This window comes from Martes martes (genome assembly GCF_963455335.1).
Source record: "Martes martes genome assembly, chromosome: 10".
Lineage (NCBI taxonomy): Eukaryota > Metazoa > Chordata > Mammalia > Carnivora > Mustelidae > Martes > Martes martes.
The window spans coordinates 95,251,328-95,321,967 of record NC_137898.1 but is presented as its reverse complement, the minus strand read 5'-3'; the positions used below and the strand labels follow the sequence as shown (position 1 = coordinate 95,321,967).

At 42.0% G+C, this 70,640-nt stretch overlaps 4 protein-coding genes across 10 annotated transcripts; 2 read left to right on the top strand and 2 right to left on the bottom strand.

The window, feature by feature from the left end:
• Nucleotides 1-16,872: 16,872 nt before the first annotated feature.
• Nucleotides 16,873-36,601, bottom strand: LOC308351717 (prostate and testis expressed protein 13-like). 2 transcript variants are annotated; one of them, XM_080817611.1, is made up of 6 exons: nt 36,537-36,601; nt 21,258-21,349; nt 19,260-19,336; nt 19,106-19,129; nt 18,612-18,752; nt 16,873-18,053 (listed from the first exon to the last, which is right to left on the bottom strand). In XM_080817611.1, exons 3-6 carry the CDS (start codon nt 19,321-19,323, stop codon nt 17,851-17,853), a joined length of 432 nt encoding a protein of 143 aa, XP_080673737.1. In that variant the 5' UTR covers nt 19,324-19,336; nt 21,258-21,349; nt 36,537-36,601; the 3' UTR covers nt 16,873-17,850. The 2 variants fall into 2 exon arrangements, with proteins under 2 accessions (XP_080673737.1, XP_080673738.1); XM_080817612.1 differs by having other exon boundaries at nt 36,492-36,592.
• A 122-nt stretch (nt 36,602-36,723) lies between these two features.
• Nucleotides 36,724-45,838, top strand: HYLS1 (HYLS1 centriolar and ciliogenesis associated). Of its 2 annotated transcripts, XM_080815513.1 has the most exons (3): nt 36,779-36,861; nt 42,900-43,015; nt 44,560-45,838. In XM_080815513.1, the coding sequence occupies exons 2-3, from the start codon at nt 43,002-43,004 to the stop codon at nt 45,485-45,487; spliced, it is 942 nt and encodes a 313-aa protein (XP_080671639.1). In that variant the 5' UTR covers nt 36,779-36,861; nt 42,900-43,001; the 3' UTR covers nt 45,488-45,838. The 2 variants fall into 2 exon arrangements, with proteins under 2 accessions (XP_080671640.1, XP_080671639.1); XM_080815514.1 differs by lacking the exon at nt 42,900-43,015 and having other exon boundaries at nt 36,724-36,861.
• Nucleotides 39,199-47,691, bottom strand: PUS3 (pseudouridine synthase 3). 5 transcript variants are annotated; one of them, XM_080815510.1, is made up of 6 exons: nt 47,663-47,691; nt 46,332-46,404; nt 41,950-42,374; nt 41,271-41,836; nt 40,189-40,379; nt 39,199-40,047 (listed from the first exon to the last, which is right to left on the bottom strand). In XM_080815510.1, the coding sequence occupies exons 3-6, from the start codon at nt 42,322-42,324 to the stop codon at nt 39,737-39,739; spliced, it is 1,443 nt and encodes a 480-aa protein (XP_080671636.1). In that variant the 5' UTR covers nt 42,325-42,374; nt 46,332-46,404; nt 47,663-47,691; the 3' UTR covers nt 39,199-39,736. The 5 variants fall into 5 exon arrangements, with proteins under 5 accessions (XP_080671636.1, XP_080671635.1, XP_080671634.1 ...); XM_080815509.1 differs by having other exon boundaries at nt 39,296-40,047; nt 46,332-46,458; XM_080815508.1 differs by having other exon boundaries at nt 39,296-40,047; nt 46,332-46,552; nt 47,663-47,689.
• A 1,333-nt stretch (nt 47,692-49,024) lies between these two features.
• DDX25 (DEAD-box helicase 25) lies at nt 49,025-68,733 on the top strand. The gene is made up of 12 exons (XM_080816899.1): nt 49,025-49,106; nt 49,736-49,802; nt 50,049-50,090; nt 50,570-50,705; nt 52,243-52,335; nt 52,421-52,523; nt 54,180-54,294; nt 55,280-55,457; nt 63,455-63,692; nt 64,787-64,949; nt 66,979-67,167; nt 68,442-68,733. The coding sequence occupies exons 1-12, from the start codon at nt 49,044-49,046 to the stop codon at nt 68,501-68,503; spliced, it is 1,449 nt and encodes a 482-aa protein (XP_080673025.1). The 5' UTR covers nt 49,025-49,043; the 3' UTR covers nt 68,504-68,733.
• The last annotated feature ends 1,907 nt before the right edge of the window (nt 68,734-70,640 follow it).

Here is a 70,640-nt window from a genome sequence, read left to right as displayed (position 1 = left end):
TAACCCACTGAGCCACCCAGACGCCCCTAGACTCATTTCAGTTTTAAGGACACACATAGGTTCAAAGCAAAGGTATGGAAAAAGATATTCCATAGAAGTGGAAACCAAAGGAAAGCAGGGTAGCTATACATAGATTATACAAAACAGACTTTAAGCCAAAAACAGTAATAAAAGTCAAAGAAGGTCAATACATAATGATAAAGGAGTCAGTTCATCAAGAAGATATAATAATTGTAAATACATACAATCCTAACAGTGGAGCACCTAAATGTATTATACTAACAAAGGAGAAATAGTAGCATGGGACTTCAATACTCCATTTTCTGCATTGAATAGATCATCCAGACAGAAAATCAACAGGTAAACAATGGACTTAAACCATACATAGATGAAATCGACCTAATAGACATTTATAGAACATTCTATCCAACAGAAAGAGAATACACATTCTTCTCAAGTGCACATGTAACATTCCCCAGGATAGACCATATGACAGGACATAAAACAAGTCTTAGCAAATTTAAGGAGATTGAAATCATACTAAGTATGTTCTGACCACAATGGTATGAAACCAGAAATCAGTAACAAGATGAAATTGAAAAATCTACAAACATATGGAAATTAACACATTCCAGAATAACAAATGGCTCAAAGAAGAAATCAAAAGAAAAATTAATAAGCTGACAACCATCAGAAGCAAGGAAATAGCAAAGATCGGAATAGAAAGAAATGAAACAGACAAGAAAAACAATTTTAAACTCACAAGAACTAAGAGCTGGTTTTTCAAAAACATAAACCAATTGACAAACCATTAGTTGGACTAAAAAAAAGAGAGAGAAGATTCAAATAATAAAATCAGAAATGAAAGAGGAGACATTACACTGATAGCAGAAAAATAACAAGAATTATAAAAAAGACTACTAAGAACAATCGTATGTCAACTAATTGGTGAACCTAGGAGAAATGGATCGGTTTCTAGAAACGTACAACCTACCAAGTCTGAATCAGGAAGAAATAGAATATCTGAATAGATCAATAATGAGTAAATAATAATAAATAATGAGTCAGTAATCAAAATCCTTGAAACACAGAAACCCCAGGATCAGATGGCATCACCAGCAAATTCTATCAAACATTTTTTTAAAAGATTTTATTTATTTATTTGACAGAGATCACAAGTAGGCAGAGAGGCAGGCAGAGAGAGAGAGGGAAGCAGACCCCCAGCCGAGCAGAGATCCCAACACGAGGCTCGATCCCAAGACCCTGGGATCATGACCCAATCCCAAGGCAGAGGCTTTAACCCACTGAGCCACCCAGGCACCCCTCTATCAAACATTTAAAGAAGAATTAATGTCAATCCTCAAACTCTTTCAAAAAATTAAAAAGGAAGGGATATTTCCAAATTCATTTTACAAGGGCAACATTACCCTAATACTAAAACCAGATAAAAACACTAATAGAAAGGAAAACCAATATCCCTGGTGAATATAAAAATTCTCAACAGAATATTAGCAAACTAAATTCAACAGCACGTTGAAAGGACTAATCATAAAACCAAATGGAATTTATGTCTTAGATACAAGGATGGCTCAACACTTGCACATCAATAAATCTTATATACCACATTATTAAAATTAAAGATTAAAATCATATGATCATCACAATAGATATAGAAAAAGCATGTGACAACAGAATTTCATGAGAAAAATATCATCAACAAAGTGGTTAGAGAAGGAGCATACCTCAACATAATAAAAACCATATATGACAAGCCCCCAGCTAACATTATACATACAGTGAAAAATTAAAAGTTTTGTGCCCACTCTCCTCACTCTTACTCAAGATATACTGAAAGTCCTAATCAGAGAAATTAGGCAAAAAAAAGAAATTGCACTACTGGGTATTTACCCCAAAGATACAGCTGTAGTGAAAAGAAGGATGATCTGTACTCCAATGTTCATAGCAGCAATGGCCACAGTCGCCAAACTGTGGAAAGAACCAAGATGCCCTTTAATGGATGAATGGATAAGGAAGACGTGGTTTATATATACTATGGAATATTATGCCTCCATCAGAAAGGATGAATACCCAACTTTTGTATCAACATGGACAGGACTGGAAGAGATTATGCTGAGTGAAATAAGTCAAGCAGAGAGAGTCAATTATCACATGGTTTCACTTATTTGTGGAGCATAAGGAATAACATGGAGGACATTGGGAGATGGAGAGGAGAAGGGAGTTGCAGGAAATTGGAGGGGGAGATGAACCATGCGAGACTGCGGACTCTGAAAAACAATCTGAGGGTTTTGGAGGGGTGGGGGGTGGGAGGTTGGGTGAGCCTGGTGGTGGGCATTATGGAGGGCACGTATTGCATGGAGCACTGGGTGTGGTACATAAACAATGAATTCTGGAACACTGAAAAGAAAGACAGAGAGAGAGACAATGAAAGAGAGAGAGAATGAGAAGAGAGAGGTCATCGGGAGAAGCAGACTCCCCGCTGAGCAGGGAGCCCGATGTGGGACTCGATCCTGGGACTCCAGGATCACAACCTGAGCTGAAGACAGTCGCTTAACCAACTGAGCCAACCAGGCACCCTTAAAAGAAATTTAAAAAATAAATTAAAATTTAAAAAAAAGAAAAAGAAAAAGAAGTAAAACATCAGAAAGGAATAAGTAAAATTATCATTATTTGCAGATGATGTAAACATATATATAGAAAACTCTAAAGGCATAACCAAAAAGCTTTTGTGAGTAAGCAACAAATTCAGTAGAGTTGAGGATATAGAATCAACACACAAATATTAGTTGCACTACCACACTAACAATAAAACATTTAAAAGGAAATAAAGACAACTATTTCATTCATGATAGCATCAAAACAAAAAATACTTTGGGATAATTTAAGGAAGGAAGTGAAAAATCTGTACAACGAAAACTACAAGACATTGATGAAAGAAGTTGAAGACATAAACAAATGGAAATACATCCCATGTTCATGAATTATAATATTGTTAAAATGTCCATATATCCAGAGCCATCTATAGATTCAACACAATTCCTATCAAATGCCAATGGCATTTTTTTAAAGAAATAGAAAATCAATACTAAGATTTGTATGGAACCACAAAAGACCCTGAGCAGCCAAACCAATCATGAGAAAGAAGAACAAAGCTAAAGGCATCACAATTCTTGGTATCATATTATACCATAAAGCTAAAAAATAAGAACAGTATGCTACTGGCATAAAAACAGAAGAATAGACTAATAGAATAGACTAGAGAACCTAGAGCTTAACTCCTATGTTTATGGCTAATTGATATTTGACAAGGGAGTCAAGAACACTCAAAGGAAAAAGTGTAGTCTCTTCCACAAATGATGTTGGGAAAAGTAGATAACCACATGCAGAGAAATGAAACTGGACCCCTATCTAACACCATTCACAAAAATTAGTTTAACATGTATTAAAGACTTAAACATAAGACCCAATACTTCAGAATACCTGAAAGGTGCTCAGGTGGCAAAGTGAGATGGAATCCTAGGTGGGATAGTGTGGTCTCAGGATACTCAGGGCCACATGAAGACTAGGGGTGTCCGAGCTGGCAGAGTTCCCAGGCATTGGAGTGGGGAATCCGGCTGCAAACAGTGAGCCCAGGAGTGGGCCCTCACCTCAGATTTGCCATATACTATGAAGCAGGGCATGGTCGAGTGACTGCTCTCCAAGAAGGGGCCCGGGAAGTGGCAAAACCAGTGAGACCCCCATTCCTCCCCCAGGAGGAGCAGGGTAAGTATGCACTGCAAGAGTCTGCAGGCTTTGGAGACTTGAAATGGGGTCCCACATCTGAGATACAAATGCTCAGTCACAGGCTGGGTGAGCAACAGAGTGCAGATGGAGACCAGGGAGGCAGAAACTATCGCATTTCTCTGAATGCAGGCTGGGAAGTGGGGCCCCAAGTTCTTGGCTATGGGGCTGGAGATTGGGAAGTCACCATTTTCATTCTTATCCTCTAAAGCTGTGCAAAAAGCCTTCAGAGAACAAAAGCTACATAGAGCAATCCAGAGCAGATTAGTTGGCCTGGCCCTTGGCAAAAGCAGTGCAATTCCACTCGGGGTAAAGACACCTGAGTATCAAAGCAAAATGCCCGTCCTCCAGAAGATCAGCAAGAACATATGGCCAAGACCAAGTGTGCCACTCAATAAGAACATCAAAACTCCAGTGCTGGGGAATATAGCATATAGAATTCATGGTTTCCCCCCACAATTCTTTAGTCTTTCAATTTAATTTTTTTTCTCTTTCCTTTTCCAACCAATTTCTTATTTTATCAACTCTTTTTTAAACAAAAAATCTTTTTTAATTTTCATTTTTACAGTTACATTCTATCCTTTCATTGTATTTATTTTTGTATAGGTACAGGTTTTTCCTTCTTTACAATTTTGGGATGCAGTTTCTTCTAACAAACAGACAAATATACACCCAGAATTTAGAGTATAGCTCTGTTCTCTTCACCTGTACAATCACATTCTCTCTTTTCTTTTTTTGTTTTGTTTTGCTAAACTCTTTTTAATTTTCATCTTCACAGTTACATTCTATCCTTTCAATGTATTTAATTTTATTTCTGTATATATATGTTTTTCTTTCTTTACAATTTTGAGGTGTAGTGTCTTCTAACAAACCAACCAAAATACACAAAGGATATAGTGTATTGCTCTGTTCTATTCACCTGATTATAGTCTCTCTTTTAAAAATTTTTTTTTCTTTTTGTTTGTTTGTTTGTTTCAGGTCTCTTCTGCTTTGTTTCATGTATATGTCTCTGGGGTTGTTGGTGCCATTTTAGTATTTTGTTCTCTCGTTTATCTATTCTCTTCTGGACAAGATGGAAAAACTCACCTCAAAAAAGGGAACAAGAGGCAGTACTGACTGCCAGGGACCTAATCAGTATGGATATAAATAAGATGTTGGACTAGAGTTCAGAATAATGATTATAAAGATATTGGCTGGGCTTGAAAAAAGGATAAAAGACACTAAAGAATTCCTTTCTGGGGGGGCGCCTGGGTGGCTCAGTGGATTTAAGCCTCTGCCTTCTGCTCAGGTCATGATCTCAGAGTCCTGGGATCAAGCCCCACATCAGGCTCTCTGCTCAGCAGGAAGCCTGCTTCTCCCTCTCTCTCTCTGCCTGACTCTCTGCCTACTTGTGATCTTTCTCTCTGTCAAATAAATAAATAAAATCTTAAAAAAAAAAAGAATTCCTTTCTGGAGAAATAAAAGAACTAAAATCTAATCAAGCTAAAATTTAAAAAGCTATTAATGAGATGCAATAAAAAATGGAAGCTCTAGCCCATAGGATAAATAAGGCAGAAGAGAGAACTAGTGATATGGAAGACAAAATGATCGAGAATAAAGAAGCTGAGAAAAAGAGAGATAAACAAGTACTGGATCATAAGGGGAGAATTTGAGAGATAAGTGAAACCATAAAGTGAAAAAATATTAGAATAATTGGGATCCCAGAAGAAGAGAAAAGAGAGAAAGAGACAGAGGCAGAAGTGAGCAAATTATAGCAGAGAACTTCCCTAACCTGGGTACAAGTACAGGAGGCACAGAGAAACCGCCTCAAAATCAATAATAAGATAAATTTTAAAAAATAGGCCACTAATATATAGGTCAATACTTTTTTATTTTTATTTTTTTATTGTTTTGACATATAAAATAAAAATAGGTCAACACCCCAACATTTAATAGTGAAACTTGGCAAATCTCAGAGACAAAGAAAAATCCTGAAAGCAGCTCAGGACAAGAGGTCCATAACCTAAAGGAATAGAAACTTTAGACTTGCAGCACACCGATCCACAGATGCTTGGCAGGACAGAAAGGATTGGCATGATATATTCAGGGTGTTGACTGAGAAAAATATGCAGCCAAGAATACTTTATCCACCTAGGATATCATTCAAAATAGAAAGAGAGATAAAAATCTTTCACAACAAACAGAAACTAAAAGAATTTGTGACCACTGAATCAGCCCTACAAGAAATATTAAAAGGGGTCATTTAAGCAAAGAGAGAGCCCAAAAGTAACACAGACCAGAAAGGAACACAGACAACACAGAGAAATATTAACTTTACAGATAATACAAAGGCATTAAATTCACATCTTTCAATAGTTATTCTGAATTAAATGGATTAAATGCCCCAATCAAAAGACACAGGGTATCAGATGGATTTTTAAAAAAGCAGTACCCATCAATATGATGTCTGCAAGAGACTCATTTTAGACAAAAAGACACCTCCAGATTTAAAGTGAGGAGGTGGAAAACCGTTTATCATGCTAATGGACATTAAAAGAAAGCTGGGGTGTCAATCCTTATATCAGACAAATTAGATTTTAAACCAAAGACTGTAATAAGAGATGAGGAAGGACACTATATTATACTTAAAGGGTCTATCCAACAAGAAGATCTAAATATTGTAAATATTTATGCCTCTAACATGGGAGTAGGCAATTAACTAAGCCAATTAATAACAAAATTAAAGAAACACACCAATAATAATACAATAATAGCAGGGGACTTTAACACCCCACTCACTGCAATGGATAAATCATCTAAAAAGATCAACAAGGAAATAAAGGCTTAGAATGACACACTGGAACAGATGGACTTCACAGACATACTCAGAGCATTCCATTCTAAAGCAGCAGAATACACATTCTTCTTGACTGCACATGGGACATTTACCAGAATAGGTCACATCCTGGATCACAAATCAGGTCTCAACCAGTACCAAAAATTTGGGATCATTCCCTGCATATTTTCAGACCACAGTGCTTTGAAACTGGAACTCAATCACAAGAGGAAAGTTGGAAAGAACTCAAATACATGGAGGCTAAAGAATCCTACTAATTAATGAATGGGTCAACTAGGAAATTAAAGAAGAATTTTTAAAATTCATGGAAACAAATGAAAATGAAAATACAATACTTCATAACCTTTGAGATGCAGCAAAGGTGGTCCTTGTATTGCTATTGTATATAGCAATATAAGTATTGCTCTTGTATATAGCAATACAAGCCTTTCTCGAGAAGCAAGAAAGTTCTCAAATATAGAACCCAACCCTACACCTAAACAAGTTGAAGAAAGAACAGCAAAGAAAGCCTAAACCCAACAGGAGAAGAGAAATAGTAAAAATAGAGCAGAAATGAATGAAATAGAAACCAAAAGAACAGTAGAACAGATCAATGAAAGTAGGAGCTCGTTCTTTGAAAGAATTAGTAAGATTGATAAACCTCTGGCCAGACTTATCAAAAAGAAAAGAGAAAGGACCCAAATTAATAAAATCATGAATGAAAGGAGGAGACATCAAAAACATCACTGAAGAAATACAATTATAAGAACATATTATGAGCAACTATATGCCAACAAATCAGGCAGTCTGGAAGAAATGGATGCATTCCTAGAGACGCACGAACTACCAAAACTGAAACAGGAAGAAATAGGAAACCTGAACAATCCTATAACCAGTAAGAAAATTGAAGCAGTAATAAAAAATCTCCCAATAAACAAGAGTCCAGGGCCAGATGGCTTCCCAGGGGAATGCCACCAAACACTTAAAGAGTAATTAATCCCTATTCTTCTGAAGCTGTTTCAAAAAATAGGAATGGAAGGAAAACTTCCAAACTCTTTCTATGAAGCCAGCATTACTTTGACCCCAAACCAGGAAAAAAAAAAAAAAACCACCAAAAAGGGGAATTACAGACCAATATCCCTGATGAACATGGATGCAAAAATTCTCACCAAGATACTAGCCAAAAGGACCCAACGGTACATTAAAAGAATAATTCACCATGACCAAGTGGGATTATTCCTGGGCTGCAAGGGTGGTTCAACATCCACAAATCAATGTGATACACTACATTAATAAAAGAAAGGACAAGAACCACATGATCCTCTCAATAGATGCAGAAAAAGCATCTGACAAAGTACAGCATGCTTTCTTGATTAAAACTCTTCACAGTGTAGAGATAGAGGGAACATACCTCATTATCATAAAAGCCATCTATGAAAAGCCCACAGCAAATATCATTCCCAATGGGGAAAACTGAGAGCTTTTCTCCTAAGGTCAGGAACATGACAGGGATGCCTACTTTCACCATTGCTGTTCAACATAGTACTAGAAGTCCAAGCCTCAGCAATCAGACAACAAAAAGAAATAAAAGGCATCTGAATCAGCAAAAAAGAAGTCAAACTCTCACTCTGGACAGCTGACATGACAGTCTATGTGGAAAACCCAAAAGACTCCACCCCAAAATTGATAGAACTCATAGAACTCATCCAGGAATTCAGCAAAGTGGCAGGATAAATAAATAAATAAATACACACACACACACACACACACAAACAATGAGACAGAAATAAGAGAAATTAAAGAGTCGATCCCATTTACAACTGCACCCAAAACCATAAGATAACTAGGAATAAACCTAACCAAAGAGGCAATGGATCTGTACTAAAAGAACTATAGAACACCCATGAAAGAAATTGAGGGAAACACAAATGGAAAAACGTTTCATGCTCATGGATTAGAAGAACAAATATTGTTAAAATGTTTGTGCTACCTATAGCATTCAAAGCAATAACTATCAAAATACAATCAACTTTTTTCACAGAGCTGGAATAAATAATCCTAAAATTTGTATGGAATCAGAAAAGACCCTGAATAGCCACAGGAATGCTGAAAAAGAAAAGCAAAGCTGGTGGCATCACAATCCCAGACTTCAAGCTCTATTAGAAAGCTGTAATCATCAAGACAGTATGGTACTGGCACAAAGACAGACATATAGACCAATGGAACAGAATAGGGAACCCAGAAATGGACCCTCAACTCTATGGTCAACTAGTTTTCGACAAAGTAGGAAAGAATATCCAATGGAAAAAAGACAGTCTCTTCAACAAATGGTTTTGGGAAAATTGGACAGCCACATGCAGAAGCATAACACTGGACCATTTCCCTACGCCATGCACAAAAATAGACTCAAAATGGATGAAAGACCTCAATGTGAGACAGGAATCCATCAAAATCCTAGAGGACAACACAGGCAGCAACCTCTGTGACCTTGGCCACAGCAACTTGCTAGACATGTCTCCAAAGGCAAGAAAAACAAAGGCAAAATGAAATATTGGGACTTCATCAAGATAAAAAGCATTGCACAACAAAGGAAACAGTCGACAAAACCAAAAGACAACCAACAGAATGGGAGAAGATATTTGCAAATATCTCATCAGATAAATGACTGATATCCACAATCTATATAAAGAATTTATCAAACTCAATACCCAAAGAACAAAAATTCCAATCAAGAAATGGGCAGACGACATGAACAGAATTTCTCCAAAGCAGACATCCAAATTGCCAACAGACACATGAAAAAATACTTCATATCACTCAGCATCATGGAAATACAAATCAAAACCATAATGTAATACCACTTCACACCAGTCAGAATGGCTAAAATTAACAAGTCAGGAAATGACAAATGTTGGGGATGATGTGGAGAAAGGGGAACCGTTTTACATTGCTGGTGGGAATGCAAGCTGCTGCAGCCACTCTGGAAAACAGTACGGATGTTTCTCAAAAAGTTGAAAATAGAGCTACCCTATGACCCAGCAGTTACACTACTGGGTATTTACCCCAAAGATACAAATGTAGTGATTCAAAGGGGCATCTGCACCCCAATGTTTATAGCAGCAACGTCCACAATAGCCAAACTATGGAAAGAGCCCAGATGTCCATCAACAGATGAACGGACAAATCAGATGTGGTATATATACAGTGGAATACTACTCGGCTATGAAAGAAATTGAAATCTTGCCATTCCACAAAATACTAGATGGTATTATGCTAAGTGAAATAAGTCAATCAGAGAAAGACAATTATCATATGATCTCACTCTCATGTGGAATTTAAGAAGTGAAATAGGATCATCAGGGTAGAAAGGAAAAAATAAAACAAGATGAAATCAGAGGGAGAGACAAACCATAAGAGACTCTTAATCACAGAAAACAAACTGAGGGTTGCTGGAGGGGAGAGGGGTTGGGACATGGGGAAACTGGGTGATAGACATTAAGGATAGACAATAAAACTGATGAATCACTGACCTCTACCTCTGAAACTAATAATATAGTATATGTTAACTGAATTTAAGTTTTTTTTTTAATTTTTTTAAATTTATTTATTTGTTAGAGAGAGAGAGAGAGCGAGCGAGCACAGGCAGACAGAGTGGCAGGCAGAGGCAGAGGGAGAAGCAGGCTCCCTGCCGAGCAAGGAGCCCGATGTGGGACTCGATCCCAGGACGCTGGGATCATGACCTGAGCCGAAGGCAGCCGCTTAACCAACTGAGCCACCCAGGCGTCCCTGAATTTAAGTTTTTAAAAAACAAGACAAAAAAATAAAACTGACCCACTGGAAAAAAAATAATATAAAAAAACTTCAAATGATGTAACTGGAATTAAGAATATTAAATAAGATTCTATAGGTTTACTTACCCATATAATGCTTCATTTACCTATTTTAATTAGTTTTTAAATAATTTAATTTTAACAAAGGGAAACAGGAGAATTTCTATAAATGGATAAAATAACTTCCAAGTGTTAGAAAAATAAAACTGTGGAAAGAACCAAGATGCCCTTCAACGGATGAATGGATAAGGAAGATGTGGTCCATATACACTATGGAGTATTATGCCTCCATCAGAAAGGACGAATACCCAACTTTTGTAGCAACATGGACAGGACTGGAAGAGATTATGCTGAGTGAAATAAGTCAAACAGAGAAAGTCAAGTATCATATGGTTTCACTTATTGGTGGAGCATAACAAATAATATAGAGGACAAGGGTAGATGGAGAGGAGAAGGGAGTTGAGGGAAATTGGAAGGGGAGGTGAACCATGAGAGACTATGGACTCTGAAAAACAACCTGAGGGTTTTGAAGGGGCGGGGTGGGAGGGTGGGGGAACCAGGTGGTGGGTATTAGGGAGGGCACAGATTGCATGGAGCACTGGGTGTGGTGAAAAAACAATGAATACTGTTACGCTGAAAATAAATAAAAAATTTAAAAAAAAAAGTGGACAGCTAAGAATAAAAAAAAAAAATAAATACATCCTTTATAAATATTAACAAAGGATATACGCAGAAGAAGGAAAAAAATACTCAACATCATCTAGTAAGTCTTGGGAATAAAGAACTTATTTCGGGCTTGAATATCCCAAATTTTGCCTAAATGCTCATTTACAGATATATAAAAGTATTGCTTATCTATAAAACAAAGGCAATTTTCAATGGAAACCCAGGCAAATAACATATGTGTTGCTAATTAAAACAAAAAAGAAATCATTAATATTTTATTGTTCTCAAAAGAATATTTTATTTTATTGTTTTATCTTTGGATTTGAAAAAATAATAAATACAATTAACATGTGTGACAAAAAAAATGACATCTTTCTAAAAAAGAAAAAATAAAAAAAAGGAAACTAAAATGAATAAGTAACTTACAAAATAAGAGAAAACATTTTTTTTTTTTTGAAGATTTATTTATTTATTTATTTGTCAGAGAGAGAGAGAGAGGAGCGAGAGTGAGCACAAGCAGACAGAGTGGCAGGCAGAGGGAGAAGCAGGCTCCCTGCCGAGCAAGGAGCCCGATGTGGGACTCGATCCCAGGACGCTGGGATCATGACCTGAGCCGAAGGCAGCTGCTTAACCAACTGAGCCACCCAGGCGTCCCAAGAGAAAACATTTTAAGCCATGTATCAGATAAGGGGTCAATATCCGAAATCTATAAAGGACTCATACAACTCAGTAACAATAAAACAACTCTGGCATCTACTGAGAACCTAATACATGCCAGGTAGCTGATATTATAATCTTTTTTTTTTTAAGATTTTATTTATTTATTTGACAGAGAGAGAGAAATCACAAGAAGGCAGAGAGGCAGGCAGAAAGAGAGGAGGAAACAGGCTCCCTGCTGAGCAGAGGGCCCGATGTGGGGCTCGATCCCAGGACCCTGGGATCATGACCTGAGCCGAAGGCAGAGGCTTTAACCCACTGAGCCACCCAGGTGCCCCTGATATTACAATCTTATTTCTTTCTTGGAACAACTCAGTAAAGAAAAAGTTAGCATTTTTATTTCATAAGTAAGAAAATTGGAGTTCTGAGATGTTAAGAGAATAGTCCAGGGCCATGTGATGAGATAGGAACAGAACTGAGGTGATTCATATTGGGATCTTTGGCTCAAAACACATCACTGTCTATGCATTCCTAAGAAAAGAAAGAAGAAAGAAAAGAAAAGAGAAAATCCCACTAAAAATAGGCAGAACTAAATAGACATTTTTCCAAAGAAGACTTCCAATGGTCAACAGGTACATGGAAAAGATGTTGAACACCACTAATCATCAAAGAAATCTAAACCACGGGGCACCTGGGTGGCTCAGTGGGTTAAGCCTCTGCCTTTGGCTCGGGTCATGATCTCAGGGTCCTGGGATCGAGCCCCACATCAGCCTCTCTGCTCAGCGGGGAGCCTGCTTCCCTCTGCCTGCCTCTCTGTCTACTTGTGATCTCTCTCTCTGTCAAATTAATAAATAAAATCTTTAAAAAAAAAAAGAAAGAAATCTAAACCACAATGAGTTATCACCTCACACCTGTTAAAATGGCTATCATTAAGAAAAATACAGATAACAAGTGTTGAGAATGTGGAGAAAAAAGGGAACTCTTAGGCAGCATTAGTGGGAATGTAAATTGGTACAGCTACTATGGAAAACAGCATGGAGGTCTTTAAAATTTTAAAAATAGAACTACCATATGGTCCAGCAACTCCACTCTTGGGTATACATCCATAAGAAATGAAAATAGGATATCAAAGAAATATATGCACTCTCATGTTCATTGCAGTATCATTTATAACAGCCAAGCTATGTAAACAATTTGTGTTCCTCAACAGGTTAATGGAAAAATAAGAGATGTGATATTCACCCCCCTCAACACATACAGGAATATTGTTAGCCATGATAAAGAAGGAAGTTCTGCCACTTGTAACAAGAGGATGAAACTATTTTTCATTTTCATTTTTAAACATTTTTTAAAAGATTGTATTTATTTATTTATCTGACATAGAGGGAGAGAGCATGAGCCCAGGGGAAAGGCAAAAGGAGAAGCAGATTCCCCACTGAGTAGGGAGCCCAACTGGGGCTTGATTCAGGAACCTGGGGATCATGACCTGAGCCAAAGGCAGATGTTTAACTGACTGAGCCACACAGGCACCCCAACAGGAAACTTGGTGGCATTTTGTGAAATAAATCAGGCAGAGAAAGACATATGCTGTATGATCTCACTTACATGTGGAATCTAAAAATGCCAAACTAATGAGAACAGAGAGAGTAAGAAAAGTGGTTACGAGGGTCTAGGGGGTGGATGAATTGAGGAGATGTTGTTTAAAGATACAAACATAAAATCAGTAAATAAATAAATCCAGGACATCTAATGCGAAATTAGTGATTCTGCTGATTAGACAATACTGTATTATAAACTTTAATATTGCTGAGAGACTAGATCTTAATTGTTCCTACCACAAAAAAAGAATGATAAAATGTGACATAATAAACGTGTTAGCTAATGTTTCAGTGGTAATTATATTGTAATATATAAATGTATCAAATTGACACATCGTACACCTTAAATTTACACAATGCTATGTTATGCTTCTTCCATTGCCATGAGTAAGACATGTCTAAGCTAGTCTATTGGTCCCAGGAGAAGATGAGCATACAGAGCAGAGCTCAGTCACCCTAACCAAGGCCAGGCTAAATCAACCAGTCTCCAGCTACCCACCAGGCATATGAATGAGTCTGGTCTCACTGAGATTAGCAGAACTGCCCAGCTGAGTAAATCAGGATCACCTAAATTCCTCAGACACAGGAAAATAATTTATAATTTTAAGCCACTGAGTTTTAGAATGGTTTGTTACTCAACAGAAATGAAATAATTCATTTTGTTATTCTTTTATCTGTTTTTGAAATCTGTCAGCTACTACCTTGTCAAAGCTTTTTTTTTTTTTTAAGATTTTATTTATTTGCCAGAGAGAGAGAGTACACACAAGCAGGCAGAGAGGCAGGCAGAGGCAGTGAGAGAAGCAGGCTCCCTGCTGAGCAAGGAGCCTGATGTGGGACTCAATCCCAGGACCCTGGGATCATGACCTGAGCTGAAGGCAGTGGCTTAACCAACTGAGCCACCCAGGTGTCCCTGTCAAAGCTTTTAAAATTGATGTTTATAAGTGAGTTTTTTTTTAAATGTCAGACTAGATGTTTTTTTCCATCATCAAGTCTTTTTAATGACAATCTCTCCCAATTCTTGTTTTTATTATTATGTTCAGTTAGCCAGAAAAAAATGAGATTTTTTATAATGGTCTATATTACATAAACTCATTTGGATTTGGATATTATTTAATAAAAAGAATGTTTCTTATCTATACTTTGAAAATGTTTAAGTAGCATCAGAATCATCAACTTATTAAAGGTTTTTATTGGGAGGGGCACCTGGGTGGTTCGGTCGGTTAAGCATCCAACTCTTGACTTTGGCTCAGGTCATGATCTCAGGTGGGGGATGGAGCCCCATGGTGGCCTCCACGCTGGGTGGGGAGCCTGCTTAAGAGTCTCTCTCTCCCTCTCCCCTAAGCCCCCTAACAAAAAAAAGTTTTTTTGCAATTCTTCTGTGAAACCATACAGATATAGTGTTTTCTTGGGAGGTGACAGGAGCTCTTTTATAATTTTTTCTATTTTTTATTATTTTTTTAAGATTTTATTTATTTATTTGACAGAGAGAGACAGTGAGAGAGGGAACACAAGCAGGGTGAGTGGGAAAGGGAGAAGCAGGCCCTCCACAGAGCAGGGAGCCCAATGTGGAGCTCGATCCCAGGACCCCGGGATCATGACCTGAGCGGAAGGCAGACACCCAACAACTGAGCCACCCAGGCGCCCTTTTTTTTTTTTTATTTTTTAAAGATTTTTTTTTTTTTTTTTTTTTTATTTGAGAGAGAGAGAGATCAAGCACATGAGTGGGAGGGGCAGAGGGAAAGGGTGAGAAAATCTCAAGCTGATTTTGTCCGGAGCGCAGAGCCTGCAGCAGGGCCTGATCTCGAAGATCCTGAGATCATGACCCGAGCAGAAATTGTGAGTTGTTCACTTAACCGACACCACCACCCAGGGACCCCAATTTTCTCTATTTTTTAAAATAGAAATGAGTTTCTATAGCCTTTCTAATTCTGCTTGGGACAGTTTGGGTAAAAATTCTATTTTCCTAGAAAATTACTTATTTCAACTAGATGTTTATACACCTGTAAACTATATATTTATATTCATTTGCATAGGATTATACAGATTAATTTTGAAATTTAAAGCAAATATTTTTACAAATTTCCCGTTTGGATGTTTATTTCTCCTTTGCCATATCTAATATTCTGTATTTGTGCAGTCTCCTTAAATAGAGGTTAACTTTGTGATTTGCTCATTTAGATAAACTTTTAAATTCATTTGTTGTATTTATTTCCTGTTTTCTACACGTGATGGAAATATCCTAAGGTATGGGATATACCCAATGAGTCACCCCTTGAATGTGGGCAGAACTTATGACTTGCTTCTAACCAATAGAATGTAGCAAAGGTGATGGAATATCACGCATATTATTATGTTACATTATATAAGACTGGATCTTAGCAAACAGGAGAGAGACTCTCCCACTGGCCTTGAAGAAGCAGTGATATAAATTGACTATGGGGATAGCCACGTGGTAGAGAACTATGAATGAATGGCCTTTTGGAGCTGAAAGAGGCCTTAGCCAACAGCCAGAGAGAAATAGGAAACTCAATTATACTATTACAGAGATGAAGTCTTCCAACAGGCCAAGAGAGTTTAGAAGTGAATTCTTCCTAAATTAAGTTTTCAAATGAGAACATGGCTCTTGGTCTACCCCTTGACTGCAGCCTTTGTGAGATTCTGAGCTGAGGATCCAGCTAAGCTCTGTCTAGACTTCCAACCTATAGAAACTGCGAGATAATATGTGGCAGCCATAGAAAGCAACACGGCCATATGGAATGAATACACTACCTCTGAGTTTCTGCTTTGACTTATTGCTAGTTCTTAACTTTTTTCTGCTTACTTTGTGCATGGTCTGCTATTTTGAATTGAGTGTTTAATTAACTTACTACTTTTTAAATTTTTGTGTATTTAATGCTATGAATTTTCCTCTGATAAATGCTATAGTTGTATTCCATAGGTTTTGATATATGTTTTCTGTTAAGAAATTCTGCATTGTTTTTGTCCTGGATTTTCCTATTAAGAGCTCCTTGATAACATCTTTCTATATTTCCAAATGGTGGCATCTTTTTGGTCTTATTTTTAACTTCTACTTTATTGCATGTGGTAAGTGAATATTGCTTATATTATTTCTATATCCTGGAATTTATCGAGTATTTCTTTGAGGGCTTGCAAAGATTTCCCAAATTTAGGTATCTGGAAAACCTCATCAGACTTCACAGAACACACTTATTCTCTAGGAACATACTTATAGTGCATATTGAATATAGCTTTTATTTAAAGACTAAGGATACAGTGCAGCAAAAGAAGAGTACAGACAAAAATTGGGAAATCCAAGAGACATTCCATGCACAAGCTCCCAGGAGTCCTCATTTACATACAGACTGCTCTCTGTCACTGGATTGCACAATCAAAATCTGTGTCAGGAATCTCAGCGTCAGGGCTATTTTAAACAGAAGTTCTTAATGAGGGTGCATGTGGTTGGTGGGGAGGATGGCGTTATATCTGTAACCATGTGATCAAGCCAGGCTGGAGAACAGTTTATTTAGATCAGTACATAAAATGATGCTGGGAGTCACCAGGGGAGTTTCAGACTTTAAAGAGCACATCATAAAGGTTTTTAACCTGGCCAAAATTCCAAACACGTACTGAGAAAAATATGAACCTTCTACAGTTCAGACGTAAATCAGCTCTATCCTCCACAGGGCAAATATATGTGACCAATCTTTATGAATGTTCCGTGGGCATTTGAAAAGCCAAGTTCTCTATTATCTGGGTTCAGGATTAGATATAGTTTTATAAGATCTACCTTAATAATCATGTTGTATATGTCTTCAATCCCCTTGCTAATTATTTACCCACATGACTGATGATTAGCATGCATTTCTTTTTTCCATCATACCTCCTACAATTTCTATAGGAGAGTTGTTAAGAAAAGTCTTTGCTCTGGTATTGGCTGCCTGTTTTAATAATTTATATCTTTATGGTACCTTAGTGACTTTAATAATATAAAGTATATTATCTCTTTTGATGATTTTAAGCCCATAAATAGGCTCATACTCAGTATGGGTTTTTAAGATGTATTTTCCTATTCATTTATATTTACACATTCCGAATTGTTTTGACTAGGTCATATTTCTAAATCATCATAGAGTTGGATTTTGCTCTGTTTACTAAACTAAAATCTTTTTAAATTGGCTTATATGTTAAGTCAATGCTGTTATATTGTTTTGTGGTGTTTGTAAATTTGTGTGTATCTTTTCAACTTTATGTTCTATTTCCTTTTATACTATCTCTTTTTCTTTTCTTTTTTTCTCCTTAAGTTTATTTATTTAAGTAATCTCTATACCCAACGTGGGGTTTGAACTCACAATCCTGAGATCAAGAGTCCCATGCTCTTCAGACTGAGCCAGTCCAGTGCCCCTATACTCTTGGTCTATTTTAGGGGAAGGGGAAAGTATTATTTAAGATGTGCATTCCTATATGGTTTAAAATCTTAAGCACGTGTTTATTTTCTATCTTTTATCACATCAGTCATATTATCTATCCCTCTTGCAAATACCACTGTAGTATCTAAATTTATGTTGCCATTATTACACATGTCATTTTGATTGCAGCAAAATGTTTCTTTCAGTAAGTCATGGTATACTTGAACCATTCCCTCTTCACAAGGTTTACACGACAGTTCCGAATAACGATACAGAGTTCTCCCTACGGAGAGAAAAAAAGCAAATGTGATCACCTTCCTTAATCACACCATCTTCCTAGCAATGACTGGTTTTCTGTGGACACGGGGTCAGTCACGCTCTTTGCAGGCCAACACCCAGAACTACAGGGGGAAGTGAAGAGGTACTAGCGAGAGAGATTCTCTACCAGTGTTAATGAGTACCTCATGCTTGATCTAATAAAATGAAATGGGGTGTCTGGATGGGCTGAGTTCTGAGTATCTAGAGGATACAGTGGATACAGTGCAGCAAAAGAAGAAGAGTACAGACAAAAACTGGGAAATCCAAGAGACATTCCATGCACAGGAATGGTTTTCTATGGACAGGAATGAGCCCTGAAAGCTGTGCCTACATTTCAACATCTCTCTAGATAGGACCAGACAAAAGACTTCTGCCTCCCACTCAGGCTCCACACCAAGTAGTTTATGAGAGTTCCACTTTACCCAGCCTCTCCCATGGTCTCAGTTAACCCTCCCACACCTTGACATCAGGGAAAGTGGGCACCACTGGTACAGTTTTGTGTCTCTCTATAACCTGCACTTACCGGTAGTTCGATCATTATAGTAGTAGTGATCTATGGTACAACTCCTTTTGTAAATTGTTAGATTGACTTTCCAGCACTTTTTCAAGCCAGTGAGGCATCTGTATCCATCAAAGTGGGCACATTGATAGCAAAATCGAACCACTAAATAAAGGAAATTTTAAAGCAGAGCTCTAGGTTAAGTAATTCAGCTTCAGAAGCCTATCCCACTATCAAGTTACACTGGCAAGGTGTAGACCTCACAAGAAGGAAACTGACACCCTTTGCAGCTCCTGCCTGGGGTCCTTACTCCCTTGAGTGGGTGACATGACCCCAGGGATTCAAGCCTCCTCCCTCCTTCACCCAAGACTGGGGACAGAAAAAAGACACTAGAGCAGTGAGTGAGGAGAGTGGAATACTTCAGGGAGGGTAGAGAGAGAACGTTTGAAAAAAATCAGGAGTATCCCCTCTCACTGCGGCATTATTTATCCAAAAACTGCAAACCAACTACACCATACATTTCGATGTCAGGACTCTGTTTCCTATGAAGAGAAGAAGAAATCTCCTTAAGCCATTGTACAGCAGCCCAAAAAGTCAAGGTTAGAAACCACCTCCCTTTTCTCCCCACATAGGCTCTCGCCACCCATCACTGCCTCCCTCACCAGGCTTTACCTTCATCCATGAAGAGCACTGTGAACATGCCCAGCAGAAGCAACTGGAACATCCTGGGACCCATTCCAGGGATGATCCTAGAGGGAGGCTCCAGCTCTATTTATTCCCATCACCTGCCCTCAGGCATCCTACTACATCACAGAATCATAAATTTCAGATCAAGCCACCTGAATCCTCTCTACAATGTTCCCAGGAGAGGGTACATCCTGTCTGCGTTTGCATGCCTCTAGATACGCAGAACTCAGCCCATCCAGACACCCCATTTCATTTTATTAGATCCAGCATGAGGTACTCATTAACACTGGTAGAGAATCTCTCTCACTAGTACCTCTTCACTTCCCCTGTAGTTCTGGATGTTGGCCTGCAAAGAGCATGACTGACCCCATGTCCGCAAGACAGCCTTTCCCATATGACAGAGCTGGGGTCACTGAGCATCTGTAATGGAGCTGCGCAAGCCCTTTCAGGTAGAACCATCCTGGACACTGACGTCAGGGTGACCTCCAGTGGTACTACCCCCCCAACCCCCCGCCAAAGTGGGTCATCAGGACCAGAGCCTGGGACTCCAGATGTGGTCCACCTGCCCAGTGTAGCACGCCTCTGAGAGACGGATGGACAGTTCAAGAAGCGGTGAAGAGGTTTAGATCTGTGTCCCTTGATCTTTATTCATTAATTTGTCCAAGGGAGACAAAGAGCAGAAATGATTACAGTGGGAGAGACTTACATGGAGGGTGACGGGGAGAGGGGAAGACATATTTGGATTAGTCACTAGAAATGGAGTGTGAGGGAAGGAAAGGAGCAGGGAGGCCTGGAAGGGAGTGTTCCCATCAGTTCTCCACCTTTGCCTCCCTCCCTGCAGATCACGCCCACAGGTGTCCCTCCCTCTTTCATCCACAAAGTGTCAGTTGATTAGTGAGGTTCCCCAGTGCACTCCCGGCAAACACGAAATATCTGTATGTATGTGCAAAGCTCCCTGACCGTGCTCGCCCTGTCCCTTTCCTCTTTTTTCCCACGTGTTTGGCCCGGTTTGTCATTTGATGGCTTTTCCTTATTTATGTTTCTTGTCTCTTCCCCTCTCGAGGACGAAAGTGCCATGAATGTAAGATTTTCCTGTGTTGTCCACTGCTCTCTCCTCGGCACCTAGAAGGATGCCTTGCACCTCTCAGATAATCAAACTATCTGATGAAAACACGAGTGCATTGTTGTCCTAGTTAACCTGAGAGGCACAAGAAATGGTCCCGCCATACGGACAGCCCCTAATTCCCAGATCGCAGGATGACAGTCCTTTTCTACCTTGCGGTTGGTGGTCACCACACAGAAGACAGGCATGGATAATGGCAGCTTCCCGTCTTGGGGGAAAGAGTGAGTGTGGGGCCCATTTATCTTGAGTGGGCTCGTTCCCAGAACCAGACGTAGGCTACCCCAAGTGTGATCCCCCACATAATCTTCCCTCCACATCTGGGATGGAAGGCAAAGTGTGCTACCTACCTGCCATGGGATCTGAAACAAGTTTCTCCCTTCTCTGTGCCTCTGGGACCTCACAGATGGAAACAAGGACTGCCAGAGGTACATCAGATGGAGGCGTTGGGACTTAAGAAATTCACGTAAGGAGCGGCGCCTGGGGGCTCAGTCGGTTAGGTGTCTGCCTTCGGCTCAGGTCATGGTTTCGTGGTCCTGGGACTGAGCCCTGAGTAGGGCTCCTTGCTTGCCAAGGGAGTCTGCTTGTCCCTCTCCCTCTGGCCCTCCCCACCAACACATGCTCTCTCTCTCTCTCTCTCTCTCATAAAGAAATAAAATCTAAAAAAGAAATAAAAATTCATGTATGGATAATGGTCAGAAGACCTTACTTGGTGTCAAACCTTCTTCGGGCATGTTATGCACTTGATTTCTTTGGATTTTCTGAACAAGCACGTAGGTTAGAAAGAATGGACCTCATCTTCCAGTTGAAGCCCAAGGGCACATGGAGGGGAAGCATTTTCCCCCTGGGAACAAGGTGCCTACCTGTTGGACTGGGTGGGCCATTATCTTTCCATGTTACCATGCTCTTTCCTTCTTTTTACAATCTGGAGACAGGTTCCCAGGGCTGGGGATGACTGTGGGGAGAGACAAAGGGAGAACAGGTAAGAAAAAGTCTTTCTCCATTAAAAAAAATTAAGTAAAAAAAGAATCTCTCTCTGCCTGGCAGAGAAAACATTCAGAAATGAACTCCCACTAAAACTAGGGCGTCCCAAAAGCCTGGTTGGGATCTAAGACTTATGAGCCACTGTCCAGGCAATTCCCATAGGGACCACATCCGTGAGTCTTGCATTTGGACCGTGTGAGACACGGGCACCAATCCATGAACAGAAGTTCAGAGGGTCTGAGTTGGGAGGCCAAGCTTCTGCTTGGAAGCAAAGGACCCCGTGTTCTGGCTGGAAGGATGCTCCTGCACCAGGATCTGGGAAACCAGGGATTAAATCAGCACTGAATTCCAAACTTTGTGCAACATATCTCTCTCCTGTGTTCATCAGGCAGCTTTGAACAACATTCTTCGTGGAAAAGGAACAGAAATTGTGGAAATATGCCAGAATCCTAAGAAGTACATAAAACTCCCTTTGTACTTCCAAATCCGAGGAAAACTGTGGACAGGTGCCATACCTCCATGCAAGAATTCTTCTGTGCATATACCACAGGTTCGCGTTCATAACAACTGTCATGGTTGACGCGGTATGTGTGAGGCTATGATTTGTTATTCTGGGAAGGGCACCTTTGTCACCGAACCTGCCTTCCCCTCCTAGAATGCGAGGCCCAGAGATGGTGGGAGATTTGGGAGCTGGTCTCCTGGTCAATCCCTTTTAAAAGGTGAACACCCGAGTCTGCCTTCCAGACTGCACCAGAAGCTTTGGCCGCTGCTTAGCCCTTCAACCCCTCACCTGAGGATCTCAGTGTGGGCCCCAGACTGACCTTGGACACCTGCGGCCACCTCTCCCTCCCACAGATAGAGACGATGTGCCCTGTAGCCACTCTTTTCCTCCCCGCTCTGTGTCTGAACCCCTGGAAGCAGGTTCCCAGCCCTCCCCCGTCTTGGGGCTGAGAGTCTGCACCTTCTCCCCTCCTCTCCTGGCTCCTATTCAAAGCCTTTCCACTCTGCTGCCCCTTCCTCCATGGGAGGTTGTAGGACATGCTGTCCTGCTCCTGCCCTGCCCAGAGGCTCACCCTGGCCCCATGCCCTATGTCTGCAGATGGAGGAGAAGGTAATGGACCGGAGGCCACATTCGGCTCCTTTGTAGTCAGTCCCAGGGTGGGTTCCCCCTTGTCCCTGTAGGAGGAACGTGAAAGGGCAGGGGACGCAGGGAAAAAGAAAATAGGAACAGAAGCCATCTCTCCCCACCCCCCCAACCCAAAGAATGTTCCCTGCAATCCACAATAACCTCTTCACTAGTTCTGCCAACCTCCAACAAGCACTTCTCCTGGCCCTGCTCAGTAGGGAGCCCACCAGAGAGTGGGATCATCTGGTCCCAGAGAAGTCTGGGAGAAGAGGGAGACTTGCTGTATTACAGGGCTCCCGTCGAGCTCCCACACAGGCAGGAAGAAGGAAGTGTGAGATAGATATCCAGTCCCATTTCTCTTCCATGACCATATCTTCTGCACACGACAGCAAACCTGCCTCACTGGCAGGTCTGCTGGGGACATGGGGTCTGGACAACTAACTCTCCTGGCCTGCAGTCCCCCTAGGCCTGACTCAGACCCACGCTCCCTCTAGCCGCTGGACCCAGCCCACAGCACTGCCCTGCAGGCCTGGGTCTCGGCCCAGAATCCTCTGGCCCCCTCCCCCATACTCAACTCAAATCAGCCTCCTGACCTAGCCTCTCTTCTCTGCTTTAACTGTCATCTGGACTTTCTAGCTATAGCAGCCTGGAAGGGACCATTTTCTGAAATGGGTCAATGAGTTGGGCATAGAAGCCACAGAGCCCCATGTCTTCCCTTTATGCTTAAGAGATGGGACTGAACTGTAATTGTCACAATGTCAAGGCAGAGAGAGATCCTGATCCGGGTCCCCTCAGCTGTCAAGTCAGGGATTATGTGTGACTGGCGACAGAAGCAAGGAACAGGAATTCAGGGTCAGACATGGACTCTGAGTCACCCCTTCTCGTTGGTTCAGCTCTTACCATGTACACCACTTAGGACCTTAATTCACCTAACATAGTTGACAGGGGATCGATTGTGGAGAGGCCATGTGTAACGATGGACTTTTTCACCTGGACACCCTGTAAAGCTTTCTGCATGACCCCCTTTCTTGAGGCTCGTCTTAGATGGAATCAGCAGGATCTCAGTGACCAAGGTAGAGACGGCATTGCCTTGAGGCCATTCCCTGAAGCTCTGTTCCACTGCCCCAGCCTCCTATTGCCTTCCAGCCCCTTGCTCTGGTCGTTGCCCAGCACATTTTGGAGTGATGAGTACAGGATAGGAGGCTCCGATCAGCCACTCCCTAATAGGCTTTCTCGACCAATTTCCAGGACTGCGGACCAAAAATTGTCCTTGTTATTACAAACAACATGTTCTGCCCTAGGGCACAGAGACCATTTAAGAATCAAAACTGTTCACTCACTCTGGACAGCCAAGTTCTATAAATTTAAAGCAGCTGCTTTGGAAGCTTTTGGTTGCATAAAAAAGTCTGGATGTTCTGATAACCACTGAGTCACAAATGTTTATGTAACTGCAAGAGTTGCTCCCACTTCTACTTTTCAGATTTGTGAGGTGAGCATAACGAATCCATCTTGCTGTCTCCCTTCTTTCAAAGAGAATATTAAGAACATCCAGTCTTAAAATGTGGTTAAAAAAATATCAGTTTCAGAATTTCAGCCAGGTCTTTTTTGCAGCCATGGGTTGGCAATCGACCACCAGGGACTCTGTTGCTTGAAAAAGATAGGATCCACTGAGCAGGGAGCCTACTTCTCCCTCTCCCTCTGCCCTTCCAGCCCACTTGTGCTCTCGCTCTCTGAAATAAATAAATCTTTTTTTTAAGATTTTATTTATTTATTTGACGGACACAGTAGGCAGAGGCAGGTGGGGGTGGGGGGGTCGGGGTGGGGGAAGTGGGCTCCCTGCTGAGCAGAGCAGGTCCCTGGGATCATGACCTGAGCCAATGGCAGAGGCTTTAACCCACTGAGCCACCCAGGCACCCCTAAATAAATCTTTTTAAAAGAGAAAAATAATTACACTAATTATAGTATAAACTCATGCTGGTAATTAAGTTAATTTAAAAAAATAATTATGCTAATCTCATAGGGATTTTGTGACAATGAAATTTGATGATTCATGTGAATGGTTTAGAATAGTGTCTACTACAAGAATATGTTCATTAGATGCTTATGATTATGATTATGACCTCCATGCTTGAACAACGTGGAGGTCAGTGGCACCAACCCCCCACACAGTCAGAAATATGCATTTAACTTGGACTACCCCAGAACTTTACTAATTAGCCTACTGTGACTGAAAGCCTATGGATAATATAAATAGTTGATCAATACGTGTCATATACTATATGCATTATATACTGTATTCTTACAATAAAGGTGGAGAAGAGAAATGTTATTAAGAAAAACATTAAGATGACAAAATACATTTATAGTACTATAGGTAAACTTGTTGAAAAAAAATCTGTATAGTACTATAGGTAAACTTGTTGAAAAAAAGTGTTGTTCAAGAATCAACTATACAGCCAAAGAATTCTGGGAAGTGGCTAAGATCTAGTTGAGTAAGAGAGTTCCAGTGGAGCTGAAGCTAACATGGAACATCAACATTTAACTGGCACAGAAGTGAAGATGTTAATACAAATCCCCTTTGCTCTCAAACTTGCAAGAGAAGCCCTCTAAAGGAGGGTTTACAAGGAGCACAGACGCAAAGCCCAGGGAGGAGAACTGTTCCCAGGTCAAGCCACTGAGGTGGTCAGCCCTGAGGCAGAGGGGCAGCCAGAGTGACAGGAAGCCTCTGAGACCTGGATTAGACACTGCCTATGTTCCAAAGCAGCTGAAGACAAGCCCTTAACCACCCTGGGATCAGTATCTGGCCTGACCAACAGCAGCAGATATATTTCTGACCACTTATTTGAGAAAAAAATTCTCTGTGTAGTTATTAAGGTTTGAGAAATTGTGTTAGCTAGGCAGATGAGAGAAGGCAATGCACACAGCACTGAGGAAAGTGATGGCGAATGGTTTTCACAGTAAAATATCATTATGGAAATTTAGATTTCTGAAGAGCGCAGATAATTTCTCACTGTTAATCTGGGAATATATAAGGCTTCGAACTGACATTCTAGGCTTAAGCTTAGCTTTCTTTTTTAAATTTAATTTTTCATTTTCTTTTACACGGCATCGCATTGTATTTTTTCATCATAGTAAGTATACTCTATAATCCCCATCACCCATTTTCCCCATCCCCCAACTTAGCTCCCCTCTGCTAACTGTCATTTGGTTTTCTAGTTAAGAGTCTGTTTCTTGGGGCACCTGGGTGGCTCAGTGGGTTAAAGCCTCTGCCTTTGGCTCAAGTCATGATCCCAGGGTCCTGGGATTGAGCCCCGCATCGGGCTCTCTGCTCAGCAGGAGGCCTGCTTCTCCCTCTCTCTCTGCCTGTCTCTCTGCCTACTTGTGATCTCTCTGTCAAATAAATAAATAAAATCTTTAAAAAAAAAAAAAAGTGTTTCTTAGTTTGTTTCTCTTTTTTTCCTTTGCGCATTTGTTTTGTTTCTTAAATTCCACATATGAGTGAAATCATATGGTACTTGTCTTTCTCTAACTTATTTTGCTTAATATTCATCCGAGCCATGCCCTAAGAGACCTATGGCTGTTTACCAAGGGAACTGCACACTGGAGGAAAGGAAATATTCAAACCTTTCAGAGACTACTAGAAACCGGCTCTGAAGTGACACAAATTCCAAGAGACCCAAAATATCACTGTGGCCTGCCAGTCAGAGCTGGAGCTTAGGAAGGTCAGGTGATCAATGGAATTTTAGCTCCAGTGGGTCCCTGAACCCTTCTTGTGTTTACTTTTCCAATTTCAAAATGCATACTTGGAATAGAGATACTTAGCTGTCAGAATCCCTTCATTGGTTCCCTGACAATGGAGTGAGAGCTACTCCAGGAAAGGTCAAACAGAAGCCATTAAAAATGCCTCCACCTTGGAAAATAGTAAACTGAAGTTAAATCTCGGGAGGGACTGCAGAGATTAGTGCCAACATCAAGGATGTGAAGGATACAGAGAAGTGATTCCCACCACATCCCCGTTCAACTCTCCCAATTGGCCTGTGCAGATGACAGATGGACGTGGATAACGGCAGTGGTTGATTATAAGCTTAGCCAGGTGGTGACTCAACTGCAGCTGCTGTACCAGATGCAGTTTCATTGTCTGAGCAACTGAACACATCCCCTGGTAGCTGGGGTGCAGCTACTGATCCGGCAAATGTTTTTTTCTCCATATCTGTCCATACACCCACTAGGAGCAGTCTGCTTTCAACTGGCAAGGCCAGAAATACATCTTTACTATCCTACCTCATGAGTAAAACAACTCTCCAACCCTATGTCAATTTCGCTCGTAGGGGATCTTCATTACCCTTCCCTTCCAGAAGGTATCACACTGGTCCTATTATAGTCATGATATAATGCTAATTGGACCTAGACAGCAAGAAGCAGCAAGTACTCCAGACATATTGGTAACACATTTGCATGTCAGAAGGAATAAGTCCAATAAAAATTCAGGAGCCTTCTAACTCAGTGAAATTTCTAGGGGTTCAGTGACATGAGACATGTTGAGATATCCCTTGCAAGGTGAAGAATAAGTTCATTGCTTTATCAGGGCCCTCCTATAACACAAAACTAGGTCCATTGGCTTGTGGGTGTCTTGGATTTTGGACGCAACATATTCCTCATTTGGCTGTGCTAATCATGCCCATTTGCTGAGTGACCAAAAAGCTGCCAGTTTTGAGCAAGGCCCAGAAGAGAAGGCTCTGCAGCAGTTCCAGGCTTCCGGGCCAGCTTCTCTGCCCTGGGGCTGTCCAATCAGCACATCCAGCGGTACACAAGGTAGCAGTGGCGGACGGGGATGATGTCTGGAGCCCCCGGCAGGCACCTACAGGTCAAGTGGAGCACAGCCCTCCTAGAACTTCGGAGCAAGGCCCGGCCATCCTCTACAGATAACTGCCCTCCTTTTGAGAACAGCCCTTGCCTTGCTGCTGGACTTTAGTAAAACTAAACACTTGACCATGGGCCACCAAGATCCCATGAGGTCTAAATTGCCCAGCACAAACTGGGTGGTATCTGACCCACCCGCTGACTCTTAATCCTTTCAAATTGCATTTACACAGTTCTGATTTTGATCAAAATGGTTTAACAGGGGTTAACAGGGGCCAGATTTACCCTCCTGCCTAAAGCATGTTAAAAAAGGAATAGATTACAATACATGGCTCTCAAGGCACTGGATATGAGGCAATGTAGGTCAGTGATTCCCGAGGCATGGAAAATAAATGAGGTCAGCTCTAAGACTGCTCCAGCTTCTACCTGAAGAGTTTGCAGGCTACAGAAGTGTGCCTGAGTTGAAGAGACAAAACTGACAGTTTGGGAAGACCAAGGTGGCTAGAACTCACAGAGGCGGGAACTAGAAGAGAGAGTACACAGAAAACTCTGAGATCTGGAGACGATCCCTCTCAAGTAGTCAACTGACGGTATTGATGGGACACACATGAGGAAGCTACACGAAGCAGGTGAGAGCGCCACACAAAAGCACCCTGCTTGTTCCCACAAGCCAGAGGGAAAAGAAATCCACACCAAGACACATCAGAGCTGACCTTCTAAAAACTAAAGACAAAGGAAAAAAAATTTTGAGAGCAGTAAGAAAGAAATGACATTTTCAATTCAAATAAGAGATTTCTCATCAGAAACTATGGAGGCTGGAAAGAAGAACATTTTCCAAGTACTGAAAGAGAAGAGCAATCCTGTATTCAGCAAAAATACACTTTAGGAATGAAAGGGAGAAACGAGACATTCTCAGATGAAGAAAACTAGGGAGAACATGTTGCCAGGGGACTTACCCTAGAAGAATGGCTAAAGAAAGTTCATAGGAAATGCTGTTCTTGGAAAGTCAAGAAAAAATAAAAACACAGTAAGAGAATAAATGGATCAATATAATAGACTTTCCTTCCCATTTGAGTTTTCAAAATTCCATTTGACAGAGAAAGCAAAAATTATGATATTGTCTGACGTGGTTCTTAATGTATGAAAAAGGAAATATTTAAAACAATTACATTATAAATGATGTATTGCATTATAAAGGGGCATAAAAGGAGGTAGGGATTCTATACTTCATTCTGACTGGTAAAATGACAACACCTGTAGACAGTGATAAGTTATGCATATATGATACCTAGAGCAACCGCCAAAGGAGCTACAGAGAGTCACTCAAAAACATTACAGATAAATCCAAATGGAGGTTTCAGTTCCAGCTGGTGATGTAGTAGGATCCTGTACTCAACCTGTTCCCACAGACACACCAAATCTACAACTACATATGGAAAAAGATCCTCTAAAAGAAACCCCAAAACTAGCTGAGCAGCTCCCACACACTGGGTGAATGAGAAAAACAAACAAACAAACAAACAAACATGAAGTGGTAGGAGAAGCTGAGACATGTCACAAATGCTCCCCTCTTCACCCCCAACACGGTGACCTATATTCAAGAGGGCACTCACAAACCCAAGTTTCTCCTTGAGGAATGAAGGGTTTGAACCATACACCTGATACCCTGACTTTAAAGACCTGCGTTGAGGGGTGCCTGGGTGGCTCAGTGGGTTAAAGCCTCTGCCTTCGGCTCAGGTCGTGATCCCAGGGTCCTGGGATCCAGTCCCACATCGGGATCTCTGCTCAGCAGGGAGCCTGCTTCCTCCTCTCTCTCTGCCTGCCTCTCTGCCTGCTTGTGATCTCTCTGTCTGTCAAATAAATAAAATCTTTAAAAAATAATAAAATAAAGACCTGCGTTGAAAGTTCCCAAAATATCTGATTTGGAAAGCCAGTGAGGCTGGAGTCCATGAGACCCACAAGGCTATTTGAAACTGAGAAACACTTCTTAAAGAGCTCGTGCAGACTCACCCACTCTAGAGCCCAGTGCAAAGGCAGCCAATGGCAAAGTATCAAGACATCTGGAGAAAGAGATTTACTTGCTTATCTTAAAGCATCTGCCTGATGGGAAAGCTTCTGATTTAGCATTCAGCTATGGACCTACTGAAACACACACCAAGACAGACGCCTATAGATACTCTCTTTGTGCCAGACCTCTGCCTTGCTCCAGGACACTGGTATCTCCTGGATAGGAACTTGTACTGTCCTCTGGTGCCCTGATATTTGTACCTGCTGCCAAGGGGACATCTCTAGATTGCCTGGTAGCCAGTGACTTACACTCATGGGTCCCACAGGATTGTAGAAAGATTTCTTAACTGGCTACTACTTTCCCAGGGCACAGCAAAAAGGCAACAGAGTGAGCTGCTCAGTCTTTCTGTGAAAGAGACCTATTAGCTTATGTTCATAGCTGTGGCCCAAGGAGCAGGCTTCTAATTAAACACACATCTAAGAGCTGACTCTAATCCTTTCCAGAAACCTTAGAGGGAAGGCACTTTCTTCCTATTCTCCCTCTGCTGTACTATTCCAGATCATCGGTATCTCCTGGAGGGGAGTTAGTCAACTTGACTGGTATCTCCACTCTAGGATTACACCTGGTTTCCTGGCCCTGGTGGCCAGTGGAACTTGTGTTCATGGTCCCATGAGACTGTAACAAGTGGAGAGATAATTCTTGGGAGCTACCAGTCTCAGGGCACAGCACGGAGACAGTGACCAAAGATAAAAACATCAGAAAAAGATTTTAAGGAAACAGAGGTAAGTGATTAACCTGATAAAGAGTTCAAAATAATGGTCATAAAGATCCTCACTAGGTTTGACAGAAGAATAAATGAACAAAGTGAGAATTTTAACAAAGAGATATAAACTATAAGTCACAGAGCTGAAGAGTACAATAATGCACTGAAAAATACATCAGGGGGTCCAAGAGCATACTAGATAAAGCATTAGAAAGTATCAGTGGAACACACCCAGTGAGAGCAACAAAACAAACAAAACAAAGTGAAGCAAGTGAAGATAGCTTAAGAGACTTATGGGAAAACACTGAGCAGGCCAACATTCATATCACAGGATTCCCCAAAGAAGAGAGTGAGAAAGGGGCAGAAAACTTAAAGAAATAATGGCTGAAAACTTTCCTAACCTCAGGAAGGAAACAGACATCCAGATCCAGGAAGCCAGAGTGTTCCAAATAAGATGAACCAAGAGACCCCACCAAGACACATAATCAAAGTGTCAGAATTAAAGATGAGAGAATGTTAAAAGCAGTGAGAAAAAACAACTTGTTGTGTAAAAGAGAAGACTATCAGCAGATTTCTTAACAGAAACTTCACAGACCAAAAGTGGCACAATCTATTTAAAATGCTGAGAGAAAAAACCCGCCAACCAAGAACACTTTACCCGAGGGGGTATAGCTCAGTGGTAGAGCATTTGACTGCAAGAACACTTTACCCAGCAAAATTATCCTTTAAAATTGAAGAAGAGATAGAATCTTCCAGACAAGCAAATGCTAAAGGAGTTTATCACCACTAGACCAGCCTTGCAAGAAATGTTAAAGACTGTACACTAAATGTATGACCCATAAAAGGGAAAGTTGATAAAATGGACTTAATCAAAAGGTAAAACTTTTGCTCAGTGAAAGACCCTATTAAGGGGTGAAAAGAAAGGCTACAGAGCAGAAGAACTTATCTGCAAACCACAAACAACTGACCCTTCAACAACACAGTGGTTAGGGGCACCAACTTCCCACACAGTTGCAAATCTGCCTGTGACTTCTGATTCCCCCAAACCTTAACTAGTAATAGCCTACTGTTGGCCAGAAGGCTTACTGATAATATAAACCACTGATTAACACATATTTTGAACATTATATGCATTATATACTGTAGTCTTACAATAAAGTTAGAGAAAAGAAAATGTTAAAATCATAAGGAAAATATACTTACAGTAATATATTAATATATATATAAAACAACCCTACATTATCAGTTGACCTGAATGGTCTAAATCTGTTGTTAAAGGGTCATCTGTACTATATACTATCTAATAATACAGTCAGTTTTTATTTGGTAGACACTGTGCTAACATGCGTTTCCCCATTTAATTTTCATAACAACCTTATGAAGGAAATCAGATTATCATCTCCATTTTAAAAGTGAGAAAATCGAATCAAAGAGAGGCTATATAACTTGCCCAAGTCACAGAACTAGGGAGTGGAAGAGTCAGAATTTGAGCCCAGATAATATGACCTCAGAGCCTATACTCTTAACTACTACACTATACCCTTCCATATCATTAAATGTGCTACAGAAGGAATCTGAAAATGAAATAATTGGGGCTGAACTAGTGATGAGTAGTAAAAAGGAAATGGAAGTGAGAGAGATGAGGCTTTAAAAGGAAATAAATGGCAGAACTTGGTAACTGTAAGATATATGAAGATAAGAAAGAGTAAAAAAATGATCACTTCTTAAGTGTTGGAAGCCTGGGGAAATGATGATACCACTGAAAGGAATATGGTATCATAAGGGTGAATCCAGAGGGAAACAAAGAATAGTATTTTAGATATGTTGTATTTGGGAAGACGAAGATACTCAACTAGAAATCTTAGTACACAGCTAAGACCAATTTTAGAAACCAGTAAAGAGGTAAGAGTTGAAAATAAAGATTTTGAAATTATCTCATATAAAATTAGTGGAAGCAATAAAACTATTAAGCTCTCGGGGTACCTGGGTGGCTCAGTCAGTTAAGCGTCGGACTCTTGATTTCAGCTTAGGTTATGATCTCATGGGTGAGAGACTGAGCCTCATACCGGGCTCTGCACTCAGCGGGGAGTCTGTTGAGAGTCCTTCTCCCTCTGCCCCTCCCCCTGCTCTCTCTCTCAAATAAATAAATCTTAAAAACAAAACAAAACAACTATTAAGCTCTCCAAGGGGGGAGACAAAGGACCATGCTTTGGAAACCTGCAACAATTGAGAGGCAGGAGGGAGATGAGAGGAGAACCAGGACAGGGAAGTCTCAAAGAGTTCACCAGATGAGTTTCAAGAAGAGTAGTCTTTCTTCTCTTTTCACTTTATATTCTGTCCTGGAAGATCTCATTCTCACCCATTACTTTAATAACTATCCATCCACACGTAAATATTACAAGGCCATAACTTGCATCTAACCTCTACACTCAGATTTCTAACTGCCTAATCTTACCTCCACCTGGATGTCTCAAGGGCATCTCAAATTCACCATGCCCAAAATCTGTCTCTCAAAATATGGTCTTCTTCCAATATTCCCTATCTCAGAAAATGGCATCCAGTTGCAAAACCTAGAAACCTACAAATAATCGATGACCTCTTTCATACATCAACCCCAGCCAATTCCTGGTCACATCATTTAGGGTTTTACCCAGTAAATCTCTCTATCTGTCCTCTTCTTGCTATCTTTGGCTATTAACATCTCAACCTAAGCCACAACCATCTACTGCCTAGAATACTGCAACTGCCTCCAATTTGGACTTCACATAATCTTGCCCTCCTCAAATGCATTTTCAATGCACCTAAGATGAAATTTCAAATCCACACCTTAGTATGTCATGTAACCCATCCCAATCTACACTTCAGAGAGTTTCCATAGTTCTTACAATAAAGATCGAATTCTTTGTCTTGGCCTACATGACCTACATAATCTGGCCCTTGCCCACCTCTCCAGTCTCATCTCTACCCTGTTTCTTTGCTGGTCTTTTTTCAATTTCTCTAATCTTCCAAGCTTCTACCCCCAACAGGCCTTTGCAAATGCTTTCCCTCTGCTTAGAAGTCTCCTCTCACCCCCATCTGTCCCCTCCATGACATCTCCCCTACTCACCCCTTAGCTCTTTGTTCAGTGGCACTATGTTAAATCTCCCCTTTATTAGGTGTTTTTGTTAGACCATTTGCCTCTCCTTAGCACTGAACACAGCTGTAATTTTATAATAACCTGTGATTGTTTGATAAATGTAACTTTCTTCAATCTAACTGGAAGCTTCATAAGGGAGGGGGATCATGTCTTTTTATTCATAATCAAATCACTAAGACACATAGTACAGTACCTAACATAGGTATCGTGAAACCAAATAAAGGATATGTCATTTAAGATGGAGCTGAGAGGCCAAAAAGGGACGATCTCATGTCCTACCACTACTCACTGTCAATTGTAGATCCCCAATAAGAAGAGATGGGCCTTTCATTCCCAAAAAGAAGCAGCCTATAGTTGACTACCCCAGAAAAAGGAAGGAGGTTTTTCCTACATGGCTGGCAACAGCCTAGCCAATGAGAGACTGCCACCACTCAGCGCATGAAAATCCACAGTTTGATAACTTCAAATTTCCAGTTTACTCCAATAAACTTTTTGCTTAAAACAGCCCTTCCCAACTTCCTCCTTTTCTTTATAAAAGAACATTCTTCTCCTTTGTTCTGTGTACTTGCCCATCATTTTGCTATATCTTGCATGTCCTGAGTTGCAATCCCCTGCTATTCCTAAATAAACATTTTTGGTGGCCAAATAACTGACAGTTTTACTTTTAAGGTTAACAGTGTTCAATAAATACTTACTGAATAAATTATCAAACACTCAGAAAAATAAAAGAGAATGGGAAATGAGCAAAACACCTGGAGATGACCACTAAGAAGTACATCAGCAATATCTGAGAGTACAGTTTGAATATAGTGATGAGGGTGGAATGCCAGCAATGAGAATAGGGACAAGCTGGACAAGGAGGCTCGCAGAAGGGAGGGGGGGGAGCAGCATCCAAACAGCTGTTTTCATTTTGCTTTTCTTTAGGCCAGTGTTCTATTTCCAAGACTAAAAGAAGGACCAATTGCAGATGTCAAGAGACAGGAGATGATGAGTCTACAGAGACCCCCTACAGTTGAAGGAGTTTGAAAATGTCAACAAACAGGTGAGGTAAGCAAACATATCACAAAGAAGGGATTAACTTAAGCATGACAATATAACCAGTTGAAAGTATTATTTCAAGGCAAAGATAAAACAGCTAACCCTAAGCAGGGAAAGCATCTGAACAAGAGCTGTTATAACCAAAGGGTAAGGAAACCATATTAAACTGCGTTAATCAGCAAAATCCAAAATCCGGGTTATGGGAAACTCCATTGGACCAACAACATGGTTCTCTCAACAAACTGCATAAGAAGGGAGGAGGAACTTATAAAAGAAACTTAAAAGATCAACCAATCACAACGTATATACTTCGTTGGATCTTGGTTCAAACAAGCAAAGTAAAGAAAAAATAAATGAGAAAAGTAGAAAATTGAACACTGGCTATTTGATGATATTAAGGAAATACCTTAGCTATTTTAGGTGTGGTAATAGTACTGTGGTTATGCTTTTAAAAAGTCCTTTTTTAAAGTAATCATATTGTAATATTTATAGATTTTAGATGCCTGATACTTGCTTCAAAATGATACAAGAAGAGGTACATGGATTGTGATATAGAAGCAACAAGATTGATCACGAGTTAATAATTATTGGAACTAGGCACTAAGTTCATGGGGCTTCCTTATATACGATTTTTTTCTTTTTTTTTTTTAATAAATTTTATTTATTTATTTGACAGAGATCACAAGCAGGCAGAGAGGCAGGCAGAGAGAGTGGAGAAAGTAGGCTCCCCACGGAGCAGAGAGCCCGATGCGGGGCTGGATCCCAGGACCCTGAGATCATGACCTGAGCCGAAGGCAGAGGCTTTAACCCACTAAGCCACCCAGGTGCCCCTATACGATTTTTTTTTTTTTATGTGTTTGGAAGTTTCCTTTATGTTTTAAGGACACAATATGGTTTTTAAGAATAGGATTTTCTTCCCTATACTCAATTTTAGATGGCCTTGGTTAAGGTTTCTTGACCTGGGTTCAATGGATTTCAGAGAATCATGAAGATTATTAAATCAGATCTAGGCAAAATTAGAGCATGAAGTGGTCCACCAAAACACAAGGATTGAGTTGAACAAAAGATACCACTTGAAATATGACAGGAAATAGATCCTTCGGGTTGTTATTGATTAAAGGTTTTCAAAGATCAAACTTTATCATAAAGGATAACAAGAAGATAATTGATGGTGGAGGTAAGGAGCATGTTGAATGATCAAAGCAGCAGGTAAGAAAAATGACTGTGTTCTTGTTTTCAAGACAGATTGGGGAGATTTGATGTCAAAGAAAAATCATACAGGTGTAAGATGACCAAACTAGAACAAGGGATATTTACTCATGAGGAAAGAAAAGAATATGTGGTACTAAAGTAGTGTTATTGGAGAAATAGGGGGTAGGGTCATTCAAATCTTTACAACCTACTTTCTACCATCTTGTTAATTCCTTTTTCTTACCCCCCAAAAATCCAAAGTGACTTAGAGGTCGTGCAAAGGCCCCGACTAAGGGGGGAAAGTGGAGAAAAAGGATTAAATATTATCCGCTCCCTCTCACTGAATCCTGGGTTTAAGAAATAATATAAATTTGTCAACCGGCACCTGCCTGCTTGTGTGAAGCGGGATACAGAACGCTCAGCCTGGGAGGACAAACTGCTTAGCTACGTTTCAGGGCAATGACTAGAACACCGAGTCGTGGGGACCTCTACGGATTTTCTTTTCTAGATCTCATCCTCAGTGATTCCCAAAGTGGATATATATACCAAAAACATTTTTGTTTTTAAAGAATAAGATATGGGAAGGGAGTAGACGGGGGGCATTCCGGAGGAAAACCGCGAGCGCTGTTCTAGCAAGAAGTCAGTGTGGCTGGAGCACGGGTGCCCACGAACGTCGGTAGGGACAGGACCCACGACAATGGGTCCGACAGCCTTGGGAGTCTCGGAAAGCACTCAGTGCGGTCTGTGTTTTTAAACAGAACCTGCGTGGGTCAGAACCCAGGTGGACCGTCTGAAGAGGCGGATCGCTGGAGATGGCTCCAGCTGAGCTCCGGAGAGCCTTCGCTGCCGACGCCACCCACCCCAGCAGCCGTCCGGAGTTGAGAAGGGTGGAGACGCCGTCCACTCAGGTGGATTGAACGCTAAGGCTGCCCCTGCCAAACCCCAGCTAACTAGCCGTTAACGAAGGTTACAGAGTCCCCTCCTTCCCTACCCGTGCGCCTGAAGGCGACGCGGACAACGGTTCCGGGTAACGCACCGGTACAGCAAAGGGGGAGCGTTCCCGAATCCACGCCTCAGATCCCGGGCTTCCTCCCGCCAGTCGGGGAAGGACAAGAGAAAATGAGCACCAATCAGAATGTAGACTTGGAAGACGACAGCCCTCACAGCCAATAGGAAGGCTAGAGGGCGGTGCCGAGGCCTCGGGTTCGCTCTTTTGGTTTAAACTGCGGCTGCGGGGCGGTTAGCTGAGGTCTCGGCGCGTGGGCGGGCTGTGCGCCTGCGCGAGCTACGGGATACTAACGGAAGCCTGCGGAGCTTGGCCGGCCCGGACTCGGTGCGGCGAGCGGACCTCGGCGGGGCAGGTAAGTCGGCAGGGACTGGAATAGGGGGCGCACGGGCCTAGGAGAGCTGGCTGCCCGCTGCTGTGGAGAGGTCGGGTTTTGAAAAGCGCCGAATGGGAGTTTACACCCCGGCGGGGCTGGGAAACGCCTGAGATCCCTGCTGAACCCAGGTTTACTTCTCCCCAAGGCAGGTGTAAGTTCTGTCGTGCTGTGCCCTTGGCATGTCTGAGCCCCTCGAGGTCACCGTGGGCGCCCGCTGCCTGCCCGGTGGCTGCAGCGGCTGCATGTCGGTGGCCCAGAGGGCGGCGGGGGGCGGTGCCGCCGAGGGAGCCGGGTTCCCCGGAGGCCGGGAGCATCCGAGGCGACAACCACGCCCGGGGCCAGGTGGGCACACGATCGTCTTTGTTGTCGTGCGGGGACCAGAGTCTTCCCAACCCCTGGTTACGCCTTTGTGAACTTCTAGGTGTCACGGTACGTGCACCTCTCTCCCTAATGAGTTAGGATAGCGTGGAAAATCGAAGAACCCTATAGTCCTACCCCAGATGAAAATACACCTTTTTTCGGATTATAAAGTTATACAGCCCCATTGTTTTTAGAAATAAATCCAAAAAGTAAGAACGTACTTAAAAAAAAAAATACTAGATAATCTGCAAAATATAAGCTGCTCTATCTTCTATGTGGAAGTTTCCCCCTAAGTAAAGGGAAAGGATTATCAGGTCTTTGTATTAAAAAGAAAGAATTTACAGTTACCTGTGGGCTTTAGTAAAGTTTATACTTCTTATTTACGAATATCCATCTTCATACATTTAAGAAAAGGAATGAGAGTGTGTGTAATTTAAATGCAAAGAAGATAACAGGTTAATCACTGTATATATAGTACATATGCCATTAAAAAACAAGACAAAACAAAACAAAACAAAACCGCTCTCAGGGCTTCCGTTTGTCTTAGCTAGCAGCTTGAGGGTATAAACCATATTTGTATTCCTGGAGTTCTGAACCTAAGTAGGAACAATTTGTTGACTGGTAAGACTTTGAATCTCAAATATACAATATAATTCATAAATGCATAGAAGTGTTACACTCTGTAGTGATGAAAATTGAGGCAAAAGGTATGAGTTCATTTGATGTTTATTATTTTAATGGCTATTAAGTTCTAATGTATTATTTTAAAAGAACTTTGAACTCTTGAGTAAATACTGGTGTTAATATTTTGAGGGTTACTTATCATCTTTGAGAACAAAGCCCCACCTTATTTTCCTGTCCCTTGTGTCTTAGATGTGCTTAAGTCTGAAACCTAGGTGTTATCCTGAAAGCCACCCTACTTTTGAACCTCACATTTACTCAACCATAAAACCCTGTTGCTTCTCCTTTCTTAATTTCAAAATTCATCTACTTCTTTCCATCCCCCTTACTATAAATCTGGTCTAGACCATCATCATCTAATTCCTTGATTATTCTAACAGGCTCCTACCTGGTACCACTGTCTTGCCCTCTTCTAATCCACACCATAACCAGAGCAGTGTTTCTGCATCCCTGCTTGTATTTTTTTCCAGTGGCCTCTCAAGATAAAAATCTAAGCTTTTTTCAGGAGGCCTACAGGACTCTACAAACATGACCCTTGCTCCTTTCCTAAACTATGCTCTTGTCAGTGTCAAGCCATACTCCTGTATTTACAGTTACTTGCAGGCAAATGCTGCTCTCTCTCATGCTTTATACAAACTGCATCTTCTGCCTTGGACACACTTAAAGTTCTGCTTCTTTATCCCAACTTTAACTGGCTCCCCCTTGTTCTGCAAGATTTAGCTTGGAAATCTCTTTTTAAGAGTTTTCCTTAAACCACTGTACCAGGGGGTGGTAAACTCTATGGCCTATTTTTATATGGCCCATGAACTAAGCTAAGAATGTTTTTTTACATATGTACAAGGTTTTGTTTTTTTGGGTTTTTGTTTGTTTGTTTGTTTTTTTATTTGACACAGACAGAGATCACAAGTAGGCAGAGAAGCAGGCAGAGAGGTGGGGGGAAGCAGGCTCCCCGCCGAGCAGAGAGCCCGACACGGGGCTTGATCCCAGGACCCTGAAATCATGACCTGAGCTGAAGGCAGAGGCTTAACCCACTGAGCCACCCAGGCGCCCCTACATATGTACAAGGTTTTAAGGAAGAAAAAGATGGGGGCACCTGGGTGGCTCAGTCAGTTAAGCATCTGGTTTCTGCCCAGGTCCTGATCCAGGGTCCTAGGATCGAGTCCCACATCGAGCTCCCTCTCCCCCTTCCTGCTGTTTGTGCTCTCTCTCTCAAATAAATAAATCTATTTAAAAAAAAAAAAAAAAGACTCTGTAACCAAGACTGTTTGCGGCTCACAGCATAGACTTAAAAGCCTTGAAAGCTTTATTCCCTTAGGTCACTTTCATGTAGTAGTGTGCCTTCTGTAAACAAATGTACCAAATATTTAACTTAAATTTCTTACTTTTAATTTCTCTCTTAAAAAATAAGACACTCAGGCAAAGCTTTTTATGAGAATTCAGATGAGTAGTGAATATCTCATTGGTTTTTTAAAAAGACAGCATAACAAATTAGACACAGAATCAGGCTTTAATAAATTTGAACACAAGGCACAGGTTCCCATGTGTATGTAAAGTCTCCATTTCACAACTGCTTTTTGCATCTTCTATTTCTTAATCCTTTTGGGGAGGAATGAGAATGTTTGAACTCTTATTCAGGCTAAAACTTCCTTTATAGGGCTTAATAGTCTTTGGGTTTTCAGGGGGATGGTTTTTTTGTTTCATTTTTTGAAAGAACTAATCATCTGAATTTTAGGACTTGCAGTACATGCTATGTTGTATTTCTTTACTGTTCACCTATCACTAGATAGTTCTTGCTTCCTAGATCCTGTTAGAGTTAACTGATGCTTTTAATTTCTGTATCAACACAGACTCTCTTTGTTGGTTTCTCCAAAAGAGTATTTTCTTCTTCCATTGTATCATCACAGTCCCTTTTGGCTTTTGTTTCTTCCTTGTGGAATAAATGTGGGTGCTCGATGCGTCCCCTACGTACAAAATGCTGGATCCGGGATTCTAATCCTTGGCATTTAGGACGATCCATTAGGGGTTTATATGTGCGCATTTTCACTCCTTCTACAAAGGCACTGGTCTGCTTTATGACAGAGGGCTTAACATTTCTCCATTCTATCACTCCATCCATCTTTGGTCCTATAATATATACAATCATATATTACATGGATGCATACCACAATAGAATCACCTCCAAATGTTATATAACCTTCCTCCCCCCATAGCCCATATAACTTTAGCTCTAGTAAGTAATTGTATCCTAGGATTTTCCTGTCATACCTGTCCCACAGGGTACTGCAACGGAGTCCAGTCCTTGTAGCATGCTATACAACATGTGTGTTTTAACAGCATGATTAGCCCATAGTTGTTGTAGATGGGTAACATTGAACTCCTGAACCTCCCGGTCATAAATCCACTTGATATGTTCAAACTTACAATCATACAAGACTAGAGGAAATTCTACGGCCATACTAGAGAACAAAAGAGATAAGAAACAAGAGTATGAAAATACACAGCAGCCATCTAACAGCCTTGTATTTTAAGAACAAGGTTGGGGGGGTAGGTAATTGGGTTAAAAGGAGGGGGGGGAAACTTCATCAGTATCAAGTAAAAGATAAGTAAAAAAAATGATCCCTCACCTTGAACAACTTTATAATTAAGAGAAAGAAAAAAACAACAAACCATAGATCAACTAGTTAGGCTTGATCTATATTAGGGTAAATTTCAGTGGTAACAGGTCACCTACAAGTGAGCTGACTTATCTCAACCATAATGCTATGAAATTATTTTTTATATTTTCCCAAACTTGTTAATTTTCTATGGTATGAAGTAAAAAGTAGATTTCACTGCTTAGGAATGAATTGTTGGTTGATCTGACTTCAGCCTGCTCTCAAAAGAAAAGTCTGACTATTCTTCCCATCTTTCCTACCATTTCCAATGCTGAAAATTAGGAAAAATTCAAAAGTACAATAATGTAAAGCAAGGAAAATTTAATACGAATAGTTTGAATCCTTACCTTCAAACTTCACCAGAATCTAAAACTAGTACCTCTCAGCATAAATTCAGGGGGAAAAAAAATTAGAAATGAATGTTACTTTATTTAAGGGGCCTGGTACCAACACCTATTTCTTACTAATGATACAGAACAACGAGAGAAGATAAAGATAGCCCTCCTGCATGTTTATAACATTCTACAAGATAGATTAAATTCTTCATGAAGACAAAATAAGTGACCTAGTTAATCAGACAATTGTTGGGAGAGGAAGATATGTTAACCTTTAGTTATATAAAATATTTAATATATTTAAAAATATTCTAAAGGCAACAGTTGTTTTGGTTTTTTTGTTTTGTTTTTAACTTACCTATACTGAGGTTTCTGGGGGTTTTTCTCTACGTTCAGGAGCTCATCAATAATCTCTGGCTTCTCCATTCCTTGGCCGATCAGAAAAAGGATAGCCATCATACAGCGGACTTGATGATAAAGGAATGCCTGGCCAGTCACTTCAAACTGACATAACTGGAAAGGTTCTTGCCATGTCTCCTCATCCAGGGTCTGGCCCACTAGCTGTACTTGAGCAGACAGAATAGTCCTCTGAAAATTTATAACTCCATTGGCTACATCCATTTTACATAAGTTCCTAAAATCATGTGTGCCAACGTACTTCTGAGCTGCACAGTTCATGGTTACAATGTCTAAATCAGCACGAGGGAAAAAATAGCGGTAAGTCCGCTCCAGACAGCTGAACCTAGCACTGAAGCTAGGTTCCACAGGGGCCCAGGCCAGCACACGGATGTCTGGAGGGAGTACCCGATTGAGGATGTGTGTATAGCGAATCTCTTTAGCAGCATCGTAGACTTCATCTTTTACATTACAATCCTCTGAAGCCCTGCCCTTCAGAAAGTGAGAACGAAGGTCGAGAGAAATCACCTGTGGAATTAAAGAAAGATGTTTGTTTTGCAGACACAATATGAATTCTTAATATGTAACACCTAGAATATGTTGGTGTTGCTGGCTTTGAGAAAGTACATAGTGGCCCTTACCTGTCCGAAGGCACTAACTCCTTTGTCTGTTCGCCCACACCGGTGATAGCTGGACGTCTGTCTGCTTTCTACTAGTCGAGTCTTTGTTAGAGCCTCAAACAGTTTCTCTTCAATTGTATTGTTTGTGTTCTCCTGACTGGCAAAGCCCTGGTATCCCCAGCCCAGATAGGCTATCTTTAGGGCTACATGTCTTCGACCATGAGCACTGAAATCAAATGCACGCTTAGCTTTTCCAGCTGCTAAAGAATTTTCTCTCACATTTGAATCTTTGTTGTTAGCCTGTTCTTTTTTAAGCCTTTGTACCTCCTGTTCCAGTTCTTGTACTCTTTTTAGGAGTTTCTCAGTCTGGGTTCTATCTGTGTCATTTTCAGCCATGATAAGACAACCAACCCCAGGAATAAAGGGATCATATAAGTCCACTCTACCTGAAAAGAGAGTAAAAGGACAACAATTTCAATGTGAATTACTTTGGTGATGTCAGTATCATTCCATTATGTGCAAACAGTACCTAAGTTTAATTTAATGCCTAAAGGATATATTTTGCTTCTGTCCAGGGAGATAAGCATTGGCTTAATTGTTGTGGGTTGATCATCCACAGACATTCTTCTTTTCCATCCTGTCTGGCCAGTTCACAGGTGAAAAGGAAGGGGGGGGATTAAGAAATAGTCAGCTGGCGTTGTTAAAGTTTAGTCAGAATTTAGGGAAAATGTCTATAGATCCCATTTCTCTCTCTTCTTCATTAGCTGAGATGATTTAAGGACTGATGTTACTGATATTTCTTCCTTAAAACATTTCCTTCTTCTTTTTCATTATACTTGTCCAATCTTTCTAATCACAAAACTGTTCATAAAGAATATATGTCTACTCTTTTTCTACTAACTTTCCAATATTTCAGATAAAATTAGTAGCTTGTATGTTCTAACATCTAATACTCAGTTCTGTCTTTAAAGGTGCTACAGTAGACTAGCCTGATTGATGAAACTTATCAATGATTGTACTTCACATTAGAAATAAAGCCTGAAGTCAAGATTTTCCCACTCTAAGCAGTTTTGATGGCAGAAAAAAGGTAATAAACATCACAAGGCTTTTTTTTTTTTAAGTCAAACTGAATTTATATTTTGTAACTCTAGCAGTTAGAAGAGTCAGGAAAATGTAATTAAGATGTTGAAATTTCTGCTGTATTTCAAAAATATGGGGACATATGTACTATATTCTTAAATCTAGGACAGTGCTAGACAATCTATGACTGACAGTCACTTTAGTTATGGATTGTCTCCAAATCTCTGCTAAGGCCATGTTACCTAATTCTTGGCAGCTCATTTAATTTTTCGCCTTTGAGAGTTTCTTGTATCTATGATAGATTAAAAGTTTAAATAAAAAAAAAAAAAGAAACTATAAAAATACTAGAAGAGGGGCACCTGGGTGGCTCAGTGGGTTAAAGCCTCTGCCTTCGGCTCAGGTCATGGTCCCAGGGTCCTGGGATCGAGCCCCATATCGGGCTCTCTGCTCCGTGGGGAGCCTGCTTCCTCCTTTCTCTCTCTGCCTGCCTCTCCGCCTGCTTGTGATCTTAGTCTGTCAAATAAATAAAATATTTAAAAAAAAAAATACTAGAAGAAAATCTTTTTTATACTTTTGTAATGGGAAGAGCATTTCTAAGTAAGATCCTGCAGAAGCACAGAAACTGTAGAAAACCAAAAAAATATGACTACCTAAAATTGAAAGTTGGACAAGCAAAAAATAGAAGGTAAACAACAAACTTGGAAGAAAAATAATTATGGCAAAGGGCTAATTTGCTTAATACAGAAGTATTTATATGCATATCACTGCTTTTCTGATGGTTTTGGATTAAGTCACTCATAGTTAAAAGCAACCAAACTGCCTGAGTTAGACTTCCAACTCCACCACTTACTAGCTGTGTAACCTTGGGCTAGTTATTTAACCCTTCTATGTTCCATGTTACACATCCGTTGAAAGTAGATAATAAGAGTACCAGTTCCTCACAGGTGAGGGATTACATGAATTAATAAATGTTAAGCACACAGAAGAATGCTGGATATATAACGTGCCCCTCTAAGTGAATGTCTATTAAGCATTATGCCCCATGTCATGTAGTCACAAGTTTTTTGTTTTTTTTTTTAAGATTTTATTGAGAGAAAAAAAGTGTGAGCAGGTACAGAGATAGAGAATCTCAATTTGACTCTGGGCAGATGAAGGCCCTGATCTCATGAGCCAAAACCAAGAGTCAGACGCTTAACCAGCTGGGCCACCCAGGTGCCCCAAGTCACAAGCTTTTTTAGTGCCAGAACTCACCTGTCCGGTCCTAGGAGCTACTAAAGGTAGCAGGAACTACCAGGCATTAGAAAGTGGGAGCAAATAAGAGAGTGGAAATGAAAGGAGATGATGGATTCCCTGCAGCTGAGTTAATCTTCCTCCAAACTGCCACCATATTACCCTGTACTATAATCTATATTTTATTTTATAACTCTTACATTTATGATTGCCTTAGCCATTCTTTCTCCATCTGACTACAATAAAAGAGTACACAAAAAGGGAATGAACAATTTAAGAACTGGGAATTACAGAAATCTGATCGGTATTTTTTTCTTGCAGAAGGTCCTACAGTGAAGGGGAACCAATGGAGGAACTCACGGGACCCGATGGACAAAAATGGGCCAATATGGATCCAGAAGAACGAATGCTGGCAGCCGCTACAGCTTTTACCCATATCTGTGCAGGGCAGGGTGAGGGAGATATCAGGAGAGATGGCCAGCCTATCCAGTATGATCCCTACAGCAAAGCTTCAGTAACCCCAGGAAAGCGACCTGCTTTTCCTATGCACCTGCAGTACCCACACATAGAAAGTAATGCCACTTCAGAAACAGTCTCCGAGGCCTCCCAAAGACTCCGAAAGCCAGTGATGAAGAGAAAGGTGTTGCGTAAGAAACCAGATGGGGAAGTATTAGTGACCGATGAGTCGATTATCAGTGAATCAGAGTCTGGTACAGAAAGTGATATGGATCTCTGGGACTTAAGACAAAGGCTGATGAGTCTACAGTTCCATGAAGACAGGGAATCCCCAGCTGACATTTCACAAAAACTTAATCTACCACATGAGTACCAAGGAATTTCTCAAGATCAGCTCATTTGCTGTCTACGAAGAGAAGAAATGGGCCCTCCGGCTTATGAACAAGACCTGATTGTTGCCAGCCGACCCAAGTCCTTTATCCTCCCAAGGCTGGACCAGCTGAACAGAAACCGAGGCAAGATAGACCGGGTAGCCCGATATTTTGAGTACAAACGAGACTGGGACTCAATGAGGTTACCTGGTGAAGATCATAGAAAGGAGTTACGCTGGGGTGTCAGAGAGCAGATGCTTTCTCGAGCAGAACCCCAGTCCAAACCTCAGCACATATATGTTCCAAACAATTACTTGGTGCCAACTGAGAAGAAAAGATCTGCCCTTCGTTGGGGTGTTCGTTGTGACCTTGCAAATGGTGTCATGCCCAGGAAGCTTCCCTTCCCTCTTTTTCCTTCTTAAATATTTTTTTTAACCTCTTTTATGGGATTGTTTGGGGGTAACCTTGTTCTTTATCTCTGTCCTTCTATTTAAATAGAAACAACTAGCTTGAAAGCCCATGGAACATATACACAGTAATCATTGGTCTTTCCTAGGTCTTTATCACATTGGTATCAAATACCACTTCACTTCCAAATTACCACTCAAATCCATTAATTGTAAAAGAAAGCCACAGACCTACTCTTTCCCTTTGTCAAGATAGCACTGTTTCTGTTCTATACTGTTTTTAACCTTTGGCCAATGTGAGCTGCTGTTTTTAAAGTTGCTGGGCATTAAGCTTATTCATTAAAGAATTGGGATTTTGTGAACTTCATCTTATTTTTCTTAATACTTCCCAAAGTAAGATAATCTCAAAACTGGTCATGACTCTGCCTCTAATCATTCTCCCCATCATACTCTCACCATGTGAATATCAAGACAAAGGAAGGGAACAAAAAGCTCTCCTTTATGTACACAATCCTAAAGGAATGAAGAAAAGTAACAACATATCTCCATTACTAAAGAAACATAGTAAATTCAGAAAATTTAAATGCTTTTTAATTGATACTCAATAACCATATTATATGCCATACAGGATTCTAACCTAAGTTTTATTTCAGAATTACTTCAATAATTTATTGCCCTCCAACTGTCACTTCTAGAATATAGTGATTTTTACAATTTGCCACTGAGATTTTCTTGCAAATTATGCCTGTCACTCTGAAAAAGAATTTCCTAACATCTGGAAGTAGATAGAGACACAAATACCAAAATGAACATGGCATATTTGGGTATGGACCAAAACACTTACTTACAAAACACTCACCTTAAATTGGATCTATTCTTGACGCTTCTAATCCAGTGAGGAACATCTAAAATCTGGAGGTTGTGTTTTAGCACTTGAAGCCATTAGAGTGAGAGCAAAAGTAGTTAGCTTGTTCAAGGGAAAACAGCTGTGTAATGTAGAAATGAGTAACTTTGACCATTACGACTGGCTAAAATATATCTTCTCTGTAATATTTAAGCTACATCATTCATCCAGTTCTACTGCAAGACATTTATTGGGAAAGAAATTGTGACTCAAAGATAGATGTCAGATATGCTCACTGCAAATAAGTAAAAACCGCAAACTCTCCAACAACAGTGAAATGATTAGAATATTAGCCATTGAAAATAAGGGGAAGCTAATAAAATAGTGCAAGTTAAATGAAAAAGGCTGTAAACTATACGATTGCAGACGTGCACATACAAAGCATAAGGAAAAATAACGTAGTGGGATTAAAGGTAGTTTTTATACTTTTAAAAAACTTAAAAGCCACATTGCATTTTATATGCAAATTACACCTAAGACCCACCTCCTTTATATTATCTCAAAGCCCAGTAAGTACGAACACAAAAAGTTTCCAGAGACCACCTAGTTTAACCATTCTTTAACCAAAGAGTCCAAAGGGCTTAAGCAGGTGGTTAAGATCTGTGGCAAAAAGAGGACTTGAGCCTACAGAGCTTCCTCCAACACACCACAGCATGCCCTAAGCCGATCTAACGCTTGCAAAGGGGCTGCCAAATTACAAGGAGGGAATTGGTGCGTGCGCCGAGCATCGACTGTAAACATCAGCTATCGCTGGAGTTTCAATACATTTTTTTGAAGTTAAAAGATTTAAACCTCAAAATATTAGTAACGGAGTAAGAACGCATTTTCAACGATAAACCTTATTTTAAACCAAAGAGGGAAGGAGGAACAATAGCCAAAGGACCAGGAGACACGCACTTATGACCAGTAACAGTGAAAAACAATCGCGTGGAAAGCAATCTCCCAATTTGAAAAAAGTGGCCACGCCTCCCTCCCCACATACACTGGAATCCCGATCTCTACTAGTATTTAGTTTTACGAGCAAACAAGAGACAGCAGAGACTTAACTCCAAGTCCAAGGGCCCTCTAAGAGTCAAACTAAGTTCCTACTGCTGTGAGATTCTGCCAGGAGTTTCAAAAAGCACCAGATACAAAAACAGGGTCCTAAGCAAGATCCCACTTCCACCTATCAGTGCTTTGAAGATCAAGGTATGGGAAAGGGGAAAAAAGGTCCAGCTTTTTGTCCGTTTATCCGTTCCTCTTTGTATAACCCAGAAAATAATTCATCCCCAGGTCCCCTTACTTACCTTCCGGTTTCCACCACGCAGCTTTTCGCGAGACCGGAAGCTGTCTCTTAGCGTCTTCGGCGCGCGCTCCCAGCGTCTCATGGGAAATGTAGTCCACCCTGTGGGAAATGTAGTTCCAAGAGACGGCGGTGCAGGCTTGACGCTGAAATCTGCCTAATATTTTCTAGTTTGGCCACTACTTCTCCACCTCCAACAAAATAGAATCTGGGGTCTATGGTAATACAAGAATAAAAGGATAAATTCCAGTGCGATAAAATAACGGAAAAGCAGTTTTTCAAATGTCCGCTATCCTTATATGAAAATTAACATTAAAGAACCCGGCCCGATTTTATACCTTCTTAAATTAGTAGAAAGTTATCATTGTGAGGCAAAAACATTTGCTATTAGAATCCACATGGGAAGTCTGAAAGGAATTTGATTAACCTCAAAATAAATGATTGAGGTGCCTGAGAGTGACCCAACAGAGCTGGAGAGTCTTGCTTTCAGCACCACGGAGAGATCATAATTAAGTTTTTGGTTTGTGGGTTTTTGAAGAGATGCTGATCCGAATCTCAAGATTCCAGGCAGAAAACTGAAGAAATCTAGTTCTTTTGTCCAAATTTAGGAGTCAGTAGTATAAGGGATCTATGTCGGATTATGCAGATACGGGTAGGAGGTGGAGGTTGTACCGCAAGGAAAACAGTTATCTCAGGACTGCATTAGCAAAGGGCACATACCAGAATTAAAATTAAAGCAAGCCGGTGTGTGAAAACATCACAGGTATTAGAACAGGGACAACAGTTAGAACCTGAACTTTACTTCCTTTCAGCATCTTTCGCATTTGAATTTGTCAGCTGAAACTCACCAATTCTGACCCTCTACTTTCCCATGAAATTCTCTGGCCTGACATCATGTAATGTATAAGCGGATATTTCGGGGAAACATGGGCTGGAGTGCTGGAAGCCACGGGGCGGAAGCCGGGAGGGGGGAGGGTCCGGCCTCATTGCCGGGAGAATCGCGTAGTTAAGTGTTGGGTAAGGGAGGTAGGACTCCCGAATCAGTGCGGTTTACGGTCTCAAGCTGTTGCTGGCTTAGCAAAGGTCAGGAGCAGGCGAGTGTTCACGACACTGGCGCCGCGTGGCGGGTTCCTAACCCCCAGGGCCCACGCGCCGCTGCCAGATGGCAAACCTGCTTCTGAATTCTCCTTCTCCCGCAGACCCCACCTCCTCTCCTGGCTCCGCCCACCTCCCCGGAGCTCGCGCGCCTGCGCGCCGCGTCGCGGGTGGTCGCGGACCCGTCAGCCCGCCCCCGGAGGAAGCCCATTGGCCGCTGGCTGGAGCCGGGCACTGCCTCGTGCCGGGGGAGGGCGCACGTGCTGGGGGCGGGAGCTGCGATCGCTGCTATGGCGTCGTTACTTTGGGGAGGCGACGCCGGGGCGGCGGAGAGCGAGCGGCTGAACAGTCATGTAACTGCCGCTGCACCGGGGAGGGCAAGTGGGCGGGGGTCAGAACCGCACTCTGAGAGGGAAATCTGCCGGGAAGGGCGGGAGGAGAGAGCCCCGCTAGCGTGTGGAGTGGGATGTCAAATGGTGTTGGGGGGGGGGGGATGTGGCAAGGATGTGGGGGAGGGCAGGGGGCAGGAGACCCGGAGAGGAATGCAAGACCTCTGGTTTGAAAGGGCGAAATGAAGACCCCTAGAAGTCCCGGGAGAGAAAGGAGCTGACAGTCCCAACTAGACCTTGGAGTTTTCTGCTCTCCCAATTTGACCATTGAGCCTCGGCTAGCTTCCATCTTACCGACCACCGCGCTTTGCTACCCACCATCCCTCTCGTGTTGTGACCCCCAAGGACTGCCACACTTAGGTTAGAGGACTATAAAGAGGAACTTAAGGTACAGGGGCAGCAGAAAAGTCTCCTTCGATTTTTAGCGTAATTCATAGAGGTGACCTATTCCTGAAAAGAATCCAGTGTCAGAATTAATACCTGACACGGCAAAGGAAACAGTATTCGGGTGGGTCCCTCCCTGCTAGGGGGGAGCCCTGGGCTGCTTGGTGACTTGCTTCCTAATGTTGGTTGAAATTTGTGTCTTTCAATAGTTTTCAAACCTCATCCATCCCCGGAAGAACCTTCGGGGTATTAAGAGTACTACAGTTCCAAACATAGGTGAGTGCTGTTAGATAAAGCAGACTGGCCTCAATTAATTTAAAAAAACATTGCTTTCCTCAGGTCTCTGGCAACTGAAATGCCTCTGGCTCCTATTAACTGTCAAGGTGCTCCTCTACCTTCCCAGTCTTTTAACCCACTCCTTTACTGGATGACCCTTGCTGTCAGTGCATACTGTGGAGATGGTGAGAGATCATACACTTTACATTTCTGTTGGTATTTATTGTTTCTCTTCCATTCTTTTAGATGGTTCTATTAATAACACGGAAGAAGATGATGAAGATGTAGGTAGGAGATAAATTTATTCGCATGTAAACTAGCAGTCATGATTTTCATAATGTGAGCAAATAATATAATCTCAATTGGAAAAGAGCAGTCTTTTGTTTTCTTTATAAGCTGTGACTATCAGAAGAAATACTAAATTAAGAGTAGCCATACTTCTTTAGGGGAAGTTGAGATGGAATATGCAGGAATGGGCTAAGAGTTTTCAGCTGGCAAGGAAAAATTAGTTCTGGTGGTGATAGAAGTAGGCTTGCTTAAGGTCAGAGGTTGGTATAGCAGCAGAGCATAAGAAACTGGATTCTTGTGTGAAAAGGAATTCTCAGTGTTATGTCATTCTTTCTAGAACCTCCTTCTAGAGGAAAGATGAGAGTAGGAGCAGTCGCTTGATATACAATCTCTGAATGGGAAGGACCAATTTATGAGATTCATTTGGGAGGCTGGATTTTCTCCTGCCATATCATCCTTTTTAATTTTTGCTTTTCTAGTGGATTTGGCAGCTAATTCGCTCTTAAACAAGTTAATCCGACAGTCCTTAGTAGAATCCAGTCACCGAGTTGAAGTCTTACAAAAGGATCCCAGCTCTCCACTCTACTCAGTGAAAACATTTGAAGAGCTGCGGTTGTGAGTACTTTTACTCATTTATTGTGGGAAAATGCCAGAAAAAATGGTACTGAACAAAGTAATCTGCTAAAAATAAAAACTCAGAATCCCCTCAATGTTCTAATATTTAATATTAAAATGAGATGCGTACATTTTGCATGCATTTGAAATATAATTCAAAAAGGAGCAGTAGGATACCTGAGTGTGCAGCAAATTGAGAACATCTTGATGGTAAAATATTCTAACCTTATGCTAATGGGATAGCTAAGCTCAACACAGCCAATTGCTATTTTCCATACCGTAATACAGATACAGGGACACTGATGGCCCAAATACCTTCCCTCAGCCCCTTTAGATAAGTTAGAAGCTGTTACCTTCCTAATTATATTTTGTTTCAGACAGTATTGAAATGAATAACTTTCCCAAATGGGTTTGCATTTTCGAGAGATCTATCAACTAGCATTAAGGAACTGCATTTTAACAGGAAGAGTTACTGATAGGGACTTATGTAGAGGGGAAAAATCAAAACCCCAATGCCCCAACAATTTCTAAATGAAAGAAGAAGCCTACCTGTGATTAACAGTTGGCAGCCAGTAATCTGCCAAGTAACCAAATGCGAAATGTACATGTCATTGAAGGTGGAAGTTTTCCAACCTACGTCATTTTCTCTTCTTTCTGTCATCTGTCATGAGATCCCAGGAAAGATGCATTTAAAAATGCTGGCTCGGGGGTGTGTCAGTTGCTCAGTCGGTTAAGCGTCCAACCTTTGATTTCAGCTCAGGTCATGATCTCAGCATCGTGAGATCAATGAGCCCTCCATTGGGGTCTCCGCTGGGCATGGAGCCTGCTTAAGATAGTCTCTCTCTACCTTTGCCCCTGCCCTCTTACCCCACCCTACTCATGTGTCTTCTCGCTCTCAAAAAAAAAAAAAAAATGTTGGCGTAGAAGGATGAGGTAATATTGTGTCCTCTGCTCCTAGACAAAATTGATGTTAAGAATTACCTCAATAAAACTTTATCTTCTCTGAAAGTTGCTATTAAAGAATCAAAGATTGTCATTCATTAAAAAGAATTAAACAGTATGGGCTTCTGGCTGGCTCAGTTGGAAGAGCACAGTACTCTTGACCTGGGGATCATGAGTTCAAGCCCCATCTTGGGTGTAGAGATTACTTAAAAATAAAATCTTTAAAAAAAAAAAGAATTAAACAGTAAATCTGTTTTCTGCTTTGTGTGGAAAATAAGACTTCTGGCAAATTGATATACTTCTGTCAGATGAGTTTTTCCTTTTTTTGCTTGGTTCAACCAAAAGTTCAATGTTAGGCTGTTATTACTGTCCTCAGCCTAGGCTTATAGCATAGCTTATTATTTGAGTGGTCCAACTATACAGGCACAATTGTGTATGTTTGGGAGTCAAGGTGTAAATTGTATATTTTTAAATACTGCTTTTGAAGCCCAGTTGTAGGGTGGCTTAATTTAGAAATACACCTTTTGAGTCCGTATTTCTGAGGCTACTGACCAATTGTAGGCTTTAAGTGTGTGCTTTTTCTTTTTTCTTACAGGAAGGAAGAGTTATTAAAAGGGATCTATGCAATGGGATTTAATAGACCATCCAAAATCCAAGAGATGGCTCTCCCTATGATGCTGGCCCACCCGTGAGTTTCCAGGGCGGTGCTGTTCCAACTTGGTTTTTAGTCTCCTGTATGCAGTTTATGCCCAGGTGTCTCTTCTTTTCTATAGACCCCAGAACCTCATAGCCCAGAGCCAGTCTGGAACAGGAAAAACAGCTGCTTTTGTCTTGGCAATGCTAAGCAGAGTCAATACCTTGGAATTGTTCCCACAGGTAAGGAAAGGTTGAGGGAGAGAGGGGAATGCTTGCAGTGCCAATGATATTTTAGTAGTGGGCGATATTATTGCCATGCTATGGTAGCATGTAGAATAGACATTCCTTCTCAAAATCACAGAGCTTTGGGCAGCAGGATGAAACAGTGGTGGGAGCGCAGGCTGTATAGTTTGACCTGTTCCAGTCCCAGTCTCTCTGCTTACTACTAGAGTGTCTTAGGTGAGTTAGTTCTTCCCAAGTCTGTTTCCCTGTCTGGAAGGATAACATCTCTAAAGGCGTGGATCATTCCTGACTCTGAGCACAGTGTCTGGCTTGTTGAGTGAATGAATGCTTCATAGACTTGTCATGTAGATGAAATAATGTACCCCTTTCAAACTGCACTTGGCCTGAAGTGAGCATTCACGAGTGGTGGCTGTAGAGCTGTAGGACCAAAGCGGTACCCAGTCCGCCGCCTCCTGTAGCAGAGGGGAGACTGAGGCTTGGGCAGGGAAGTGTCTCGCATGAGGTCACAGATAGCCAAGAGTGACTGAGCAGGGACTGGAAGTGCACTTGCCCTTCTCTTAGTCTAGCTTCCACTTTGGGCAAGTGTCTGGTGCTCTTCCGCTATAACTCCAAGCTGTGCTCATCAGCTCATTTGACAAGCTGACTATCTGAGTATTGATTGCGCCCCATGCAAAGGATTCCTTCAGGAAGCTTACAGTTTGTCAGCAAGATAAGCTGGGGATGTGGAAGACTGGTGCTTGGCATATGAAATTTTATGCTTTTTTTAGACAGGCTCACTGAAATACATATTCAGGGTTTGGTATTATGAATAAAAATTTCTCAGGAAAAGCTGTGCTTGAACCCATGTTGAATAATGTGTGTGGAAACAGTTGTTAGCACCTTAGCTATGTTTCCCTGTCCTCTGTATCACAGATACTTAATTGAAGCCCATAAATGCATTAAATATCGCCAGTTTCTTCCATCAACATCTTCATTCCTCAGCAACCACCAGATATAGGGGCTGGAGGTAACAAAGGGAGAATTTTAGGGACTATTCTGCCAGAGGTGTGTATAGTGGATTGGATCAATCAGGGAGTGTTCTGAAAACAGCAGGGAAGAAGTGACAGGGGTGACACTCAAGCAGTGATTTGCCTTGCATTTCCTTTCTTCTTTTTTTTTTTTTAAGATTCTATTTATTTGACAGCAGAGATCACAAGCAGGCAGAGACACAGGTAGAGAGAGAGGAGGAAGCAGGCTCCCTGCTGAGCAGAGGGCGGGGCTTGATCCCAGGACCCTGAGATCATGACCTGAGCCAAAGGCAGAGGCTTCAACCCACTGAGCCACCCAGGCGCCCCGATTTCCTTTCTTCTTGATTCCCAGCCTCCCTACACCCCACCCACACACACACAAAAAAGCGGGATCTGTGGTTCTTCCTAACTCTTTAGAGAGGAATATATAAAGGTATCTATCCTTCGGCCCCTTCTCTCCTTCCGTACTCAACATTCACCTCAGATCTATCAGCTGCTAAATTGCATTCAACTGAAAATACTTTATTCATCCCAAATCTCCCAGTTTCGCACAGAACTTGTGTCTCCCTGTATGAATTTTAACTGTACCTCGGATTTGCGTGATGGCTTGTGTGAGCCTTGCGATTTCCCCTTCTCTCTCTCGCAGTGCCTCTGCCTAGCTCCTACTTACGAACTGGCTTTGCAGACTGGTCGTGTGGTCGAACGGATGGGAAAATTCTGTGTGGATGTTCAAGTGATGTACGCCATTCGAGGGAATCGCAGTATGTACCAGTAAGCCAGGCCTGGCGGATTTTGTAATTCCAGACTCCACCACCAGCAACCATATTCTGTATCTTCTCGGGTTTCTCGTCTCTAAAATGGGAGCCATCATAGCACCTGTCCCAAGGAGCTGTGACTGGAATGTAATGAACCGATGTAGAGGCAACACTGTGTACGCGCTTGGCACATAATAAGGACCCCGTACATGTTAGCTGCATCATTTCCACATCCTGCAAGATGATAGCTTTGTTTTTTTGAGGCTCAGTTGTTTTTTTGCAGAACAGCTTGTATGTTTAACATTTTCATTAAAGTATTACACGTGCATAGCAGGAAAAAAAAAACTTTAAAACAGAGAAGGTCAGAAGATAAAGATGGAAGTTGTTCTTCCTTGGCATTCAAAAACCTGTTTCCAAGGATAATAGTTTTATTCACAAGACCTCCGTGGTTTGTTTTCTTTTTTCAGTTCATCCACATGAGGATGTACATGTATGTATTTGTTTTTGTAGAGTGTTTATGAAGATGGGAGCATTTTTTTCATAGTGTCTAAAAAAGTACATGTTTTGGACATCTTTCTACGTCCATGAATATAATCCCACCTCATTATTTTGACTAGCTTCATAGTATTCCATAATTTATTTAATGTAACCCATTGATAGGTACTCTGCTAATTTTCCATTTGGGAACAGTTGGTAGGTTTCTCACAGCTGTGCCCCTGTTTCTGAAGGCGATGGGATCGCTGAAGGGTGGCTTTTTCACTGACCGTGGGGCAGAATCCAATGGCAGGACTGTTATTACTCTAAACCTAGAAACAGGGGACTTATCCTAAAGCTCTGCAAATACAAATCCTCAATGACCCTCAGGGTTTGCACTTAGAAAATCATCACGAAATAAACTTTGGCTTCACAGTCCTATGTTGTGTGGTCCCGAGTTGTGGATTGTGAGGGTTCTTTGCATCTGAAGGAGTCTTTTCAACCCTTTTCTCCCCAGTTCCCAGAGGCACAGACGTCACCAAACAGATTATAATTGGCACTCCTGGGACTGTCCTAGATTGGTGTTTCAAGCGAAAATTAATTGACTTGACTAAGATTCGGGTGTTTGTCCTGGATGAAGCGGACGTGATGATTGACACACAGGGATTCTCAGATCAGAGCATTCGGATTCAGAGGTAAGTTTCACATTCACCGTTTTTCTTCCTGAATCTTCGGTCTAGAGGGGGAGTTTGATTCATCTGCTGCTCCCAGTTGTCTTCACGGCTTGATTCCTTACTTCCTTTGCTTTTAAAACAAACTTGGGAGTTCAGTTTTTCACCAGCTCAGCGGGCTTTTAGACTGCTATCATTTCCCCACTTCTTTAGTTTGTCATCTTGCCTGATAGGTTTTGTTTTCACTGCAGGCCTACGCATGGAACCCACCAAATTGTGCCACTAATTTTGCTGTTAAGAGCAAAAGTCTAAAGAGAATTTGTTAAAGCCTGCACAGGCTGCTGTGGAGAGTAGAGAACACAGTAACTTCGAATCAGGAGCCCCATGGTCTAGTCCTGATTTTGCCTCTCATTTTTCAAGTAAATCCTGTTGTTTTCCTAGGCCTCTCTCTCAGGATCACCCAAGGGCCTTAAAATTACACATTACCGGGCCTAACCTGAGCCTTACTAGTTCAGAATTTCTGGGAGTGGGCTCTAAGGATCTGTGTCACTTATTAAATTCAAATAGTACTGAGGGGCACCTGGGTGGCACAGTGGGTAAAGCATCCGGCTCTTGGTCTTGGCTCAGACCATGATCTCAGCATCTTGAGATGGAGCCTCGAGTTGGGTTCTACACTTGAGTGCAGAGTCTGCTTGGGATTCTCTCTGCCCCTCCCACTCCTGCCCTGCCCAAAATAAATAAGTAAATCTTTCAAGAAAAAAAAAGCAGTTTTGAAAGACCTGTAATGAAAAACAGTGCCCCTTCTAGAGAATCTCTATTTTGGTATTAACGTTCATATGTTTAAATAGCATGAGCAAATGGCTGTTTCTTAGTATGTCACTGTCTGCTGACTGCTCCTATAGGAAGTGGGAATCCAGCTCTTTGGTACCACCACCCTCCCCCTGCTTCCTGTCCCCTCTGCCACCTCCCTGTGCTTACATCGTAAGAGTTGGCTACCTTAATAGTGTTGTTATCATTAGGGCATTATAAATATTGTTCACTGTCACGCAGTGTATTACTATAATTATGTTTTTTCCTTATACAGCTATTTCCCCTAGAATTAATAATTGCCTGTTTTCCTTCATTCGGTTAGTATCACTGGCTAGGGATACTTAATTTTTCTCTGCCTATTTCATCATATGTGTTTTAATGTCAGTGGTATCTCCAAATAGGCAAATACATTTAAAAACTCCATCAATGGGGCACCTGGGTGGCTCAGTGGGTTAATCCTCTGCCTTCGGCTCAGGTCATGATCCCAGGGTCCTGGGATCGAGCCCCACATCGGGCTCCCTGCAGGGAGCCTGCTTCCCCCTCTCTCTCTGCCTACCTCTCTGCCTACTTGTGATCTCTCTCTCTCTCTCTGTGTTAAAAAAAAAAAAAAAAAACCTCCATCAGTGTCTTTTTTCCTGAAACTCTCCCAAGCTCTGTCCAGTTTCAGTCTGGACTGGTTGTACAGCTGTCACTATAGGTCTTGGAATCTCCCGTTTTCTGGGTGCTTTTTCTTGGTTACTGTCAGTTTACTCAGTATTCGGGAGTATATTCTCTAGTCGCTTCCTAAAAAGACTGTTAGGAATTTCACTTTTCATCTCCCACATGTCTGAAAGTGTCTTCATTGTAGCTGTAAATCTGATCTTTTGATTGACAGTTTGCTTGCATGTGGAATCCACGTTAATTCTTCCAGTAAATTCTGAGTCAGTGTTGAAAACAAAATTTTTTTAAGATGCCATAATTAATACTGTCAGTTCCTGTGTTGTTGCTGACAAGTTTAATGTCATCCTGATCCCCAAACTTTTGTAGATAATCTGTTTTTTGTCTCTAGAAGCTTTCAGAATCTTCACTCTCCACTGTATTCTAATATTTCTCAATGATAATGCATTGGTTTGGGTCCTTTTTTTCTCATCCATGGTTCTAGACACATAGTGCACTCATTCTCTTCATTTGCAAAATTGGTGCCTCCCAGATCTGGGAAATTTTCTTAGGTTCTTTCTTTCCCTACAGTGACTAGCTTTTTAAAGAGCAGGACACAGTCATTGCAGACAAAAAAATATATCTATGTAATAATATAATTAATATGAAAAAATGGTCATACACATGTGTTATTAATATAAAAAATGGGAAATACATGTTTCTTTTAAATTATATATCACCCTATATTTTCTGTTACATAAATGGTACTATTTGGGGCACCTGGGTGGCTCAGTCGTTAAGCATCTGCTTCGGCTTAGATCAATATCCCAGGGTCCTGGGATTGAGCCCCACATTGGGCTCCCTGCTTGGTGGGAAGCCTGCTTCTCCCTCTCCCACTCCTCCTGCTTGTGCTCCCCTCTCTTGCTATGTCTCTTTCTGTCAAATAAAATCTTTTGAAAATAAATAAAATAAATAAATAAATGCTACTATTTAAGCAAAACAACAGAACTGGCTAACAGTGACAATTGTCACAATTATTAGTACAATTAAATAAATAATATGTATGAGAAACATATAACAGTATTTTATAATGTCATCTTTGACAGCAGTTTATTTTAATCTCTTTAAATTCGTTATTGGCTATGATGAGTGCTGTGAAATGTGTAAACCAGACGATTCACAGACCTGTACCCCTGGGGATAAAAATACATTATATGTTTATTAAAATAAAAAAATTAAAATTCGTTATTGGCTGCTTAAATTTTGTGCTCTGTGCCATTGTATATTTTTAAAATACTCAAAAGACTTTTTGCGAGGATACTGTCAATACAATAGGACTAATTAAATAGCTGTTACCTGTGTTTAAAGACCCAACCAGCACAGTAAGCTGTTTCTACTCTTTCCCTTTCCTCTTCCAGTAATAATTCTCTGAACTACCTGCAGCCGCCTTTTTTGTATGTGGTGGGAAATTTTACATTGGACCGTAAAATTCATTTTGCTGACTCCTGCTGTTCGTCTAGTGTGCTGTGCTCTTCACAAAAGTGTTCAAGCATGGACTATTTAAGAGCTTACTTACTACCAACACTCGCTTTTCAAACATGCAAGCATTCGTGTCTAGCTTTCTAGAAATGTCCACATCCGCTCTGTCTGCAGGCTTGTTTGGTAGATCAGCTGTTTGTCATTCAGATCCCTTGCATCTGTAAATCCACCATTTAGGTTCTCCACATCTAAAATGTCCATCGTTTTCAAATGCTCTGAAGTACATCAGCTACCATTGCGGTTCTCAAGGAGAATGGTGGTGAAGCACGGAGGCGATTTAGGCTTGTGAAATCAAAGATGGATTCTAAGTAAGTTACAGTTTATAGCAAAGGAACAAGAAAGTCTTGTTCAACTGGGCTGCCCTTTTCTGGTGACATTTTTTAGTCCTGCAGCAGCCTTATTTCCTAAAAAATGAGTAATTTTTTTGCTACGAGTATTTGTAGGTAACACTAGACAACTCAGGGGCAAACAGTCTCCTGAAAGCGACTTCACAGGTCATCACACAGTTTTGGAGAAACAGCATTTTACCACAGTCATTTACTATGATCATCTCCTCCATTCCCACCTTCAGCGTATTTTCAGATTAGAGAAGGACTTTCTTTTTGTCTCACACTTTGAAAATATGACTTTATGACTGGGCAACTTTTTAACTCCTTCCCATGGCCTCAACAGTGATAGTATCGTACAGGCAGATGTCCAGGTGACTCTCCAGGTGACTCTCTCCTTCCATTTCCATACAGGTAAAAATCTTACTAAGTACCTCTGCAAGTTCTGAGGAAGCTGAAAGTAAGCAAAAACTTTGATAACGAAAGCTCAGTATCACAATTAAGCAAATGATTCGCCTTTTAGAAGTGCTGGGCACAAAGCATGCGGGATATTTAGGTGGCAAGATCTTTTCGTTTTCTCTGAGAAGTTTATAGACTGAGTGGAAGCTGCCAGAGTTTGCATTTGCACTGTCTGCTGCACATGCAGACAGTCGAGCAGAAGCTAGTTTGTATTTGGACGTGATATCAGCAATCTTCTGTTTTAGATTTTCTGTGTCTCATTAAAACTTCATAGAAGTCAAGAAGATATTTCGAACTCCCACTTTTCAAACCCGAAGAAATGGGGGAAGATATTTTTTGTTGCTGTGATTTGACATAGCACCTGGTATAGTGTACAAAGTATGACCACTGGTAAGATCTTCCAGAATTAGCTCTCCACTGAATGTGGTAAGGCATCGGTGGTCAGAATGTCTCCATTTGTTCACCAGCAGGACATTTCACTTGCAAGCATGGAAGCCCGCGGTGTAACTTCACTGTTTCCTAGAGATATCAAGGGAGGAATGCACTAATGCATGTCCCTCTGTGCAGGATGGCCAGACGGGTTCAGCATCCCCTGCTTCCAGCTGAGCACTATGTGCTTTCCAAAGACAAAACAACTTTGAATTTACAAGTCTTGCCTGTCTCATCCTGAACTTGGGAGGTTCAGTGTCCATATATACTTTTCATGTCTCCTTCCCACCATGACTTGCCCTCTGTTCCTTCTTCATGCAGGGCAGTGGCTCTATTTCTGGTATTTGCCTCTTTCACCCAGTTGAATGTGTCCTTCTGTCTGTCATTAAAATAACACAGTTGCTTGACCACCTTTTCCTGTCTTGTCTGGATTGCCCTGGCTTTCTCTGTTCCTCTTCTGTAACTTCCTTTTCTTGTTACAGGTGCAATATGCTGCTGTTGTCTCTCTGAGAATATTAATTCGAGTATTTACAATTTTTTGCCTGTTTTCAACATTGGCTCTGAGTTATCTTAAGTTTCTCCTTTTTTCTTTTTAAAGATTTTATTTATTTATTTGATAGACAGAGATCACAAGTAGGCAGAGAGGCAGGCAGAGAGAGAGGGAGGAAGCAGGCTCCCTGCTGAGCAGAGAGCCTGCTGCGGGGCTCGATCCCAGGACCCTGGGATCATGACCTGAGCTGAAGGCAGAGGCTTAACCCACTGAGCCACCCAGGTGCCCCGTAAGTTTCTCCTTTTTGACTCTTTGCTCTGTCTCTCTTGTGGTGGACCTTCCCCCCTCGTATCTGGTGATTCTTGGCTAGCCTTTCATAACCTATGGTTGAGAACCAAGAAGCTTACTGGCAGCTCTGGGTGCATGGTTGGGGCTTGTGACTTGGGCAGCTCCCCCTAGGATGCTCGTTACTTGCAGGTTATTAGAACTATGGAATATCTCTCATCTCCTCCCTAGGAAACATACACTTGGTTGCTGGCCTCCTGGGAGCAGGGCCAGGGAATGGGCTGCATATTCATATGCATATTTTCACTCCCTATTTTCAGCTCTCTGCTTTACTCTCACCTTCTGCTGAGGCTGGCATCCCCAAGTCTGGGATTTCTGCACAGAATAAACATCTAGTCTCCTACTTGTACATGCCCAACTGCCTGAAATAAAGTGGGATCCAGCTACTCCTTATACACGTTTTCAGCCAGACTTCTTATTTAAACTAGTTTTGGCCAGGGGTGCCCAGGTGGCTCAGTTGGTTAAGCATCTGCCTTCGGCTCAGGTCATGATCCCAGGGTCCTGGGATCGAGCCCTCCATCAGGCTCCTTGCTCAGTGGAATCCTGCTTCTCCCTCTCCCTCTGCCTGCCACTCCTCCTGCTTGTGTTTGCTCTTTCTTTCTCTGTCAAATAAAATCTTTTAAAAAATATTAATTTTGGCCAAAGATAAGTGAGACCCCCTTCTTGCCATCCCTTACCAGTAATTTGGTATATTTACGTATAACTGAGAATGAAAGACTCGGAATTCCAGGAAAGACCCAATAGTCAAAAATTGCTTTCACTTCAAGAGAATATTAAGTAATAATTAGGGATTTATGGGGGCACCTGGGTGGCTCAGTGGATTAAAGCCTCTGCCTTCAGCTCAGGTCATGATCCCAGGGTCCTGGGATCGAGCCCCACATCAGGCTTTCTGTTCAGTGGGGAGCCTGCTTCCCCCTCTCTCTCTGCCTGCCTCTCTGCCTACTTGTGATCTCTGTCTGTCAAATAAATAAATAAAATCTTTAAAAAAAAATTAGGGATTTATGTTGCTTGTTCATTCCTCCATTGTTGATTTTCTTCTTCTGCTTAAACAAGATTAAATCATAGTATTGTCCCATAGAAATATAATGCAAGCTACTTGTGTAATTTTTTAAATTTTCTAATAGCCACATTTTTAAAAAGGTGAAATTCATGTTATATTTTATTTAAGTATATCAAAAAATAGCATTTAATAAGTTATCAATTTAATCAATATAAAAATCATTAATGAAATAGTTTACATGATTTGTCTCATCCTAAGTCTTTGAAATCCAGAGTGTTCTGTAGAATAGCCCATGTTTCCTTTCCTGGTGTAATCTGTGTACATTGTCTTTTTGGCATGAAATGTCTCAAGCCTTGGGATGCCAGTCATGGTGCCAGCTTTTTCCAGATGGAGAATCGTGATACAGTAGATGGCCAAGATGTCCCCCCTTCACTCCCTGACCCTCTTCCCCCCAAACACAGCAAGCTAATGCAGAATTTTCCTCGTATCTTCTAGCACACCACCCCTGCTTTCTCTGGCACCTGGTGCTCGTAGCTCCAAGAACTGTCAGAGGTTCTGAAGGAGCCACTACCTTTGCATCTCAGCCACCGTCTGCATCACCATTTCCATCTGTACCGCTCACATGAGGGCGTCATCTGCTTTCTCGTTTACCACGCTTTCCCGTCTTCCAGAAATATATTGAGTTATCACATCCACCAATTTCTCTTCTGTTCATGTTGTGGGTTCATGTCTTTCTGTCTCCTTATAATCATACTCATGGTACGTGGGAAGCTGGGAAGGTATGGCTGTAGACAGTCTACCATAGTTGCCCGGAAGTCCGTCAAATCGTTACTTGGAAAAGCTCCCCAGACAACCCACGCCCCAGGCTTGACGTAGTGCCTGGGAGTCACTGGACTTCATGATCTCCCCACTCTCCTTTAACACTAACACCCTACCTTCTAGATGCTCTGTCTTCTCAAAAGTGGTGATTTCTCTCTGGTGAAATCAGATTAAGTTAAAATTTATTGATATATATAATATGTTCAGAGAAATACATGAATCACAAGTATATAGCTGAGTGAAAATTCAAAGAGGTTGGGTTTATGAGATAATAGCCCAGACCAAGAACTAAAAGTTTACAAGCACTCCAGAGGTCCCCCACGGCTCCTTTCCTATATCCCCAGCCTCTGCCTGCCCCCATCCCTGCCGCTCCTACCCAGGTTAACCTCTGTTCTGACTGCTGGCTTCATAGATTCATTTTGCCCATTTTTTAAAAAAGATTTTATTTATTTGACAGAGAGATCACAAGTAGGCAGAGAGAGAGGGAGGAAGCAGGCTCCCGGCTGAGCAGAGAGCCCGATGCGGGGCTCGATCCCAGGACCCTGAGACCATGACCTGAGCTGAAGGCAGAGGCTTTAACCCACTGAGCCACCCAGGTGCCCCATTTTGCCCATTTTTAAACTCGATATGAATCAGCCCTGTGTTTGCTGCAGGTTCAGCTCACGGTTTGTGTGCAGTAGCGTTTTCCCTGTGTTCCCCTTTTGTTTCTATCCAGGTCCTTCCCATCCCAAAGAAAGTGAGTGTAGCTGTTCTTTTTCTCCCAAGAACTCTAACACCTGCCATTGAATGACTGGCCTGTTTCCTTCCTCCCGTTTCACTTTGTGTGAGACGAACACCATGAAGAATACCTAGACAGATACTCGGGCCTCCTGACTCTGCCTAGCTTAGGAAGAAAATGGGCATGAAAGACCCCAGACCCTCCAAAATACATACCTAAACTTTGCTCTTGAGCTCCACACTCAGCTTGTGTGTGTCCTTCCAAATCCTTGGTGGCAAAGAGGGGCAGACCACGTGGCCCTTTGCACAGGGGTGGAACTTGTGGCAGGCAGCCACTCCTCCGCTGACCCCTGGTGGCAGAGGGCAGGACATGCTTGAAGTGCCCCCGCCCCCACCCCCAGGAGAGCGACAGGGATGGCGGTGGCTGACGATGTCTTCCCTTCTCTTACAGAGCTTTACCTTCTGAGTGCCAGATGCTCCTCTTTTCAGCGACCTTTGAGGACTCTGTGTGGCAGTTTGCAGAGCGAATCATTCCAGACCCTAATGTTATCAAGTTACGAAAAGAGGAGCTGACCCTGAACAACATCCGACAGTATTACGTGTTGTGCGAGAATAGGAAAGACAAGTACCAAGCCCTGTGCAACATCTACGGCGGCATCACCATTGGACAGGCCATCATCTTCTGCCAGGTAACCGTGCTGAGGTCTGTCCTCGCCATGCCCGGACTCGCCCGCAGGAGCAGAGGGGACAGTAACGATAATAAGGGCCAGAGACCCAGGCACCCCCTCAACACTTTGGGTACAGGAGCATATTTAATTTTCAGAACCACTTGGGACAGAAATGAATCCATATGTTATGGGAGGAACTTAGAAACATTAGGTAACGGAATAGGGACTTCAAGATGACGTTAAATAGAGGCGTCCCTATTTTAGAAGTATTGCTTCTGACACTTCCCCATGTAGGTTGATGTTCATTGTGGGGTTTTTGCAGGCCCCCTCTGTCAGATTAAGAATATTCTTTTCTAGTTCTTGACTTAGTATGAGTAAAGTAGCCACTCAGTCACTCACTATTAATATTATCCTATTTTTATTTTCGTATTTATTTTTTGCTCTCTGACATGTTTCACATTCACATCTTGGTTTTATTTTCTCTCTACCACGCGAACACTGTAAGCTCCGTGAGCGCAGGACCTCCTCTGTCTTACTTTCCTAGTCCCACTAGAATTGGCACCCGCCTGGCACAGGGACAGCACTGAGAACATGCTTGTAGAATAAAAGCAAGCTTGCTTCTGCCACGGACTAGCCATGAAAACCTTGGGCAAGTGACTTCATGTTTTTAAGCTCTTGGTTTTGTTTTGTTTTGTTTTTTTAATTTTTTAAATGAAATGAGGTACCCGTTTCATCATATTGTGGTGAGAACAGTGACCGTAACACATGTAAAGATCTGAGCGAGACACCGGGAGATAGAAAGCACTCTTACAGTGCCTGAGGTTGTCTCTACTATGTTATTCCATTTTGTCATCATCCTACCGCATGAAGTAAGTGAGCATTTTATCTCTGCTTCATGGCTGAGAAGCCAAAGCTCCTGCAGGTTGAGCGGATATGACCCTGAGCAGCACGGGAGGTGCCTCATTCGAAGGTTCCTCTTAGGGCTTAAGGGAGAGGTAAAGCACAGCTCCCAAGAAGCCCTTTCTGGCTTCCCTGCCGTGCCTACGTGAGCATGGCAAACACAGCCAGTCTGCTTGGACGTGGCGTGCTATGCTGGGTTTTGTGTTTTCATATAGACTCGTCGAAATGCCAAGTGGTTGACTGTGGAGATGATGCAGGACGGCCACCAAGTGTCTCTGTTAAGCGGAGAGCTGACCGTGGATCAGCGAGCCTCCATCATTCAGAGGTTTCGGGATGGGAAAGAGAAAGTTCTTATAACAACCAATGTCTGTGCTCGAGGTGTGTGCGTGTGTGTGTGTGTGTGTGTTCGTGTTCAACATCAGGTTTATTAAAGTGTGATTTACATATGATAAATCTCACTGATTTTAACTTTACAGTGAGTTTTGACAAACATACAGAGTCATGTGACCATCACCATAATCAAAGTACAGAACACTCCCCCCTCCCTCCAGAACTTGCTTGTGCTCTTTGTAGCCAGCCTCTTCCTTTTATCATCTGACCCCTGGCAACTACTGATCAGATTTCTGTCTCTTTATTTTTGTCTCTTTCATAATGCTATATAAATTAAATCACGTAGTAGTCAGCCCTTGTGTCTGACTTATTCCACTCAACATAATGCTTTTGAATTCATCAGTGTTGTGACTTACATCAGTAGTCCAGTCCTTTTTGTTGCCGAGTAGTAGCCATTGAATGGGTGTACCACGATTCATCCATTCACCAGTTGAGGGACATTTAGATTATTAACAGTTTGGGGCTATTTTGAATAAAACTATAAGTATTCATTTATAGGTTTTACAAAGACCTGTTTTCATTTCTCTTGGATAAGTATCTAGGAGTAGGATGTCTGGGTCATATGGTAAATGTATATTTAGCTTACTCAGAAACTGTCTTCCAGAGCACTACCTCTTTATCCCCACTAGGTGTGTTGGACAGTTCCAGTTCCTCCACTTCCTTGCCAGCAGTTGGTGTTGTCACTCTTTTTAATCATTCTAGTAGATGTAGGTGGCATCTCATTGTGTGTTTAACTCACGTTGCCTAATGATGAGCATGTCGGAGGTGTTTTTAACTTCAAAACTATTGACTACTGAGGGAAAAAAATTCTTTGTTTTTTTCAAGAGACAGTCCTTCCTCCAGACTTCATCCTTCCTGTACTCTTGCCTAGACCCTATACTCAGACAGTGTTTCTCAATTCATTCTTAGTTCACCAGATAGAAATGGGGAACTGCCAAGCTATGGAGTTCAGAACTATGGAAGAGTAGCCTGAAAAAAGGATGAGGTCCCAGCCCCTTGGGAGCTCAGTGTCTAGATGCTTGACTGTCTAGACCAGTGCTGCTCAATAGAACTTTCCACATTGATGGAAAGAATCTGTTCTGTGCTGTTCAGTTGGTAGCCACTGGCCATATATGGCTAGTGTGACCAAGGAAATGAATTTTTTTTTAAATGGAAATGAATTTTTTAAAATTAATTTAAAGTTGGATAGCCGTACTGGATGGCATGACTCTAGACCTAGGAGGAAAGAGGGCACCAGGAGTTCCAAGGAGGACAAGGATTGTGACCCAGACAGCTTACTGTGCTGGAGGACGGAGGCACTGGGGGATCACAGAAGCCTTCCTAGGGAACATTAGATGTGAAAGGTTTTGAAGGAAGGGTAGAGAATCCAGTTGGGTAAGAATTGATAGTTTGCTTGGAAAATGGCAAGACTGTGTCGCTGTGGCATTGGACCTGAGTCAGGAGAGGAAGAGGTGAGACTTCGGGTGCTGGGAATCTGGAATCGTTTGTACTTTGTCCTGTGCAGTTGGGGCAGTTGGGTCCTGAACACAAGTGTTCTGGACGTTGTCATGGTGACTGTGGTCAGAGAGATAGAGGAGAGAAGAGGGGGAACGGAGCTGGAAGTTGTTGTAACGGTGAGACAAGGGATAAAAAAGCCCTGGATGGGAGGATGGCCAGGCATGGTGCAGAGTGGGGTTCCAGGAAGGGTAGGGGACACTAGATGGGGGGCTGCTGGGGACTTACACAGCAGGAATGGAGAGGAGGCTGTGGCTCTGTGGGTGGTGAGAGCCCCTGTCCACAACACACACACAACCTTCTGTGGAACTAGCTTCTACTGACACTCTTAAATCGAGCATCCTAGACCTACTGTGCAAGCACACTGCCTGACCAGAGTATACACTTCCATGATGAAAGACCAGGTTTTATTTGTAAATTGTGACTGTTACAAGAGAATTCATTCCCTTGGCAGATGTGGTTTGTGAATAGCTATGTCCTAAGGAAACAGTTTCAGGACTCTACAGTGTCTCTTCTCTTCTAGGGATCGATGTGAAGCAGGTCACAATTGTCGTGAACTTTGATCTCCCTGTAAACCAAGCTGAGGAGCCAGATTATGAGACCTACCTTCACCGCATAGGGCGGACAGGACGCTTTGGGAAAAAGGGCCTCGCCTTCAACATGATTGAAGTGGATAAGCTGCCCTTGCTCATGAAAATCCAGGATCACTTTAGTAAGTAGCGCTTCTTGCCGTGGGACCCATGGATCCTGCTGATGTTGACGGTGATGACGTGTGTCACACAGGCTTAGGGTAGCTCGGGGGCAGGAGCCAAGGAGTGGGAGACTTCTAACTCACAGTGCCAGAGTCCCCACAGTGAGACAGTTGGTGAAATCATCCATTTTTGTAGCTGAAGAACAATCCAAAAGTCCGGTGGAATGAGTGTGAGTTCAGGTTTATGTTACTGACCATTGTAGGACCTGGGGCAGCTTTTCACGTCCCATAAAGCACCATCCAAAACAAAGTAATAAAGTCCTTTGGGATTATATTCTGTCCCCAGATTCCTCTCTTATTTACATTTTTCCCTTCCTCTGGCCTCACCCTAACAACTAAGATGGTCCTGAATTCTGAGATCTGCTGTCCTTCCTCTAGCCCCCCATCCAAACAAGGCAGGCTCCCCGATAACCTGCTGGGGCTCCTGAACTGGCAGCTTGCCCTCTGACGGAAACTGATGGAAACTGGAAGAGTGACCTAAACTGAGGTGTCCACCTCTCAAATTACCCCATGCCCAAAGTCCATGGATATGGCTGGGGAGCAGGGGAAGAGGAATACCCAAATGACCCCAAATATATCTTCACCTTTTGGGAAAAATCATACTTTTGTGCGAAGCAGTGGACACTGTCCTGGGGGAATGCACAGAGGCACGTGTATGCAGTCTAGAATCAGACTGTAGCATGTCCAGGGCCCCCTCAGGGAAGCTGATAAAGCATCCTATGGTAGGAGAAGCAAGGAGGGTGAAGAAAGAAACTTACAGCCCGTATGCTCTTGCTATGGTAAGCGCCATGTGACCTAGTCTTGGGAAGTGACTTCAGTGGAGGAGTCTCAGCCCCTCTCCCTGTTGCGACCCTACACCCCACGCCCCCTCACACTCACCGCCCCCCCACCCACACACAGGTTCTCTTCATCCCTCCTAGCACGAGCAGGCCCCTTCCCAGGCTCCCCTCACTTGTGCTCTGGCCTTTTTCCTACCCAAGCTGTCTAGACACACATGTTCTTTTGTTTGGTGCATTTGATGCTATTTTAGTCAGTATTGATTGGTTATTTTGATACCATCTCTTCCTTAACTGATCTTGAGAACGTTCCTCTCTCAAGGCTTTCCATGCAAGGGGTCACAGGAACACATATCTGCAAAAGTGTCACTGTCTTCAGAAATTCAGAGTTTAGTGAGATTTCACTGAAATTTCATTCAGGCCCTGGGCTCAGACTGGTTCCCTTCTCTCTCCTTCTAGACAGCAGCATTAAGCAACTCGACCCTGAAGACATGGATGAAATTGAAAAGATTGAATATTGAAGAGAGAACTTAGTTGCTTGTGAAATATCCTAGTTTATGTGAGAATGTCCCAGTGGGTTTCGAAGGTAATTTTTTCTGTTGGGGCTTTTTCAAAGTGAAACTGTTAAATATGGCAAAATAAATGTCATGGTACTTTAGTCTTAAGACCTGAGGTCTTTCAGGAACCAGATTGGTGTGAAGCACATGATCTTTTTGAATAAAAAAGCGAGATTATTTCTTATTCTAATCTCATTTACAGGTAAACATTTTTGTGTGGGCTCCTGGGATGTCGCGGGACCTCATTTCTAGACCTGAGCACACTGCCTCCTGAGAACACGTTGGGGTGCCACAAGATGGCAGTAGAGCCTCACTGGTTTGGGAGTGTGCGCTAGCAGGTGGAGAAGCCACCGGCCGCAGCCTTCACTTACTCGTGTCCCTTCCCCCAGGCAGGCGAGCTCAGGAACACAGGCGCACTGCACACACACGCGCACACGCACACCCCTTAGGTGGGAGTGCAGGGTGAAAGCTTCAAAAAGTCAAACAATTTAAAAGAAGACATTTTGCTTTTTTAATGTTTCAGCTGACCTACAGAATGTGGAAATATTTCCTCTGCTTGGCTTCTTAATGTCTTCAAAACAGAGCAAATTTAATCCATCACCAGCCATGTAATAGTCTTTGAAAATGTGGCTTTGTTATAGGCATTTTTTCAAAACAGGCGGTGAGGGGGGGAGAAATCCATTTGCCTTATTAAAAAAGTAACATTTCATTCAGTGTATATCTGAGAATCCCAGACGTTTTCCTATAAGTCCCATTGCGATGCTTTTCATTTCTCACATTTGCTGCTAACAAGTGAAACAGTGGGCTTGAGGAAACCGTGGAAATTGATACTCTCCCTGAAAGCTGGAGCTGGTCCCCGGCCTGCAGCTAGAGAGCCCTGGCCCGGCTCTGTCCGGCCCCGCAGAGCCCCACCCGCAGCCGCAGGGAGTGTGCCCCCCCCCATCCTGGCTGGGGAGGGTGTTTCTGGCATATCTGTTCTGGTATTCCACACGCAGAGCTCCCTGCCCAGGTTTTATCCCCGTGAGCAGGGCTCAGAAACACATGAAAACCATCCAGCTGCCTCACTCCCCGGCAGACCAGACACCAGCGAACGGGAGAGGAAAAAGATGTTACAGCCGTTCTCAGACCTCAGAGTAACAGCAGCCTCAGAAAAAGCCAGCAGGGTAACAGACTGTGCCGACGGAGGGAGGGGTGTGTGGGTCACTGGTGCAGCTCGGAGGAGGGGCCCTGAACACCAGCCCGGCTGGCTTCCCAGAGAAGACATCCTGTGTCCTTTTATGAGAGAGAAATCTGTATTGAATGATGCCTTTGGCCACATACTCAGCATCGCTCTACACTTACCTAACATGGGCCCAGTGAGGCAACCTTCCAGGTCCAGCTCACCACCACAATTACCTGGAGAACTTGAAAAAAACATAGACTCCATCTCCCGTGCAAAAGAAGCCAGAGCCTCCAAAGATAGGACCCAAAGGTGCAGCCCCGGGGAGCTGAGGGCATAGGGAAAGCAGTAGATAAGAAAGATCACAGTCTCAGGAGGTGCTCCGTAAATATTTGTGGAGTAAAAATTCTTTGCCATTTCTTCATTCCCTGACATTCTTCCCCGATGTTTTCCATCTGAGGCTTGAACCGCAATTATATGGCACAATATGACTGAACATAGGAAGTATATCAAGATGCCCTGTTCTCTCTGTCTGAAGAGTCAGTGGGGCCGTGCACGTACGCAGCTCCGCACTGGGGAGTTCTAAAGGAAACTTTGCCATTGCCCTCTCCAGTCCAGATCTCCCATAGACGCTCTACCGGTTATCCTCACAAACGTCTCCAGTGATTTCCATTTGGCAACTGTTCCCACCGGGTCTGCAAATAATGGGCATTCTTCGGCCTTCCCCTTCGCCCCTCTCCTCACATTCCTTTGTCTCGCCACCTAGGAGGCCGCAGAGCCGTCCTGTGTTCTGTGCACATCACAGCTGTCTTAATACTAGCTGTCCGACGTGGTGAGTCAACAATCCGAAGGCCATCCTTCGGGGTGCAGCTCCTTGCTGGGAACTGCAAGCAATTTTCACATCTCCATGCACAGCCTGGCCAAGGTCATCTCTTAGTTGAT

What these genes read in the sequence shown, in the direction of transcription:
- LOC308351717 (XM_080817611.1), bottom strand. Translation starts at nt 19,323, where the DNA reads ATGGGTCCCAGGATGTTCCAGTTGCTTCTGCTGGGCATGTTCACAGTG. An exon ending in AGTGCTCTTCATGGATGAAG is followed by an intron (nt 19,130 to 19,259) that starts GTAAAGCCTGGT and finishes TTCTCTTCATAG; the next exon opens with GAAACAGAGTCCTGACATCG. An exon ending in CTATAATGATCGAACTACCG is followed by an intron (nt 18,054 to 18,611) that starts GTAAGTGCAGGT and finishes TTCTCTCCGTAG; the next exon opens with GGAGAACTCTGTATCGTTAT.
- PUS3 (XM_080815510.1), bottom strand. Translation starts at nt 42,324, where the DNA reads ATGGCTGAAAATGACACAGATAGAACCCAGACTGAGAAACTCCTAAAA. An exon ending in GAGTTAGTGCCTTCGGACAG is followed by an intron (nt 41,837 to 41,949) that starts GTAAGGGCCACT and finishes TTAATTCCACAG; the next exon opens with GTGATTTCTCTCGACCTTCG. An exon ending in CCCCAGAAACCTCAGTATAG is followed by an intron (nt 40,380 to 41,270) that starts GTAAGTTAAAAA and finishes TTTGTTCTCTAG; the next exon opens with TATGGCCGTAGAATTTCCTC.
- DDX25 (XM_080816899.1), top strand. Translation starts at nt 49,044, where the DNA reads ATGGCGTCGTTACTTTGGGGAGGCGACGCCGGGGCGGCGGAGAGCGAG. An exon ending in TACTACAGTTCCAAACATAG is followed by an intron (nt 49,803 to 50,048) that starts GTGAGTGCTGTT and finishes CCATTCTTTTAG; the next exon opens with ATGGTTCTATTAATAACACG. An exon ending in AACCAATGTCTGTGCTCGAG is followed by an intron (nt 64,950 to 66,978) that starts GTGTGTGCGTGT and finishes CTTCTCTTCTAG; the next exon opens with GGATCGATGTGAAGCAGGTC.